Source organism: Nymphaea colorata, chromosome 13 (genome assembly GCF_008831285.2).
Source record: "Nymphaea colorata isolate Beijing-Zhang1983 chromosome 13, ASM883128v2, whole genome shotgun sequence".
NCBI lineage: Eukaryota > Viridiplantae > Streptophyta > Magnoliopsida > Nymphaeales > Nymphaeaceae > Nymphaea > Nymphaea colorata.
Window position 1 is genome coordinate 8,872,718 of NC_045150.1, and position 72,089 is coordinate 8,944,806.

A 72,089-nucleotide genomic window follows, 5' to 3' on the forward strand; every position below is an offset into this window, starting at 1 on the left:
ATGTTGCACCTTAATTTGTGCTCCAATATTGTTTTGGAATTTGGACTAAAGAAACAGCTGCTTCTTAAATGATCCTCCCCCATTGAAAAATAGGAAAGATGCTACTGATCATCTTCCATGATGCTAAGTTGCTATCAGAATAATGAGCTTTGACCTTAGATGTCATGCACAGTAAAGATGGCACATAGTTTGCCTTTTTTCAGTGGCTAAGCCTAATTCTTCTCTTTTGGTTCTGAAAGTCTTGTTGGTCTTTACTGAGGTTTTGGACTTGATTGTCTTGTCTATTCTGACCAAGCATGCCCTTTTTATTATCATACTAAAAAGTCTCGACCTTATGATGGCTTTCCTGGATGTTTTTGATGGTTTGCAACCATAGCCTCCTTTAAGCGATGATTTTTTTCCTTGTGAAAGCAAACTGTTTTGGCAAGCATTTGATTTACAATTTGATATTGGAGTGACACATATATGCCTCATGCCTGTTTCTAGTTTCTCTTTCCATTGTTTGTTGTGGGACTTCATTATCATTATGCTAGCATGCTCAGCGTCTCAACAGAATGGATTTGAATGTAATGGAACTAAAGGTCCTCAGTAGGTCCTTGAGCGGATCCCACGTTAAGATTGCCCTAATATAGCATCCACCCTCTCAAGGTCTCAGGACTGGGTTTTCCCTTCAACATGATTCCTTAACAAAGTATGTAGAGCATGATAAGGCCATGATAAATTTGAATGCTCATTATTGTGTTCCTCAAGTCCCTTTACAAGGAAATGATGTTGATTTATTTTGTATATTCATTTGAGGAAAGTTGTTCCTACAGTTCCATTCCTACTCCTACGGAGATGGAAGAGGAGTTGAGAGACTTCTGTTATCAGGCAACATGCTGACCTGTGACTTGACTATTTCTTATGAGAAAAGAGAAAGTAGAACGGTATTTTGCATCCATTGTTTATTTGGAAATGATGTAGTCAAGGACAATAAAAAATGGACAACGAAAATCTCTTTTACTATGATGATGCATGAGATAATATATCGCTGTCTGGCGGGTCAAAAATGAGATATGTGATGCAATGCAATGTATTTGGGAAAAAAAATAAATTGAAAGTCTCCTCTTCTGCCGTCACCTTTTCTAGAATTCCTTTTCTCCCTTATTTCAAGATGGAGCATGAATCAGGCTTTTTGGAGGTTTTGTACAATGGACATTGGTGCCCGAGGCATTTGGTTGGTCCTAGACTTTCAAACACTTCTTCTACTTTTATTAATTGCTGCAGTGAAAATCTTGAAGATGGCTACACAACATAAGCAGACATTCATGGTTATTATCAGTAGAAAAATGATTTCCTTCTTGAAACACTTAGTGAGAGGCATTAATCTCGAGCTTCAGATTTGTTTAGGCAATTGACTTTAGACTAATCCCAAGCTATGGAGACCAATGCCTTACATCTTCAAGTTGGATGCGCATCAGCTTCATGAATACACCATCTAAAGCCATAAAAAAACACTTTTTTTTTCTTGAAACTTTTGTTTCAGGATATAAAATAGTCGTCCTTATAAATGTTATGAAATGTTTTAGTTTTTTCCTTTTTCTATTTCTAATAAGAATCTCAGCATAACTTATGATTGTATCTATAGTATTAGTGATTTTCCTCTCTCTCTCTCTCTCTCTCTCTCTCTTCCCCTCCCTCCCTTCCTCTAATATGTGTACGTGTACCTCCCTCCCTTTTACATGTGCATGTGTACAAAAGTCATCTTGAAACAACGTGGGATCTTGCATTACTATTCTGTCTCTGAGAAGCTAAAGGCTAGGTTTTGCTGCACAATTTTTGTGGACATTGTGCCTCTGACAGAAAATTTCTCTGTTGTCTCCGAATGGGTTAGTTAATCTCATTCTCCTTCCTAGAGTAAAGGTGACTAAAGCTTTCAAAAGTCAAAAAAATAAGCAGAGACGGTAGATAAGGTGACACCATTATTTAGCTACTAGTTCAAAAGCTTGCCTAAGGTGCTGAGGCTCTTTAGGCTAGATTGGTTGCCTATGCTAGTAGTTTGGGTGCACAGAAAAATTAATGCATTGCCTAATGCATCTATGTAAACCTAACCCCTTTCTTCAACCACCTTTTCTTTAACTTGTTTGTTGAGATATCACCCATTTTCCTTTTTGTTTTTTTTTGTTACCTTTTTCTTCTTCTTTTTCCTTTTTTGCTACTGCCCACATTTTCATCCTTTTTTTTGTAATTGCTGTTGAACTTCGGCTTCATATGTTGCTTAAATCCCATTTTAGATCTTGGTTTGTTTATATAATAAGTCAAGCCTGTGCAAGCTTTATGCAAAATATATTTTGTTAACTTCAAGGTCTTTAAACCAAATGCTGACCAATTTTTTTATTATAGTATGAGCTCTAAGTTTGTTTGTTTAGAAATCAAGCGCTTCAAATAAGTTGTTTGAGAGCAATAAATAAAGTCTGGATCTGCTTTGCCTTGCAGTCTTGCTTCCCATTGTAATTGCCATTGTAGCATGTGTGTCACCCAGATCATAAACGCGATGAGGACTTGTCATCATCCTGACGCCTTTCCTTTGTTGAAGGCCCATGTGTGAATGAAGTGAGTCTGCCCGACAAGCAGAAGCAACCGACCAGTTGGTTTGGAAACTCAATAAAAATGGGCGCATTAATCAATTGTATTTTACTAGTATTTCACGAGACTGTAGGCGTTGAACAAAGCTAAGAGCCTATCCTTGCACTTTTAAATTTTTGAATAGGTCCTTACAAGCCAAGTGCTGTCAAACATTAATCAGCTTGGGTTTTCTCCTGGCCCTAATAACCTAAGAAGGAGAATATGCTGTGAGCTGAGTAGCACAGACTCTGCAAAATAGTTGCTGTGAATGTGAGTTCGGCATTAGAAAGTTTGCTTTTATTTTGTTTTGTTAATTATTGCTAGAACCATAGCTTGTTAAGTGTTAATTGTTAAATTTTGTTATTTGTTGATATTTTTATATTCTCACTATAGCTGCACCCATGTTTTTTGAAAGACGCTGCACGAGCACCCTACATCGTGTGACATAGGCTACGAGCAATATGCAATTTATTACAAAAAAGGGGAAATACAAAGCAGAATGCCTACTCCAAAGTAATAATATATAAGACTTGTAAAATAAAGTTTAGATAACCCTTTTTCCATTTTATAGAAATTACTTCAGCACTTGGATTAAGTTGCTCTACTTTTAGGACTTATGTTGGAAATACTCTTCTGACCTTTGATTATGACTTTCACAACATTCGTGTGGGTCTAGTTGGGTATCACACATTTCTGTTTAATCCCTATTTACTACTAGGAGTACGAGTAGCCAAGTAGGTTCCATTTTTCCGATGCTTTAGTGCAAAAAGTTAAGGACTTGGGAAACTATATTTCTTGGTGAAAGAACAGTTTATGTTTTATAGTTGAACTTACTGTTCTTGGGCAGACTGTAGTAGGTTGTAGTATCATTGTGGCTGCTTTGCTAATTTGGCTACAGTTCTGACCTGTCACACAGTCTTGCCAGAAGGACGCCACACCTGTGTTGAGGCGGCTAGACATGGGTGCAAGAACAGGAAACAACTTAGGCATGGCAAAATGATAGTTGGTATTTTTTCGGTCTATTTTGATATTTTTTATTAATTTATATTTTGTGAAATAATGAATATATGTTTTTGTTTGCTTAAAATCTTATCCTTGCTATATATACAAACACTGTGATGTCCCTGCACCCAAGCTTTTTATATATATAGTACACAGAGAGCAATGTCCCTGTGAAAATGCTTGAAGCTTCACGTCCGCATCCGTGAGACTCATTCTTGATCCATAGGAATAGTACAGATCATACCTGAGTCTTATTCAGAGCCTGTGGCACATTCCAGCATCTGTGTCATTGCTTAATAGGATGTTGGAGGACAATTATGCTGGATTATGACCCTTCACATCCTTTTCATGGAAGAAAAATGTAGACTATGTTGGTATTTTGGATCTTTTTCATGTTTACCTTTTTATTGCTCATTGATAAATTGTTAAAAATTTGTAATTTTCAGAGGTTACTCTTTTCAATCATCAATTCATCAGACTTTTCTTAACTGTAAAATTCAACTAAAGTTTATTTGAAGCCAAAGTGGCATGGTCCTTTTATGATTTATCACACGCTGCAGGTAAACTGGGTGTCATTATACTTGATGATTGTTTCTTCTCTTTTCTGATGCATGCCTGCACGCTTCGGATGTCATTTTGACGTCACTATATCATGTCAATTTTGTTTTTACTTCATCGTTGTATCATGTATGCTCGTACAATCTGATCATAAGGTTCGCTTTTTAGTGGAAGAATGAAATGGAGGCAGCTGTGAAGATCATTGTGACTATATAAAATGATGTGTTTCCTATAGTTTTGCAAAGAAATTTAAAATCTCATGCCTTTCTCTGCATGATTTTTGAAAAGAAAGTTACAGACCAGCTAATACTTTTTTATATTCACTTGGTGTGCCAAAATTTAATCACTTCACAATTTCCAATGCAGAGAGTTACTTGTAACTGGCCATGAGGGCCTCGTGGCACTCTGTTCTTGAATGAGCCAGCTCCAATATGATGGCTGGTGCACGGGGCTGCTTTGACAAAGTACTACTGCACAATCCCAACTGATGCTCAGGTAATAATAGAGTTTTCAAGAACTACTGGAAACCTTAGTACTATTTTTCTAATGATTTTGTATATTATCAATTGTTTACATAACTAGATTAATCATGCCCTCTAGGAGCGAACCCCCTTTTTTTGTTTTTTTTTTTTTGTTTTTTTCCTTGTGAACATCTGCTAAAACATAAAATGTCAACAGATCTGATGAGTTTCTTGTTTTCTTTACTATCTCCGCTTGACCACTGGTCACTTTTCAGAGTTGCAATGCTCTTAAATACTGGTTTCGATGGAAGGATCGGGAATTAAGTACAAAAGTTTCGTGTATTGTTTTTCTAGTTGCTACAATCATATGATGTGTGTGCACTTCTCTCAAGTGTCATTTGTCTTGGTAGGTTAGTCATATCATAAGATTCATTGTTCATATAGTGAAAAAATCAACACGCAATGTACTAAAATGAACGGTTTTCAATAGGTGTTAAAAAATTAGAGATTATATTTCCACAGTTGAACCTGTGATTGATTGTTTTTCTCTTTTTCAAAATGACATCGATTTTTTACAAAATTTTAGTGACTTAGAAATTTATATAGCTAGGAATACACATGGCAAGTAGGTGAAATTTTGGAAAAGCATACGAGTATTTTATTAGAAACCTATATAGAAAAAATTACCCAACTCATTTTTTTGCAACATTTTAAAGATTTAATACACTCTATTTCTCTCTCTCTCTCTCGGATTTTGATGTTGTGTCGTTGTGGTCACTATCGGTGTCGCGTGAGGCCATGAGCCATATTGGCGGATATGCATTAAATCAACCAGAGAGTGAAATAATGCTGGCTGACACCGAGGTTTCTAATTTAAGAATTTGTTTTTTCCATTAGATATTTTAAAATATTTATTCGTTAATTTTCAGTAAAATATGGAAATAGCTCGATACAGGCATGGGCGAATCAGTTGAAACACTGTATCAAGTCAGCTGAGAAGAAAAAATGTCCAGGAGTATGGGACCAATCCTCTTAGTTTCTCTCAACTGTCAGGAGTGTGTTGAATGCGTAGGTGCACAAGCTTTTTAGAGAATTGTCCATTTGGTTTCAGAAGACAGTTGTCCATTTGGTTTCAGAAGACAGTTGTCCATTCTTACCCAACCCTTAAAAGGGATGCCTGGTTACGCAGAAAAGCATCCATAAAGATGCCCTCGGTAACAACGCTAGCAGCTCAGCTGATCTTTTCTGAATACCCTCACCTGAATCCCATACGTGTGCTGATTGCGGTAGGTAGAGTTGCCCCTCCATCATGCAGTTAACATTAATAAGTTCTCATTAGTCGAAACTGTCCCGACAGGCAAAACAGCCCGATGGGTCCACCTCTCTCCAGATCGAAGGGCGGAGAGGGAGAAAAGTCCAAATTTGATGGGTGGGATAACATGGACAAAATTTCTAATATTTGGAGAATCATTTCCCCTTTTATGTTTCTTTCCTCTCCCTCCTCCTCCACTCTTTTACAGCACAAGGGTTGATGTTCAAACAGAAACTAGAAACTACATGCCTACCAACTTCTGCCTGGTCATTGTGCCAACTCCTACTTATATACTCCCTCATTGTGTGGGTGTTGATCTTGCACACTTAAGTTATAACTTTTCTGGTGTTGATCAAGCAATTATATTGGTTTGATATGTATTATAGATACATGGTGGCCGATGGAAGAGGCAATAAACACCTTATATCCAATGCTCTTATATTTTGAAAATTGTTGGATTTGGTTCAATGTGAAATCAGTTTTGGATCGGATTCAGACTGTGAAATCAGTTTTCGGATCTGGATTCCAATTGCGAAGTCGATTTTTGGATTCATATTTGAATATTAACTTTTCTTTAGTTGTATTTGAATCTGAATTTGAATTCAAGCATATGAATATCTGAAAAAACAGATCCAGTAAATACAATCCATTAACATTCCTAATCGAAAGGAGCCGTCAGCACCATAGACACGGAAAAATCAAAATGTGGGTTATCCATTAATAAATTCAGGCACACGGTAGAGCCTGACATCTTCCGTTCATCCTTGTCTCTTATGCCATCCAAGTATCCAGAAGGCTGAGGCTTCCTTTTTGGCCATGTCCTGGACCTTGGTCTGGACGCCCCTGAGCGCTCTCTTTTGGCTCCATATGGTCAGCCACGCGGTGCTTACAGTCTTCATAAATTGGAACTGCGGCATCTGCCGGAAAGCGGCGTTCCCGGTGGAGGTTGTCAGTCATTTGTCTGTTGGAAGAAGACCGCCTCTGGCCGCCGGACGGTCAGCCGCCGGCTGTTAATTTGTTCTTGTTGCATGCAACCGCGTCTCTGGATTTGGGTTGTGAATTTCAGTGCACGCAACATGGAAGAAAGAAAGAATAAAACAAAGCACGGGTCTTAATAAGATTTAAGTGCTTGTTTGTTTCATGTTTATAGTCAAATGGCGGTCTTCTGTCCAGCCATTGTACCAACGCTGGCGTCTAATGTTCGTGCAAATAAACAAGCAACCTTCTTGATATTTGGGTCATTCGTTTTTACGAAAGACCACCTGATATTTAGGCAAATAACAAGTCACTGCTCAACTTTTAGAAGTTAAGAAATAGATGCCTAACTTTTCAAAAAAATTACAAATAGCCTCCAGTTGGTCGTAGAAAACAGTTTTCTTTTCATACATAATGATAGAAATACATTCAAAATGGCCATTCTTCCCCGATGAAAGATATTGTTGCTTTCCAAATGGGTGTTTTTATTATGTTGTATCAAAAAACTAAAGGTTTCATCAATGGTTTTATTATGTGTCTGTGTACCTTTTTCAACCCTCCACTGGTAAGAGAATTTTTGAGAAATGTTATTAAAGTTTTGAGAATGTCAGGGTCATCTCTACTGTTATTAAAGTCGGGTCTGAATCAACCCATTTGAATCAAATGCTAGAAAGTTTAATGTTACGACTTCTGCAGGGGGCTCGTTTCGTATTTTGCTGATTTTCATTATTTTCTTATTAATGTCAAAAATCCGTTTTGTTTCCCTTAATCTTTTGGAAACTCAATTCTGAAACTGTGCAGTGGCATGTTGATATTCAATCAATACAATTCCAAGAGGAAAAAAGAAAACTTTTATTCGGTTCAACTTTTTTTAGTCATTTTTAATAAGCAACTGGAAATACATTAATATGTGGTCCCAAATCTCGTTTTCACAAAATACAAACACAACCTTCAAAAAACTGGGGAGCAATGTGGATTTCAGATCGTTAAAGCCGAACTACTGGGCCGGGGTAGGCACATGACCTGGCCCGTACGTGGGTCGGGTAGAAGCCAGAACCAAATGTATAGAGCCAAAATAACCTGGACCAGCCATCTTCTTTTACAGGCCCAATAGAAAGTACAAGCACATGATCCATCCATAAATGGCTCTGAAAATGTGGCAGGAGAAAAGGTGATAGATACAAGGCTGCGGGTGCACGCTTACACTCTATAATCTATATATATCATCATCCTTTTGGAAGAATGGAACTCATATCACGTGTAAATGAAGATATTGCCATTATATATATGTATATATATATAAAGTGATAATAAATTGTATATGAAGTGATAATATTTTAGTTGATAGACTAAAATATTAGGTATCCATTGTATATTTGCAGTTTAGATGAATAGCGTCCATAATAAATAACACAACTTCTATAAGTTGGTATGGACAATTGCCCACAGCAGCCACAGCGTGGCACCGCTACTCATTGGCACATATACATAACAGCTTAGAAAATCAAAATAACAAGGCATTTTTTCATAGTATTTAGACGGAGCAGCTACCTACACTATGTCATTCAAAACTAACTACACCAATGGCGTAACTAGGATTTTTTAGTCATGGGGCATTGGTATTCGTGGCACAAATTTGGTGTTGGCATAGCATATAATTTTAAAGTCATAACAATGTAAGGTTGAGATATTATAATGTGATTTTTAATGGACTCATGTGGGAAGAGGCGCACCTTAGCCAACAAGTAGCTTCGCTACTGAACTGTACTGTGCACACATGACTAACTATGTCAACTCAACTCATATCTAAGCTTGGCATCGGGCCGAGTAATGGGCAGTCGGTCCAATTTGACCCCTAAAAAGAGGAACTGGGATCAAGTTAGCTCGCTAAGCTTGATTCAGCTTGATAAGATATGTCAAATGTTATTTTTTATTAATTTACAAATATAATTATAATATTTTATTATAATTAATTGTATTTATATCATAGTCATAATTTTTTTTTAAAAAAAATGCGATAAATTAAATAGCCGTTTAAAACTAAAAAAACATGTTTTAAAAAAACGTTAAAAACGATCACGTTTTTTTCACCTTTTTAACTTTTTTTAGTTTTTTTTAGTTTTTTGATGTCAAACAGTTTTTTTTTCATTTTTCATTTGTTACAAATCTACTTAACTTGTGATGTTTGTGTTCTTATTTTTTCACTTATTTTATTTTTTATTTTTTTAGTTTTTTAAAAAATTTAAAAATTTATCTTTTTTTTTCGTTTTTTTAAGCTTGTCATATTATACTTGAGAAAACTTCACCATTTAAAACTTTTTGTGACTATAATTTATATATTATTTTATATTAAAAATAAATTAACCAATCAAGGTTGAATCGAGCACAAGCCCAAGCCCAAGTTTCTACTATGTTTGGCTGACCTGATCCCTATTCTATTAGGGCATGCCCATCTTTTCCTGAAAATAACCAACGAAGGAAGCCGCGTTTGGTTGTCATGCAAACCACGACGGAGTTCACGATCTGAACCAGTTGCCAGTCTCCCACGGATCAATTTCGGGATATCGGTCACGTGAAGACGGCGAGGGAGAACTCTTTCGGTTGGAAAAAAAAAAGGATTTTCCAAAACCAACCTTTTTTATACCAAACGTGCGACCCTCAAACCCCATGTTTTCCGCATTCCTCTTCCGGTCTTTGAAAATTTTAACAGCAAATGACCAACCGCGGTGTTTCGAACAACCAATATTATGCTCTTGCCACTATCTCCTGGAGATCCAGACGGATTGGATATCTCACGAATCCCCATTCCTCTCGTTGACGCAATCTACCAGGATTATACGAATCCGAATCCAAACAAGGCAGGGCCTAAACTTAGAGAAAATGCCATCTGATCCGGATAAAGTACCACTTTCTCCCTACCCGATATTATGTCGTGCAGTAATGGTGACCTTTTTCAGCATGAACACGGCATTCCCCATTAGTCACTTCAAACACGGACACTATGGTACTTGAATCCAGATCCGATCCAAAATTCTGAATGTTAGGATATAAGGGCAGCCCAAGTCCCCGATTGGATCCGATCCTTCTCCGACCCGTTGACGCTACAATCCAGGCCACAATGGTCATTTTAACTGCAAGAAATCGGCGTGGGTAATTGTTATAGAAGGACAGGGTATTTGCGTCAAATAGGTTCAGAACATGCACCGATCGTTCCTTGCACTTCCGGGGCTCGTTTTGAGAGGGAGCGAGCGAGGGCGACGCGTCGGAATCCCTGGCTCACGGTGTCAGCTCTGAACCGAGCTTCCTGAGAGAGAGAAGAGACGAGAAGAGATAGAGAGAGGGAGGGAGAGGGAGACGGTGGAAACGTGATCCTTGAGGTCTCTTGGAGCAACAATTTGCTTTGCATGAAGCGTTGAACTCGGCGCTCTGTGGAAACGATCGAGTCATCCTCAACGACGGCGAAGACTTTGATTCGGAGCTTTCTGAGAGCAGGAGCCTCAACTTTCAGATAGCGTCGATCGTCATGAGCACCCCCGTAGGAACTCTCTAAAAGAAATGCTGATGAATAGGAAGAGAAAAGTTGTTTCTTGCTAGGGGGCGAGAGAGAGAGAGAGAGAGAGAGACGACGTTCAGTCGGTTGAAGAAAGTGGCCGATAGAGAAGTAGGAAGCGCGTCGCCTCGCGTTAGATTTAGCAGTGTCCGCGGGAAGGAGGCGCCATGCCTCTGGTGCGGTTCGAGGCGAAAAATGAGTACGGGCTGGGAGACCCTCTGCTTTACAGAGAAGCGGAGAAGGACGGACCGAAGGCACTCCTCGAAGGCGTCGCCATCGCTGGACTCGTCGGGATTATCCGGCAGCTGGGCGATCTCTCGGAGTATGTTTTTCTGTGTCCTAAGTCTCCCTCGTTTTCTCGGTACTGTAAAGTGCTGGACTTGAACTTTCTTGCTTTTGTGTTGCCGTCTGAGACTCGTGTATTGGAATTTTTAGGCTCGCATTTTTCTCTGTTCTGCTATAGTATCGCGTGAAACCCTGTTCCATTCGAAATAAAGATGTTACAGAGTGTTCTTTTGCGTTTTCATACGTCGTCCTTTTCCATCTGTAGTTTCTGATACACCATCTCTGGTATGAGTAGAGCACTAGAAAACTTACGAAAATGCAGTTCAGAATTTCAATTCAGTTTTCTCTATTCTTTGGTTTTTGTAGGACTTCAACTATGAGGAGATTCTGACTTTTACCTAAATTTGATTTTGAACGCTGGACGCTTCGTAGGTCACCGCCGTCTTTGCTTGATTCTTACTTTCTCCAAGTTGTCTGACCAGTATGGTGCACGACGGGAGTTGTTATCTAATTGATTATATTCCTCAAATGAGAAATTGTAACGAATGTAGGTGTTAATTTTCTCACTTCAAGTATGATGCTCAATGTCTTTACGACAAAATGTAGCATAATGAGCTGAACGCTCTTTCGTCGAGATACAATATGTGTTGCGGTTCCATATGTTAAAGGCGACATGAAATTTAAAGGTTGTATTGGAGATTTTGAACCAAAGCTGGGTTAATAATATGGTCTGCATCAGTTTAGGACTACAAACGCTTGTAAGTTAATAGATCGGTTTAACTTCTTCCAAATAGTATCATTATGTGGGAGAAGAGGGCGCGGCCTGCCAGAACTAGGAAGGCACTCTGTTTTCTTTAACCTCCAGACCTTTACAATCTCTTGTTTATGAGACACCTTTTTCGGTTTTTCCTAGTCAAGTTCCCCAGTTACTCTACCGTTCGAATATGGTGAGTCTATCTCGTGACGTCCTTCACCTTTTCTTTCCCATCCTTCCTTTTTTTGTGTTATTTGAATATGAGGTTTAATATCTCTTGCCTTGTAAACTACTCCTTTCTACGAAGAACACAATGCCTGCAGGCCGCAACATTAAGGTATCTTGCAAAGTCACTGAAGAGCTTTTTGAAAAATGGAATTGCTTCGTCAAGAAAAGAAAATAGTGACAGTGCTGTACCCATTGGCATTGGTGACGTTCTCAATGTTCTTATCAGTTATGTTACCAAACTTATCAGTAGGTATTTTAGGTTTGGACTCGATATTTATGTCACTGCTAGTCTGTAGTTTATGAACTAAGTCTTGGCCATCATACGAATTTTGATTTTGTCTTTCACATTGCTTGATCCATGTCTTTTTGTTTCTTCTTCTGCTTTGTTCCTTCTAATGTAGAAAAGATTGCTTTTGCAATCAAGAGCTGATCTTTTTTCCTTATATTTGCAATTAAGTTCTATTTCCATCTTTTTCCGGTATTTGAAGCTTTCAGTTGGAAAGTTTCAAACTTCATTGAATCATGGGTTTGTGACATATTTTGTTTCTGAGCTAGTTAAGAGTAAAATTGGCTGTTGGGAAAAAACAATGACGTCTTAACATTCTTAGATTGATGTTAACATGGTCATTTCTTTTTGTGTTTTCTCTTGTCTAGTTTTGCAGCTGAGATTTTTCATGATTTACATGAACAAGTGATCGCTACTGCTGAAAGAGGCCAAGATATAATGCTTCGTATCCAACAGATTGAGGCAGAGCTTCCTTCTCTTGAGACAGCTGCTTTAGCTCAGACAAGTCACATTCATTTTGCTTACAATCCAGGTATTATCTTAAGCTTGTATGTCGCATTCCAAATCACTAACCTGCATTACCTAGTCAAACATCCAATAGATATTCCTTTAGAAAATTTTGGTTCTTGCTGACTATCCAGTTTACTCCTTTTGTAGAATAATCATTCTTTTCCTTTAATTGGTTGGATCAATGATGTCTGGAACTATTATGTCCTCTCAAGCATCAAAGAGTTTGTCACTAACTCTGAGGCTAGAGATTTGAACACATACATTGGCTGATCTGTTTGCATATGTAGTGTTATGCAGCTTAATTTTCAGAAAAGTGTTTGATGCAAAAGGTTCGCTATCACATTCAACAGTGAGAAACATGAAAAAAGCTTGCCTAATAAAGAATATCTTTTACAGGTTCTGATTGGCATGCTACTGTTCGAACAGAAGAAAATCATCTTACTCGTGGTGATCTGCCTGGGTTTATCATGGATGCTTATGAAGAGTCCCGTGGTCCACCTCGTCTATTCTTGCTTGACAAGTACAGTTATAGTATTTGCCTTCCTCTTAAAACATGTCCATGGTTATGGGTGCCTGACGCCACTGACACAAGGGATCTTCTTGTCTCAGGTTTGATGTTGCTGGTACTGGTGCCTGTTTAAAGAGATATTCAGATCCATCTTTCTTTAAGATGGAATGGGCCACGTCAGAACTACTTAAAGCAGAGAAGTTTAAGCAAGAGAGGAAAATCCTGAGGGTATACAATATATGTTTCAGTACTGTGAAAAGCAAGCTAATAGTTCTATGTACTGCATATAGTCTACTAGGAATTCTTTCTTCTTGTGCTGTTAAAGTTATATGAACTTTACTTCAAAAATTAGTTTCTTGATAGTATGCTTGGCAAAGTAAACGATTAATCATTTCATCTTGCTGGATGATGTTAGAAAAAATATCAAATATAGGGGTTTCCCAGATGCAATATTATGGGATTAAATGAAGCCATTTGTTACACAAGAACTCCCATAAAAACTATAGCTTTGCTAATGGAAAAGATGTAAGGCATACCACCAGTGCTGTAGCATTTTTCTGTTCTAGCATTCCTAGCTATTGCAGCCGTTTCTCAGGAACTGTAGACTATATGAACAGAAGGACTTTATTTGTTTGAGATGTGTCTCCCTGCGATATTTCATCTTTTCTTTTAAGACTATTCATTTCAATGGTTCATCTAACTAGATCAGCCTTTTTTGTTTCAGTTCAATTTCAATTAGCAACTCACTTCATCTCGTCAGTGTTATAGTTTATGTTATTTTGCTTAATTGTTTATTCCCTGGTTTATAGTTTAAGGTTGCCTTTGGATAGAGTAAGGATTTACCTTTTTCGTCTCCATGATTGTTTCCTCCCAACTTTCAGAAGAAAAAAAGACAACCAAACTATGATATCTAGAGTTTTTACTTTTCCTTTTTCTTCAATTTCCAGAAAAAATCAAGAAAACGGAGAAGTGTAGAAGCACTAGACGCCGGCTCTCTGTCTGGGGCTCATACCAGGTGCATATTTTTTATATTTCAGGTATGTGTATTCGAGTCATGTTTATGAATTTGAAGTGCCTAACTATTGCGTGGTTTTCATGCTTTGGATTGCAGTGATCAAAATCCCAGCGGTGAGAATATCTCAACTGTTATGAAATCCAAGTCCAGTAGCACATCCCAGCTACTAAGCTCAAGCACCAAGATAAGCTATATGGAGCCTTTGCTTGACATAAATGTTCCATCTGAATGCGCGAAAGTAGAAACAGTTTTCTTAGATACAGCAATTACAGACTCGCAGTGCATTAATGTTGTGACCTCTGTTATTTCTGAACATCAAGCTAAACCAGACATAGACAATGAATTTCTGTGTGAGTCATCCCATAGGGGAAAAATTCCTGAATCAGCACCTTTCATTGGAGCTGAGAATATTGAACTTATCAGTGCTCAAAATAATTCTGGCTTCCATGTTGTCGAGGACGAGAATCAAGCTACAGCAGCTGTGACAGAAGGTTTTTCTGAATTTCATGTGGAGCAGACCGCATCTACACCTAGCAATGTGGCTCAACATACAGTTTTGGTTGATGAAAATAAACCAGTGTCCTCTTCTGGTGAAAGCCAGGATAATGAAGTAGCTAGTGAGCTAGACAGTTATGCGGATGCACTTAACTCCATGGAATCAGAAGTTGAAACAGACTCAGAGAATAGACTTATGGAGGAAATGGAGTTCCAACATGCTGATAAAGAACCAGAGGTGACATCAGGAAAAAAGCAGAAGGAGCTCCCGCCCTGCACTTCAAACTGCTCTGATCTTGAAACTGAAACAGACTCAGAGAATAGACTTATGGAGGAAATGGAGTTCCAACATGATGATAAAGAACCAGAGGTGAAATCAGGAAAAAAGCAGAAAGAGCTCCCGCCCTGCACTTCAAACTGCTCTGATCTTGAAACTGGCAGTGGTCCATCTGAAAGTTCCTCTCAGGTTGACCTTGAAGACTATAATGTTCCAGGAAGTGCAGTCCTTACTGTGTTCGAAAGTGAAGCCTGCACATCTCCTAATGATGAAACAGCAAAAGAAATCATTTGCAGTTCTATAGAGAATAATAATGTGGCTTGTCCTGTTATCCTTGATGAACAATTTCCGGTAGGTAACAGTCATGAATCGGTTCCAGGTAAGTTCTGTCATGCGACTTCTGCATACTCATGCCCAAGTGATGGCCTATTGGGGGTTGAACCACCAGAGCATTTGGATTTCATTCCAGGAGACGGTTGCAAGACACAGGGACACCCATCAGTTCCCATTATTGTTCAGTCATTTACTACTGATGGTCCTGTGGTTCAAGAAAAGAAGCCTAAACCTGGAACAGTGCTAAATATGCCACCTGAGAATGTGATCCCTACTGATGTTAGTGACTTGAATCCCAACAAGGTGGGTCAAGAAAAAACTCTCCTTGTTGAGTCATTTGAGTTTCAAATACAACATGTAAAACAATATGAAGAATTTTCAAAGGAAAATTCTATGGACTTGACCATACTTGAATCATCAATGGAGTTTGATAATTATAATAAAATAAATGAAGAGAAGGTACGTGAGGCTGATGTTTTGCCCTGTGACCGTGAACTGCCATCACCTTCCAAAGTGGGGGTCCAATCTGATGTATCCATTTCTGAAGATGGGTGTCTAGACAATGGTTTTGAGAAGGAAAAAGCAGCCAGCAAACAGCTATCCAACAAGTCAAGTGACATCAACAATTGCGAAAACTTGTCGGATGAAGCTGGTCGAGAAGACACTCCGAAAGAACAGGAAGCTGGAGGACTTGTTCAGTCTGCATTTGCAGACATGGATTCCAGATCTGTTTTTCTTGAACAACCTAGTTCTGAACCAGAATCCCCAAGACATTCTCCTTCTTCTAGATCACATCACTCTGACTGTTCATCTCCACCATTAGAGCATATGAAGATATCTTTTCATCCCATAAACGACATGGATGCTTCCACACTAAATGTGGATTGTCCTGATGAGCACAATTTCGATGAAAGTGTTAGAGATGCCTTCGACTCATCTTTTCATCATATTCCTGAGTGTATGATTCCTTTAGGTGAAATTGATAAGAGAGGATCTACTGATGAACTTAGTTTCATTCCATGTAATTGGAGTATGCACTCCATTTCTATGTTTGAAGAACCAGTAACACCAAAAGAAGTAGACAGCGAAATTTATTCAGATGATGATGCATCCTGCAAGCCATCTCTCAATTTCTCAGAGGATATGCTTAGTCAGGGTTCGGAACCAAATTCAGAACAGTGGGAATGCAGCAAACTAAATGGACAAAAAGATGCACTATGTGACAGTTTGCATATAGTATCCCCATCCAATTCTTTTTCTAGTTCTTTGGGAATGGAGAAAGCAAGTAATCACCCTACAGATTGCCCTTGTGAGACTAAGGATGCAGGAACTCTCAACTGTTCGAGGTCAAGAACAAGCTCGACAGCTGGATCAGTAGATCTTTTAGCTTCTGGACTTCAGATTTCACAGATGAATTTGCAAGAGAAAGAGTCAAACCCAAATCAAAAATTGGGTTCTGTCTCACCTAAGACTGCTGTGATACCACCAGTTCCTCCCCCTCCACCACAATGGGGTTACAGAAAATCCTTAATCCCTGCAGTACAAGGTCAAAAATCCCATCAGACAGTTTCGACTCGTCAACCAACAGATGTGCAAACACTGGAACACGTATCCACTGATCAATTGAAGCCTTCTGTGCCATTGTCACCAAAAGAGTCAATTGCTTCTCATGATATCATTGTAAATTCGCGTTCTTTTTTGTTTCCATTTGCCCATACTTACTTGTAATTGAAGCTTTGTTGATTTTAACACAGTATTCCACATTTACAGATACGGAAACCTAAAACACTCAATAGGAGTCCACAAATCCAGCAGCAGAGTGGTCGTGAGTTGTTGCTTGAACAAATACGGACCAAGGTTGATACTCTTTCTGCTAGTTCATTTTTTCATATTTCATATGTCTGAGACCTAAATATTGGTTGATTATGTTCAGGACATTTTGGAATTTCCTGAGTAGAGTTTTCTCTTATTCCTCATGATATCTGAAATGATCTGAAATGCTGCAAAAATTGGGCATGCTTGTGTGGATTTGTCAGACCCTGAAATGTTCAGGTGCTACTTGAGTCTTGGGATGCACACTAAAACCTAATAAAACCACGATGCTGTAGATGCTACTTCAGAGATAGCAAACATATTTAAAGAGGCCTCTGTCTGTTAAGTGAAGCACAGATAAAAAAAAATGCAAGCCTGAAGTTTGTGGAGGTTTGCTTGTTCTATACTCATATGAACGTTCACTAACATCATGGCCTTCGACATTTATTGGCCAAAATCTATGGAGGAAGCTGCCTAATGAGAAGAACCCTAGCATGCATAGCCTGCTGATGATAATTATAATTTCATGCTAATGCTTTTGTACTGTTAATATTTTTAGTTTGAAGGAAGAGCAAAGAAAAGATTAAGAAATATCATCTTTACTTGTGGCCAATATAATTCATTTGTATTTCTCCAACTCATGGTTCATTTCATACTACATATTTCGGTATGTGTATGCATGCATTCACATTTGTGCAATTCAATAAATTCTTGCACACTGTGATGTTCCCTTCTGTTTTGGTTGTTATATACTATATACTATACACTATATAGTGGCGTAACTGTAACATTACGATCCTTTTAAGTAGGTAAATTTGATACAAGTGGTTGACACCGCTAATTGTGTATGTGTGTGTGCTCTTTTCCCTAAATCTAGATCACTGGTAGATCTTGTCCTTCATTGATTGCTTATGGTGCAGTTTGACGGAAGAACACACTAACAAACAAACACCCTCCAGATGCAGTGGTAGTCATCTAGGATGAGATAACTTGTTTGTTTGGGATATCATGTTTGTTTGGATGTTTCTGTACTTGCATATGTCTTATTGCATATCCCATACTTGTGGATGTTTCTTCTACTATTTGTTTAGATGGGTTGGTCCAAAGACTAGAGTATTGTTGTTTCTAAATTTCAAGTGCTTGCCCTGTGACAGGAATATCTTGTTTGATTTTCCTTCTACTTTTGTTGTTCTTTTAACCAGAATGTATCCCCAATTTCCCTTTTACGTGCCTAATTTTACATTTTTTTACTTGTTCCGAATTTCCAGTCATTCAGCTTGAGGCGCACAGTCACCACCAGGTCTAGCCTCTTTGTGCCAAGACCAGCCACAAACATCAATGTTGCTGCTATTCTGGAGAAGGCAAATGCGATCCGCCAGGTTCAGCACAATCCTTGTTCTTTAGTAATTAATTTGGATGTTTTTTGGGCCGATCTGGAATTACTACCCTATTGGGTAGACCCTTTAATGCAGTTCCTTCTTCTGCTTATGAATGATATTTATGTCCTGCTTATCCCAGTGGTCATGGTATCTACCATTTAGAGAACCTTCTCACACAGTTCTTTGAACAGGCTTTTGCTGGTAGCGACAATGAAAGTGACGATGATGCAAACTGGAGTGATGACTGAATTTCGTGTAAGTGGTGGTAACATATGTGGGTTCTCTTCATGAGGCTATGAGTGACCTTGCGTGGGCAGTGATTTCCTTGCAAATCAAGCTGCCATATCTCGTGCCCACACCACACCTTGGTCAACTATTCAAGTGCCCCTCAGCCAAATGATCCTGACTCAGCCACTGGCTATGAGGACCATAGCTTCAAAGGATTCCCTTGATATGTTAGCCGCATCTCTTGTCAATATGTGAATAGGTCCCTTCTGTTGTATCAGTTTGTTGCAGTCCCATCACCCATGAGCGTGATGGCCCTCATTTAGCATTTGATATCGACCAAGAATCTGCACATGAACAAGTTATTCTAGTTCCTAAGTTCAGCCGATTCTTTTCCATTGGTTTTGTGCCGTAAAATCAGGCAAACCAAGCATCTGCACATGAACCAACAGTAGCTGATGCATTACTTAGGGCATTTAAGCCCATTCAGGCTAGAACGAGTGACCATGTTATGCTCAGAGATTGATCTAGCCTGTATTCAATTACCTATTTCTAAGCAGAGGATTTCTGCATTTTTCGGACTGTTTAGAGGGATGATCCTCGAACCTATTTTAACCTTGGAGTTCTCTGTCATCGATCTGACCCTGATTTTATCTTTACAAGCTCAAACTTGTTTGGTCACTATTGAATTTTACTGGCATGGAGCACTTCTAGCTATATGATATGACGATCAGATTCGTCTCCCAAGTCCAGTGCCCATCCATTGGAAAGTTTGTAGAAAGGCAGAAACGAATGTTTTACTACCCCAGTGGGTATATAACAAAAAATTTATGGCGCGTTTGGATGACACCTTTCTCTAACCTAGTTTTATAAAAATTAGGGTTTTCGAAAACAAAGTTTTTCTAATGAGTTTTAGAAACTTTGTTTTTTCTGTTTGGGTGACACACCCAAAACCTGGCTTTTTGTAAGGGAATCAGATCTTTTAATATCTTTTACAAAACCAGGTTTTGGAAGCAAAACCTGGTTTTGAAGTGTCACCAAAACACTCCTTTAGTGTTGTCATCTAAAGTTTCAAACACGCGTAACATGGCGTCGAAGAAGGAAAACCACTTTTTACGTCCAAAAATTGGCTTTAAGGTGTAACCTAAACGACCCCCAATACTTGGCTTTCACTAAACTTTCCAATATATTTACTTTCCTTTAGCAAAATTTGTTTCTACAAATGTTGTAAAGAGCGGTATCACTTCGCTGGCCATTCCACGCATCGATTGATAGGGAGTGGCCTATATCAGGTTATATTTCACTTTTTTTCATTTAAAAACCAATCACATAATCTAAAACTTATTTAATATAAAATGAAGTTCTTGTTAAAATATATTTTAAACAAAATATAGACATAGTGGACTCTTTATAGATATTAATTTAACATAACAAAGTTTTAATTTCAAGTTGTTTTTATGAAAAGTATTGATATTTCTACTAATGAAATTTCAATGTTGTAAGAGCCGTTCATTTTTTTAGTACTAACAAAAACATCATTTGACTCTAAAAGAATTAACCTAATATACGTTTCTCATGATAATATTCTTAAGCACATATCTAGGGTTGGATTGTGCCAAAAAAGTGTTTTATCAATCAAATTTAAGACATCTGGTTTTTATTCCTAAAGTGATATGGAATGCATTATGTTTTTTCTTTTTTCTACCTCTCTGGTGCCTTTTTTCCTCTTTTTGTACTTAATGACAGCTTGTCACCCATTTGCTAATGCACTTGAATCCATCTTATCATAATTCCTGGCATCTTATCATACTGCCGCTGATTTTCATTACTTATGCTTAAGTACTTCCGAAAATTTAGGTTTTATGTCTTCTGGTTGATCTTTTTCTTTGACGTTTTCAATAAAAAATGGTGCCTGAAAAATGAGACCTAATCACACACTCAATTAGACGAAACCCCAACGCCAATAAGCATCCTTGCACAAAAAGGGTCCGTGTTAATTTGTTAATAAACTCATTTTTTCCTTTTACATAAATTTTTTGAAATTAGTTCTTGAATTTAACTTGTAAACAATAACTAATCTTTTTAGCTGAAGTGATTCAAATATCTTTTGGAAAAAAAAAAAGTGAATTTAGACGGTGATCCAAATCCATTTGTAAATTTGTAATTGCATAGCCACACTGGTATGCCATTATCATGACTAAAGTAAGGCAAATATATGATGGCAGTTCGTGAAAGCCGAAGCCATCCTCCTTTTTCATTCCTTCAGTGTACAGGAATGTTTCAGGATCTGTGCATAGTCATATAATATACCCTTCAATTTGAGTGTTGAGTATGTAATTGTCCAAACAAGCAGTACCCATAAAAATTGAATTGAAGATGCATCATCATCAGCATGACATTCAAGCCGATCAACTATAATACACCCCTCTCAGCAATGTAAATGGTAGGTTGATTAATTGTCCAGTCAATTGCCTAGACCATGAAAAAAAAAAAAATCTGAGTCAAACGGTCTAAAGCTTAAGATGAGGCTGCATATGAAATTGGCGTATACACATATATACCGCTTTCCATTACCTACATGAAAATTGTCAATGTAATTCTTTAATGTTTATAAAAATACCAATAACAAAGGCAGTACAATTTTAGTTCTTGATGATGAAACGAAGTGGATTTTAAAAGAAATAATTGCATTGATTGCTGTCATTGCAATACATCCATATTATATGCCAAACTGAAGTGCCATCCCTTGGGATAATAAATCTTGTGGGCCAAAAGAAAAAGTTAAAAAGAAACAAAGAATCCCCCTTTCTTTTCTATTATGATTATGACATATCAACATCCAAAATCAGTAACGGGCCATCTTTCAACTCTTTCGTTACTTGAACAGGCCTATATGTTAAAGTAAAACTTGTTGTCTTCTTCATCTGTGGTGTAGAGGACGGCGCAGGGTCAGAATTTTTTTTAGGGGCGGGCCAAACAGTTCAACTTTGAATTCGGGTATGGTCAAACTGAATCTGAATCTAAAAAATACATTGCATAACTAAAATTTTTAAATGTATTTTTTTTTTCAATTAATTGGGGTGGGGCCATGGCCTAGGTGCCGCCCCCCTGGTGGAGGAGATCAAATGCTCATAGACTTCCAGCCAACTATAGTGAATTCAGTGGCCATTTGGTTACACGAATAGATTGTTGTCATTCTATTAATCTACTTTTGGAGCATATTTATGGAATATTGTATTATAGTCCAAAGATTTGGAGCAGATGAGTGCAACAGTAATAAACTGTTTCCATTTCCGAATGGCCCCTTAGTGATGTGATGTCGAGAGAGGAATAAGTCAAACATCAAAGATTAGGGGCATAGGTGTGTGGGCAATTGCCCACATAGACCCAAAAAAAGTGTTTATTTTTATACTGAAACTTCATGGTAGTTTTTCTTATTTACATACAGGTACCTCTTGAAAATTTTAAATTATATAACTAGTGCCCCTTAACCAAATTTTTCTTGCTTCTTGCTTCACCTCATATATTGTTTTTGAAATATAATCAGCAAGTGGTTTGGACTTGGACTTCCTCCCAAGAGAACCTTCTCTCAATTCAATTATGTAATTAGTGAATGAACTATATGACAACAAAAAAATATGACAATTTTTGCACCATATGGACACCAAAAGTTAGGGATTTTTTTTTGCGTTTTTTTTTTCCCAAGTTATTTGGAAGTACGGGTTTGAAGCCTTTACCTTTGATCGTAGCTCCTTCACTGGAGTCATGTGTAAGCAAGGTGTTTGCTTTCATCATTAGTCGTGTACCAGACCCGATTATGACAGAGCTTTCAATATGTTAACCAGCTCATATATGAACTTGTTTGCTTTCTTAATTAACAAATCTGGATTGGAGGATCTTATATCTGACTGAATTGCCTTGAAAAAATTGATATAGAAAAAAACTGAACACCCAATTAAGAAATTAAATCGGATTCAAGTTCAGAATGAGATTTAGTTCTTTAATGAATATTTCTATATCCAATGTCCATACATTTTGAAGGTGACTTATTATTTTTCTTCCTCTTACCACGGGAGGCATTGATGCCCTGACAATTTCATTTAATATTGACGCTTATGAATCTAAGTTTTTCTTTCTTTATTTTAACACCAACTACAGCGATAGACTGATTAGTTAGTTTTTAGTATTCATAATCAACATTTTTCTGTTATATATATATATATATATATATATATATATATATATATATATATATATATATGTAAGTCATTAAATGATGTCCAGTTATCTAGAGTCACCTAGCCATTTAACCAACACAGTCCATCTAAAACAAATGATAGTTGAGAGAAAAAAAAAAAATACAAAGTATTATTAAATGACGAAATGGCCATCAGTCGCCGGTCAATTTTCTTACACACACATATATATATATATATACCGATGATGAACAACTTCAACCCTCGAAGGTTGGGAGAAAAAAAGCATTGCGACACTTTTGTCATCTACTATTAATTTCCACCTTTTTCAATTTTTTTCTCAACCCTTGATCTGAAAAAGATCAATGGCTGATAATGTTATAGGATTTAAGTGTTATTATCGCTTTTAAGTCACTCCGCCATCTAACCTGGTCCTTTCGATCCAATATGATAGACGATTATAAAAAATCAAATAAAAAAAAGATTATGAGTATTTTCATTTGCACATTTTTGTTTTTGCTTTCCTCTCAACTATTAAATGAATGGTCCTAATTGGATGATTGAATAAGTCCACATAACCAAAAAAAGCATCATTCACTCAATATATATATATATATATATATAATAATGACCACATGCTTCACCTCAAAGAGGCCTTAAAAGGTTGCCTTCTCCTCCAAAACATTTGGAACCGGTTTAATGGTAGAGTTATGGGTTGGAGGGTTATGGCACAGTGAAAGATGGGTCACTTTCCAAGAATAGCGTAGCCTCTCGAACTTGGTGATGAAATCGTTTGACTCACTCCAGTCAAAGTCTCCCATTGTTTTTTTTCGCATTTTTCACTGGACGTGCAGAGCAAGATGGCGTGAGGCGATCAGCAGCGCGGACCATCCACCGCAGCTGAACCTAATTTTGTCCATTATTTATTTTATACAACGCCCGTGATCCATCGTGACGCTTTTGTTCCTTTGTTTTCATCTCAACCGACTGTCACAATAGATGAGGTGACGTTAATGAACAAGCTTGTTGATTCCGGTTATCCAAGTGACTGTTCAATTCTCTGTGTCGTCGTTTGTTGAAATTTCAACAATTCATGCTTCATGTCCTGTACATAATTTATTTCATAAAAACATGGAAATTATTTTTTAATAAAAATGAACTAGGTCACATCTGACTGGTCAAATTTTGGAAAAGTATATGAGAAAAGCAAGAAAATTGACAAATTAATGATCCATAACATGCGACACCATATATGTTGGATTATTTGATAGTTTACTTTCTAATTTTGGGTCGTCTCATGGCCACCCAGTCTCTTTTGACCCGTTTCTTTCTAGATCAAATCATATAAATGTGGTCCGAGTTGTGTCCAAGACAATGCAGGTAAATGAAATTTTATAAATAAAATTCAAAGGCCATTAAACATGAAGAGAGAAACTCATGAGTCGTTTGAAGTTTGTTGTCACAATATATATATGTGTGTGTGTGTATTTTTCTAAAATTCGACTTTATAAAATATATGATCTTAAATTTGTTTGGAAGAGAAGCATATTGTAAATTAATCATTTTTTGTTTAATAATGACCTCTAATAATGAAAGAAATGAACTGCCCTTATACCATCAAAATTCTTGTGTACTAGAAAAATCAATAATTTTTCCTAAAAGTAACTTGAATGAAGACATGTCTTATGTTAATTTAACATTTACAATCATATACAAATGTTCACATTTTGTTTAAAATACTTTCCGCAAGATTTTGGGACGTGTCGTCTTTGTCCTAGACCTAGGCGGTGCGGAATATTATATATAAATAAAGGATAGAGAGCACCTGCCACACTCAAGTTTATTTTTCATAGATGATATATTCTCTTATTCCTCTAACCCTACAGATAAGATAATAAATATATATGTAACACAGGCCGGCCTGTCACCTGAAACCCGAGCCCAGCCCGACAATTGAAACCCGAGCCTAAGCCTAACTCGATTAAATTATAAATATATATTTTTAATATAAAATAAAAAAATATAAAATATATTTTTGAGAAAGTTTAGCCCAATGAAACGAAAAAAGCAAAAGCTTCCAATCTGTGTTATTCCTTTCAAAATATAAGAAAAAAAGACAATCAATGTGCATCAAATGTCTCTCTCCCCTCTTGAACTTGGTGGCAACTTGTCACCCTTTTCTTAACTGAATGTTTTCTATTTTGTCAGCTCTCTCTTAGACTCTAGGAAAAGTTTGTATCAGAGGTCTTCCTCAATAATATTTGTCTTCATCCCATATACTTTCAAAGAGAAAAAAAAAATGGCCCATTTATACATTTTGAAAAATATAATAATTATTGAAGGCATATACGCATATGATGTTCTTTTCGGTATTGCCGTCGTAGAAATTATTGAAGTGGGCAGCCAACCTTCCAATTCCCAACTGAAAGCATAATAATTCTAAAGAAAACATTCAATCACTCACTAACAGAAATAAACTTTATTCCAATGTTTATTACCAAGACCAAACCGATGTGTTCATCTCATGTCTTCTTTATCACGATAATGGAGAAAATCTTTGGTAATTATCATGCTTCTTTAATGTTATTTATTTATCTCTACGATAAATATGAGCCCTAACATTTGCGTGAAAGTCAGGTAGAAGATTTCATTTCTCAAATATTCATCTACCTAACTACCTTCTTCAACAATGGAAACAGAAAAAAAAAAAAACTTTCCCCAGAAAAATCTACTTCTTCATCCACAATATAAACAAAAATTAGTAAATATTGTATTCTTGGTTAAGTCCTTTTCCAGTCTATAAGCAGCAGTGGCACGCCATTTTTCTCTTCTGGCTTATGCATTCGAAGCCAAAGCAGGGAAGAAAAGCCTTCCCCAATAATTTTTTGTTCTTAATTATGAATCATGATATGTATCCAATCAAATGACCTCAGATAAGTCGGATATATATGAAAAAAAGAAAAAGAAAGTTAACCCCATGCAATTAAAAAATTGGATCAGATTTAGAATTCAAAAAATGACATCTAATTACAATAATACTCAATTGGAATGACATGTAAGTTTTAATAAAATATTTTACATCCAATATCCATATATTTAAAAAGTGGCATTGTATCTTAGCACTGTACCGAGTATAAACTTTTTTTTGTTCTTATTCTTATCAAAAAATTCGACCCGAATATTCCAGCGCACCTTGCTTTGAATATTCTTGTATAAACTCAATCAACCCTTTTTTTTATTCCTCAGTGAATAAAATGGTTATTCCCTCTGGAGACAACCCCATGTAACTAAAATTTATATTTTGGAGGAACTCTACTCAATGAATACTTTATTCAGCATCTGTTTTTTTTAGTGCGATACAACTCCAAACTTTCTTCAATGGAATGAGTGAGCTAATAATATTAAAACACCTCTGTCTCATGCTCTCCATGTCCCAGAATGCTACTTTTCAGCCCTTAGCTAATTTTTCAAAAATATTTTATTATTTATATGTTAACAAACTTTATATATTATTATCAAATATATATATATATATATATGTATATACAGTGACTTGACCTCAATTTAACGGTGACTAGGCGACTAAAAAACAAGAGAAATAACACCTGATGATTAACATTGATTTATTTTTAAAATATATGCGGTGGGGAATTTCTACTTTTATAATCAAGTGAACTTATCATCTGGCATCGAGTAACTGTTCAAGACTGGATGCGCCTCTGTGCTCAGATGTATTACTGTTCCTTGTTTTTATCCACTTCAGTACAAGACTCTGGTTTTCATTTATTTACAACAAAAAATTACTGAAGGGCCTAGTTATTCTTTGTAATCCCAAAATCATGCCTGGCATTCCTAATATTATGGATGCAGATCTCACCTTTTCCATGGCCGATTCAAATAAGGTTTGACCCGAAACATTGTCTCATAATGCAAGAGTAGCGGTGAAGTTGAGTAAATTCACGGTAGTACGTAACTTTTGGAATTGGTGAATTTGTTTTGTTTTATTAATGATGTGATTGGATTTTGTCCAATTCACGGTTGTTATACACGGTTAAGCGGGGAAAGTAAAATATGATGCCTGCTTGTGAGATTATGCCCAAAAGCTGAGGTTTCAAGTGACAAATTTTCCGCAGCAGCCGTAAGTATCGCGTTCCTGTTCAAAGGTGGCATGGACGACGCGGTGAAATTCTTCTCCCAATGTTTATCTTTTTCCTGCCTTTCTGATATGTCATTATCACCTCTATCTGTGGCGCAGAATCGTTTATCTTCAAACGGTGAAAGGGCTTGCCTTCTTAATCTCCATCTACTTCGAGTACTCTGTCGACTCTATTTCAACCACTCCCAGTATTTTCTTCGATGCTATTACTGTTTATTTGACCACCACAGAGAGTTCCTGTATTGCTGGATTATTATCGTACGAAGAATCCTGATAAAGATCATAGGCACGTTTAATGCATATATTCTTGGGACACTTTGTACAGAAAAGATTGCCCTTTATTGAGTATACCATCTTTTCGAGCGAGAGGAAGCTGCAGGTTTTTCTAAAAATTGTTTTCTTCTTGTTTATTAATAAGCCCGATTGTGATTTAAATTTTTAGTTAAATTAGTTCTCTCTGTTAATAGGAGTCTACCAAGAACAGGATTTTGATAGTTTTTTTGCCATTTTTAAAAGCTTAAAATTAAAGAAGGAAAAAAAGTTAAGGAAACAAGGAAGCATGCTCCATAGCAGAGAAAAAGACATTCAAAGAAACTCTTATATATGGGCAACCCTAAGATCATGTAGGCACTGCCTGTAAGGAGTACAAGAATTCATAGTCCACGTTTTTGCTCTTCAATGTGGGGAGAAATCTTTATCGGAGTTTAGATTTTAGAGGTTTGCGAGACTAATCTTCTAACTTTGCGCTTCCTTTTGGAGGTTTTGCGAGGCCAGTCTTCTACTTTTTGTGCTTCTTTTCTTTAACTGACTACGTGGTTTCGCTGTTCTGTTTTCGAATACAAAAATCTATGTTTTAGTTCTTTTTAGGCTTGTTGGCTCGTTTATTTTCGCTTCAATGTGCTAAAATCGCTGAGGTTTCTGTTCTTGTTTTTGGTTTTTCTTCTGTGCTGGACACTGTTATGTTCTTGAAAGTCTCGATCTTTAGTGGGTGTTCTTAATCCCGTCAACTTCGTGCAGGCTTTACCGATTTCCTTTATCGATCTTCCTTCAATTTGACGACCATCGAGTGCATTTGAACTTGTGACCGTCTTCTTCTTCTTTCCGCTGGGTAGCCATGTCGAAACTGGAGAAGCATGTTTCCATTGATGCGCAGTTGAGGCTCGTGGTGCCCGGGAAAATCTCCGATGATGATAAGTTGGTGGAATATGATGCAATTCTTCTGGATCGGTTCCTTGACATTCTTCAAGCATTGCATGGTGACGACATCCGTGAGACGGTACAAATAGGGACTGCCCAGCTCGTTATTTAATTTGTAACATGTTCTTGTTGCTTACATTGTCTGATTGAAGAGAATCTGCTCTGCCTGATCGTTTCCTGCGCCTAATGAATTTTTATTTGTGTAGACGAATATGCTTGCTTCGGTTTGACAGTCTATATTTCACTGATCATGCTAGGGATGATCCGATGTTGATCTTGCTGATCCTTGATGCAGGTGCAAGATTGCTATGAGTTTTCAGCAGAGTACGAGGGGCAGCATGATCCTCAGAAGCTTGAGGAGCTTGGCAATATGCTGACGAGTTTGGATCCAGGAGATTCTATTGTTGTAGCTAAGTCCTTTTCTCACATGCTTAACTTGGCAAACCTAGCCGAAGAGGTGCAGATCGCATACAGAAGGAGAATCAAGCTTAAAAAGGGTGATTTTGTGGATGAGAATTCAGCTGCCACTGAATCAGATATTGAGGAGACCATTAAGAGGCTGGTGGTGCAATTAAAGAAATCTCCTGAAGAAGTTTTTGATGCCCTTAAGAATCAGACTGTTGATTTGGTCCTCACTGCACATCCAACTCAGTCGGTTCGCCGATCATTGCTCAAGAAGCATGGAAGGTACCCCAGAATTATGCACGTCCTCTTTGATGTTAGAGAATTCAAGGACTTCCTATCCCTCGCATGTTATTAACTATATAACTTAGTTTGTTGAGACCATGAATTGGTATTGCACCTGCAGACATGTGAAAAGAGTCAAGATAGTGAAACCGGACTTCAATGGTCATACTCTGCAAGTATGCTTGATTGATATATGCTTAATAGTTGCAACTTGCAACTAGGAATGCATCAAATTACTGATTGGGGTAATAGAGGAGCCTTAGATGGTCTCTTCGAGCTTCACTCAGTCACAGAGTCCACATATACAACTGGCTGCGTGTTCCAGATGTGAACTATCCATTCAGATCAAATCAACTGGTTCCTTTACAGATTCAGTCAACACGTTCCAAATCCCAGCCCCTAGCTTGACTGACTGCCAACCAAAGACCATCTTAGTTTGTTAAAAATTTCTAAAAGCAAGTCAGGCTTTGATGTATCTGTTCGTTGGACAGAAGGTGCCACTGCTAATTGCAGTATTTTCCCTCTCTTCCATTTATTATTTATATTTATCTTTCCATACTGCACAGTGGATCTCCAAATTAATCCCAATTTAAGAATAAGTAGCATGCAGAAGTCATGTCGATGGACAGTGAGAGAGAGAGAGGGAGAGGGAAGAGAAAGAGGGACGGAGGGAGAAGATGGCACATCTTTTTACTCAATACATTCTGATATGCAGGATTCGCAATTGTCTTATTCAATTGAATGCAAAGGACATTACCCCTGATGACAAGCAGGAGCTGGATGAGGCTCTCCAGAGAGAGGTAGTTTTTCTCTCCTAGATTCACTAACCACGTTGAAACCTATATTATGGTGATTGTGTTCGAGTTTGCTAGTTGACTTGTGATGCACATTGGCCAAACTTGGAAATGTTGCTGCTACAGCACCTTTGACATGTCAATATTGGTATATGTGAATCTTTCTTCACAATTAATAGGAGTAACTTGCAAAAAAGACAACCATATATGGGTGTTTATGATATGCTTTGTTTTTACTTAATTTAATTTTCTTATAGCAAAATTATAGATGGACAGTGCTGAAAATCCTATGTATGAAATTCCATTTTTAGCATATCTACCAGTGTAGTTGAAAGTCACCAAGTTTCCAGCATCACACACAATGGGGTAGCAATTCTGGGATTGGGCATGCATTGGATCATGTTGCTGTACTATGTCGGTTTCGGATACTGTTATTATCTTGGACCAACGTATGAAATCTGTGTTGCAAATTCCTTTTTATTTGTTAGATTGCTATATCTGGCTGACATAATACTGTATATGCCCCTCAGCCACTTAACTGCATTAGTTTGTGATTCTAGAGATGGTTCCAAGTTCTCATATATTACTCACTTAAACTAATTAAATGGCTGTTAATGTCTAAATTTTTTGGAACAACTCCATAATGTTTCATGGTTATATTCAGCCTAACACATATAACAGCCCTTTGTTTTTAAAAGCCTAGATGCTTTTGAACATTATGAGCACTTGAAACTGCAAGAGTCAAAATTAGAGCACCTGCCAGTCTTATGGTTGTGCCAATACAGTTGGCAGTTAAAGACATTCATTGTGAATAAATATAGCCTTGTAACCTTGACAATTGACATGATGTGATCTGTTTGTTATAAGTAACTGACCTTTGCATGTTTGTTCCTTTAAATATTGCAGATTCAAGCAGCATTTCGAACTGATGAAATCCGGCGAACTCCACCAACACCTCAAGATGAGATGCGAGCTGGGATGAGTTATTTCCATGAGACAATTTGGAAGGGTGTCCCCAAGTTCTTACGTCGAGTTGATACAGCTTTGAAAAACATAGGGATAAATGAGCGAGTGCCTTATAATGCTCCTCTTATTCAATTTTCTTCTTGGATGGGGGGTGATCGTGATGGTAAATTTTTGCTGCTTCAAGTTCCTTTGCTCCCTTTCCTCTAGCCAACTTTTTCTTCTTCTAGCCAACCTGTTCTTCTGCTGAACCCTTTTATCTATCTTGCTTCCATCTTGGAATATTTCCAGGCATATAGTTTCATGAGTATGTGTCTCTTTGGTTGTATTTTTGTGCATGTCCTCACCTCTCTCTCTCTCTCTCTCTCTCTTCCACACACACACAGATATGCATGCACATACTGTGATGGATGGAGTCTCTGGGTACAAGGCTGATGTTTTCTCATGAGCAGCATCCATCCGTCCTCTTGTTTAGGGATCAATGAGAAGCTGCAAGAATATCAATAAATTCATGCCATCTCCATAACAACATCCATACAATATTGAATGCAGGAAATCCTCGAGTGACTCCTGAAGTGACGAGGGACGTGTGCTTGTTGGCTAGAATGATGGCTGCTAACTTATACTACTCTCAAATAGAAGATCTAATGTTTGAGGTATTAAATATATATTGTGCTTTTGTGCTTTCATAGTTGAGCAAGAAAATATGACTAGTCATATCTACCCATGCTTGCACATGCACATGTGTGTGCATATCCAAACATACATTGGGAATTTTTGTGTCAATCGACCATATTATGACTTGCAATTCTTTTCTTCTTTCTTTTCAGTTATCTATGTGGCGCTGCAGTGATGAGCTACGGCTTCGAGCAAATGAACTACATAGCTCTTCACGAAAAGATGCAAAACATTATATAGGTATGCAGATAGAAACAGATTGTAGCATGTATGCTTTCTTTGCCTAGGGACCCAGGACATGCTAACATTGTCTTCATAAGAATGAAGCTTGATCAGAAACTGATGGTTAATGGAATATCCAGTTTATGTGTGATGTTGCAAGATTTAGTAGCTTGACAAAAAAAGATGAACCAGAGAATATTTTGCTGGAGGAGCAATAATTTGTTATTGGAAATTTGAAGGGAAAGAAGGAGGCCCATCTTTGAGAAAATCTTACATGCTTTTGTTTTATTTTTTTTTTGTTTTTGTTTTGTTTTTTTTTTTTTGAAATCCAGAGGGCCAGGCTCTCCTGGTTCTGTCCATACTCCAGGGGACTTTGGTGATAATTAATTGTTTTCTTTATAAGAAAAATAAAGGCAACAGGTTCCTGGTTCTGAAAGTCAAAACCCTGAAAATCTACGAATGAATTAGCAAGATTTTACCAACTTTGCTGCTTCCTTGATGGATAACATTTTTATTGTCGTGTTTAAGAAATATTAGCTGTTTGGTGGACATGAGGCTTTTGCATGATGCTGCCCGATTTTCCCTGTATTGACTGTTCTCGTATTATCACTTTCAGAATTTTGGAAAAAAATTCCTCCAAATGAGCCTTATCGAGTTATACTTGGGGAGGTTAGAGATAAGTTGTACAATACCAGGGAGCGTTCTCGCCACTTGCTAGCCCATGGACTTTCTGATATTCCTGAGGAAGCAACTTTTACGAACGTTGAGCAGGTGATTTTCTAGCTTCTTGATCTTCTTTCTTATTCTTGTACTCATTAGATCGACATGAAGTTCTTTTATTTTAACTCCCTGTAATGCTTTAGTAAATCGTAGTGTAATGAAGTTTTTAAGGAATTAGGATTGCAGTTGGTTCATGGTTGTACTTTAACGTCCTTTCCTATTACTGTTGATTCAGATGCTAATCCTTTTTCCTTGATCTTTTTTTGTGATTATAGTTTCTCGAACCTCTTGAGCTATGTTATAGATCACTCTGTGCGTGTGGTGACCAGCCAATTGCCGATGGCAGCCTTCTGGATTTCTTGCGACAGGTTTCAACATTTGGTCTCTCACTCGTACGTCTAGATATCAGACAGGAGTCTGACAGGCATACTGATGTTATGGATGCAATTACTAAGCACTTAGGAATAGGTTCATACCGTGATTGGCCAGAGGAACAGCGTCAAGGATGGCTGCTGTCGGAACTCCGTGGAAAGCGACCATTGTTTGGTCCAGACCTTCCAAAAACTGAAGAAATTGCTGATGTGCTCGAAACACTTCATGTGATTGCCGAACTACCCTCTGATAATTTTGGAGCATACATTATCTCAATGGCCACAGCTCCATCAGATGTTCTTGCTGTTGAGCTTTTGCAACGTGAATGCCATGTGAAAAAACCACTGAGAGTGGTTCCATTGTTTGAGAAACTTGCTGATCTTGAAGCTGCACCTGCTGCTGTAGCTCGGCTCTTTTCAATTGACTGGTACAGGAACAGGATAAATGGGAAGCAAGAGGTTATGATTGGATATTCAGACTCTGGCAAGGATGCTGGAAGACTATCAGCTGCCTGGCAGCTATACAAAGCTCAGGAGGAGCTTGTAAAAGTTGCCAAGCAATATGGTGTCAAGTTGACAATGTTCCATGGTAGAGGAGGAACAGTTGGAAGAGGTGGTGGACCTACTCATCTTGCCATCCTGTCTCAGCCACCTGATACTATTCATGGATCTCTTCGCGTCACTGTCCAAGGTGAAGTTATAGAGCAGTCATTTGGAGAGGAGCATTTATGTTTCCGTACACTCCAGCGTTTCACTGCTGCTACCCTTGAGCATGGGATGCATCCTCCAGTTCCACCTAGGCCAGAGTGGCGTGCTTTGATGGATGAAATGGCTGTGGTGGCAACTAAGGAGTATCGATCTGTTGTATTTCAAGAACCACGTTTTGTGGAATATTTCCGTCTTGTAAGTATTCTTCACTTGATTTTCATACAGAAATACTTGATCTTGAATGTGTTTTACAGCCCAATGTATTATTTTCTTCATGAAGCACTGAATAGTTATATATGCTGATATCATCTCGAAAGTCCCTTTTACCCTGCAAAAGTTTTGTTTTCTGCACTGACTGTTACGTTTTTAAATTTTTTATTTTTAACAGTTCATTTCATGTTATTTTATGTAAATGTGTATATTCTGTACTTTTCTCTTCTACTGTATGCTTTAGTTGCCTTTTTCTTGACTTTCCATGGTTGTATCATCTTCTTTGATTAAGAACTTGATTATGTTGGCTTCGTTTGCTGGTTTTCCTTCTTGGGAAGAAATACTTTAGGGATTTTAGAAAGTTATGGTTAATATACTTGTAGACGAAATTCTATAGCTTAACACAGATACACTTTCTAACTTAGCAATGCATTAAATTCCACAGGCAACTCCAGAGCTGGAATATGGACGAATGAACATTGGAAGCCGACCATCCAAGCGTAAACCTAGTGGGGGAATAGAATCACTTCGTGCAATCCCATGGATTTTTGCTTGGACACAGACTAGATTTCATCTTCCTGTTTGGTTAGGCTTTGGAGCAGCATTCAAACATATTCTTGACAAGGACATCCGGAATCTTAGCATGCTACAAGCCATGTACAATGAATGGCCGTTTTTCAGGGTTACACTTGATTTAGTGGAAATGGTATTTGCAAAGGGCGATCCTGGCATTGCTGCGCTATATGACAAGTTGCTGGTATCTGAAGACCTTTGGGCATTTGGGGAGCGTCTGCGTGCAAACTATGAGGAAACCAAAAGCCTCCTTCTTCAGGTAAAAATAGCTATTGCTATTTTAAGCTTTGTGTAGCTTGTATATGAAAGAGAATGCATGGCATAAGATAGATGTGTTGTTCTTCAGAAGTGCCTATCCAAATTTTTCGGTTGTTCACCTTTCTATGAACTGGTTTGAGGTTTCTTCATTTTCCTGTTTATCTGAAAACTTCACCTTTGGTCAGGTTGCTGGCCACAAGGATCTTCTTGAAGGAGATCCCTACCTGAGACAGAGGCTGAAATTGCGAGATTCATACATCACAACACTCAATGTGTGCCAAGCATGCACTCTGAAACGTATCCGTGATCCCAATTTCCATGTGAAGGTGAGGCCTCATATATCAAAGGAGATCATGGAGTCAAACAAAGCAGCTGCAGAGTTGGTTAACCTGAACCCGGCAAGTGAGTATGCTCCAGGCCTGGAGGACACCCTTATATTGACCATGAAGGGAATAGCTGCTGGAATGCAAAACACTGGTTAAGGTGGACTGTGGCCTCTTGTTTGGCTTAAGCTCTGTTAAGAGAACTTTTTATTTACTCCCCTTAGGATCTGTGTAATCTGGGGATATATAGTTTCTTGAGCGGTCTGTTTGTGTTGAGGAGGGGTTTTGCTGCTAAACACTCCTCTTGCCTAAAGTTGCTTGTAAGACTTCTTTTTTGTTCCTACAAGTATTTATTAGTAATCCGTTAATTATCTATATCCGAATCGCCATGCATGGTGCACTAATTTCAGCTGTCCTAAACATGTGTACTATATTCAGTATTCAGTAGGTACGAGACCCTTAGGTGCAAGACCCGTAAGGAATTTCTAATATGAAAGACCGGGAGAAAATCAAAAAGAAAAAAGAGATAGAATGTGTTATTTTAATAATTTAGCATCAATTAATAGCTTTTTTTTCCCCTTAATTTTATCTTGACCTTCCATCTTGGAAAGACCAATAAAAGATGATTCTTTTATAAGTCTTGTTCCTAAAGGTCGTGTGTCTATTAATTTCACTGTAAATAAACACAATTTTAATATACACTTATTTTGGAAAAAGGATTGTACAAATACGCACTGATATGAGAACTTATGTTTTCGTAAAAATAGTAGAAAGCTCATAGATTTACATAAAACAATGTCCTTTTTTCTTCCCGAACCTTATAACGTAATTTACATACATTTTTAGTAGAAGAAAAGTTTTCTATCATATAATTTTAGCATAATATAGGAAATTTAGTAACTTAAAAAATCGATTGCCTCACTGTCAACTATTTTGTAAGACTTGAAAGTTCATTTTTTATGTTCAAAACATCTTCATTGTATATATATGCATCTTAATACCTTCTAAAATTAAGAAGTTTGGCAATGTATCAAACTTCAGGAGGTGGTAGCTCAAATTTTGTAATGTCCGAAAGAAACGATCTAAAATGAATTTCTGTTAAATGAATCGTATTGAAATCGAATCTAGAAGTAATAAAGGGAAAGAGTCCTCGGAGTTACTAGATCGCTGACTGTTTGATTTATTTCGGTGTATATATAGTATATACAGTCCGAGGCATTTTTCGCCTTTCCTCGTTCCACCTATTCTCACTCTCTCTGTCTCTCTTATATATGGAGCGAGATTTCACAGTAAGCCCTAGCTACAAGCCGTGGCTATCACGGAGGCTTATCGCCAACTATGCCTGATCATGTTCTTGACATATATATGAGTTTACATGCTCATATGATAGCTTAGTTTAAATAGGGAAATGTAGCCCGATTCGGAACCCCCAACTTTTATTCATGTTCCAAGTATTCCTTATCTAATCTTAAAAATGTGGATATTCCAGGGTCAGAACAAGGGCCAAACAGTATAATCTCGGATCTGATTAAAAATGTGGATATTCTAGGGTCAAAACAAGATTTTTTTCTGGGGTAGGCCAAACAGTATAATCTCGGATCTGAGTAGGATCAAACCGAACCCGAACATAAAAAGCACAACTATTTTTTTTCAATATTTTTTTTTAAATTAGTTGGGGCGGGGCCATGGTCTGGGTGTCCCCCCTCCCTCCACCGCTGCTGCATTCCGTTAAAAAGGTGCTCTAGTAACAAGACGAGTTCAAATTTTGATATCACTCATACGTATTATCATGCTAGTACGCTACTATACTAAAGTGCCTTTGCAAAAGTGTTTGTTCTTGTCCGTGAGGTGGTTGACACGGTAAGTAGGGCGAGTCAGTATCATTATTATTTTTGAACCCTTAAGGTGTCAATTTCCTATAGTACAAGCGGGAGACACTGATATACAAGGTGAAGCATGCAGGACACTTTACTCGAGACACCAAAAGTATGTTATACCCTTTGGGGATGAGGGGAAGGGTGAGATTTTGGCCTTACGGTATGATAAAATACTCCCCCTACTCCCTCAGCTACTAAAATATAAACCATTGGTTCATTTGACCATAAATATGATTTTTCAAGCCCCTTACAGATTTTGGGGCAGATTGTTGACGTCTAAAATTTGAAGATGCTCTTGTTTATGCTTCAGTTGTGTGATGAAAAAGAAAAGTTGTTTATCACCACTGATTCATGCAAAATATAAGTTATAGTGAACAAAAAATTCACGAATTGCAAGACAGTAGCATATATATAGAGTAACTCGATATTGGCAACTTTAATCCAAACAACTGGTGCAAACTCTCCATGTCACTCTCTCCTTTCGGCCTTTCATGTCAAACGTTCAATGAAAAGAGAGTTGTTTGTGTCCAAGAAATAATCGTCGAGGATTAAACCTTTCTGCACGCACGAATAAATTAAATGGATCTAATCCGAACCTAGGCAAACAATTAAAGAACCAAGAACTAACATTCGTGAAAGTACCTCAATGTGCATCTATTGAGGGAGACTATTCCAATATGGCCTCCAAATTAAGTGCTAAACTATAAATAATGTTATACTAATTCTAGGCTCACTCGAGTCTGATTTTTTGCTGGAATTAAAAACCAAGAAACTTAAAACAAAAATAAACTCTTGTAAATGACGTGCACGCATGTCGTCGCCATATATAGAAGTCAATATGGATGATTGACCATACGGGCTTATAGTTTCCTTATTACTTTTCGAACGTTTGCTTTCCATAAAGATGTAGCAACAGCAGCTAATAGTGTGAAACTTCCTCTAGTTCACGATTTTGATTGAACATGATTTCTGCATCTTAGACGTGCACGCCAATTACAAATTTTTTGAATCTAAAAACGACACACTGTTTTTGTTATAGGAAACACAATACGATAATGAATATCATTTTTAAATTTGAGAACAAAACATTCCACGCAATTACACAATGTTTCTTGAAATAAAAACATGATGATATTTAAACAAGTGTGTTGTAATAATATAATGTTCTTCGTACCAAACATTTTCTCAAGGATGGATGCCTTATTAAGAGCAGCACAGAGCCAAAAGACTCAACTCGGACCCTAACCCGAACCCGAACCGCACAAAAACGGGAAGGTGTCCCGCCAAAAACAGGAGGGAGGGGCTTCAAAGAGCGAGAGGATAAACGAGTGACCAGAGAACGGCGCGGGGGGAGTGAGAAGGAGAGAAGGGAGACGGAGTCCCACGATAACTGGTGGCCGAACCCCGACGACCTTGGAGACGGATGCCCACAAGAACGTCGCAGAGAGGCAGCCCTCCTCCTTTGCCGCTTCATCCGCTTCTCCCGCCCTGTCGCCCATCAAGAACCCGTCGCAGCTTCTCCCGTCCCGTCGCCGATCAAGAATCCATCCCAGCTTCTCCCGTCCCGTCGCCGATCAAGAAACCATCGCAGCTTCTCCCGTCCCGTCGCCGATCAAGAATCCATCGCAGCTTCTCCCGTCCCGTCGCCGATCAAGAATCCATCGCAGCTTCTCCCGTCCCGTCGCCGATCAAAAATCCACCCCGTTTACCTTCCTCTTTCAAAAGGCTCTCCGTCAACATATTTTGGCATTCCCTTGCGAAGGTCGCTGTAGAATCCCCCTAAAATACTGTAAGAGATCTCCCCACCTCACTCTCACTTTTTCCCTCTCTATCTTTCCCTGTGCATGTAATTGTCCTCGTCGCTGTCGTCGTCTTCGTCTTCTTCCCTCGAGAAATTGTTCGTTACTCAAGGTTTCAAACCCTAAGCGATCTGCTGTGACTAAAATTTCTTCGAGCGATCGTCATCTTCGTTGTCGTCCTCGCCTTTAAGAAATTAAATTCTTGGCTCCTTTGTGGTTCTGGGATTCTCAAACCCAAGGCGATACTGCTTCTCCTAAAATGCGTTAATTTCACACCGACATCATCTTGCTGTATGAAGATTTTCAAACCGTGGCCCACTCTTCTGCCCCGTCAATAATTCTGAGCAACGAAGAAGAGGACCTCCCTCCGCTCGTTTTTGAATTTCACTGCGGGTTCTCTTTCTCATCACGCTCTTCCATTTCTGCCTCTCTCTTCATCTTCATCCGCGTCCTTCAACTGCCACACCGAAAACACCCGCTGGCCGCCGCACCAGGAACTGCCTTCTCTCTCTCGCTCTTTCTGTTTCCCTCTCTCAATGTCGCTCAGAGCGACACCTCGCTGGCGAGCGAAGGGAACCTTCTGAGTGAAAGTTTTAGAATCCCATAGCTCAAAGCGATGGTTTTCCGTCTGAGGGTTCCCTCGTTCACCCTCACTTTGCGCGAGGTTTTCAGAAACCCATCGCCCAAAGCGAGAGCCAAGGTTTCCCATCGCTCAGACCGATGGTTTTCCGAGCGAGGGTTTTCTGTTCCGGCTCAGAGTGAGGGTTTCTGACGGACCGCGCCCTCCGGCTCCGCGGCTCTGTACGGCAGCACCACCGTCTGTCTACGTCTTCGTTCCTGCCTGCTGCAGCGCTGTTTCCATGGCTCCGCCTGATCGCTGCTGGTATGTATGTCTTCCTCCCTTTCTCACACACACACTGTGTCTCTCAGAGAGTCTGATCTCACCCATCGCCTCTCTCTCTCACACAGTGACCCTCCGCCGCTCTGCCGGTTTGGGATTTGGGATTGCTTCCAAAAGGTATGACTAAAGATATATTCTACTTTCACTTCTATCTATTGCTGCATCTCAATTTGAAATGATCGTATCGTGGTAGTTTTTTTTCGTTGATCTGAAGGTTGCCAAACTGAATGTTGCTGCTTATCCTCATACTAGTATTAGTACCAGTAATAGTAATAACCGAAATGGTTTCTATAAGTTTTTTGTATCTCCGTGTCATATTTTTTTAGGGCTACCATGCCATACGAGGTGCATACCCATTCTGTTCCTGCTCACTTCTACATTAGTATCCATGTCATGAAAATTGGTTGTTGATTTGGAAATGATGTGTGGTTGTGTGCTTGAGAACATATATGATAAAGAGTGATGCCTTGATTGGGACTGAAGATTAAAAATTCTATTGATTTTGCAGGATAGAGAACGTATATGTTATAGAATGATGCCTTGATTGGAATCAAAGTACAAAATTTTTTTCCAGCTGCCACACGTGAATATGTTCCATTAGTGGATGCGGTATGGAAAGACCCTGCTCATCTTGCAGTTGCCTGTGTTCTGTTTTTTTCTTTTTCTTTTTTCAAGTGCATGATCTTGCTATCTGTGATTTTGAATGGTAACACCTTTGCTGCATGATGGAGAACATCTACATATGTTAGACTGTATGCTAGATAGGTGTGATTAGGCACTTACCATTTTGCATAGCCTGGAATCTGGTTATTTCAGTGGTAGTTGCTTCTTGGTAGATTGCAGAATATGTGTTCATGGTGTATGTGGTAATACTACATTTGAGTGAATGTGAGTCTGTTGTTGAATAGAAGATTGTTTAGCTATACTTGCAGTCTTGCACTAGGTAATTTTTTTTTGCTAAAAATACATAAGAGAATCTATCTTGTCCTATACAACCAGTGATGGCTGTGTTTGTAGCTTTATAGTTATATCGATTGGCTATTTATGGGTGATGCCATTCCTGTGAATGCTAAGGTTTTCTTTTGCTTCCTTTTTCTAATACAGGTATTTGAAGCTTCAGAATGTTTTTTTGTGCTCAAACCTGTGTAAGCATATGTCTGAGTGGTATAAAGGGAATAACTGAATGATTATTGTCTGTTAATGTGTAACATAGAACATCATCATTAATTTCTCAAATATTTTGAAAGTATCCTGACATTATTGACTTAAAAGGTGGCAGAAAATACAAGTAACATATCACCCTTTTTTATAATGTTACAAATATATCATGATAGACGATAATATTACAATTTGTGAGTAAAGCTTTTTCATCTTGTATTATAACTTATAAGCATACAGTCTCTTTTATATAGCTAAAAAAATAAGTCTTCTGCTGAGGTCCGAGGACTATGCTATAAAAATACTCATTATGCATGTTTTCAATTTTTATTTTTAGTTCTCCTGGAAAAATATTGTTTTCTGAAAAAGCTTCTAACAAGAATATTATTGACAAACCTACCACAATTTGTTCTTAGTTGCTATTCGGATGACAGGCAAAAACCATGTTTTAAACCTGGTTTTCATTCGTAACCAGATTTTTTGTCTGCCACCCAGTTAGTGGGTTCTTCAATTAGTAATTTAACTGGGATTAATAAAACCTGGATTCAGTCAAAACCTAGTTGCAGCCAGGTTTTGGAAAAGCTGGGACATGACAGCCCTTTCAACCCTATATCCAGTTTATTGGGTTGAGGAGTGTCAACCAGACCCATTATAATCTAGTTTTTGGGTAATCCAGGTTTATCAAGCACCAGACTTTGAGGTAGAAACAAGGTTTATTATAGACCCAGATTTGTACGAGATTTATTATAGCCAAGAGCTTCCTCTTTGAAGATGATGGATGTCAATATTCACAGCTGACCATGTCATCAAAGTCGTGTGGTGCTCTCTACTCGAAACAATTTTAAATTTTAACTGAAGTTTTACCATAATCTGACTTGCAACTCTCTCTGCTTGTCTTTCATTGTTGTTCTACATGGACTTGTGACTTTGGCACTGGAATTTCTTAAAATGGGTGCTATCATGTCGGGTGAATTAGATATATTGACCTTCTGGGCTTTTTCCTCCGAAGCTGTTATTACTTTTCATCCAAAAATACCCAATTTTATTTTATCTCTAATATCCTATAGATGGTTCAAATTTAATTGATCTTTTTCTTGATATGAGGTCAATTTTTGTGAGTGAGTAATTTTAATCTTATGGTGCTGATTGGCTTTCTTTATTCATTGTTAGGGTGATGATCCAGAAGAATAGATCCTAGATAAATTGTCACAGTATAAATTCTATTGATAATGGCTTTTGGACCCGTTTTTCCATTCTCTTACTCTATAATTCTGCAGTTTATTGTGTTTCAATTCGGAATTAGTATTCCTTCTGTACGGAAATAGTCTTCATTTTGATATGAAGTGTTTGAAAGCAACTTTGGGACTATGTAGGTTGCTTTATTATCTGCATCTCTTTGTGCATTCTTACTTTAATAAAGTTGACTGCTAGTTAGTTCACATTTTCTAATGCTTTTGAAGTATGTTTCGTCTATGTTCTTTTGATCTTTCCATGATCAACATGTTCTTTTCTAGGGTGTTTTATGTCTTCCTTTTAGGTCACTTTTCCTCCTTCTTCTAAGAGTTCTCTCATTCACTCTAGATGCTATCTTGGAGCTTATTGGATGCAAAAAAGGACAAAAGATCATTCAACATATGACTATTCAATATTATCTTATCATTACCGACAACAATATTTCTGTTATGCATATGTTGTACAAATTTTATTGGACCAAAAGATGGTCCCAGAGATTTGCTTGACTTTGAACCGTTTGTTGGACATGCATGAATAGTATCAACTATCAAATGCTTGATAAATGTGACCTAAGCACTTAATTCTGGTAGATTCGCCCATTTTGCGTAGCCTCGAAGCTAGTTATTTCAGTAGCAGTTGCTTCATGGTGGGGTAACAAAATCTGTGTTCATAGTGTATGTGGTAACACTAAAATATGAGTGGATGCGAGTCTGTGGCTGAGTTGAAAATTGTTTAGCTATACTTGCTGTCTTGCACCAAGTAATTTTTTGGCTAAAAGTACATAAGAGAATCTATCTTGTCTCATACAATCAGTCATGGCTGTGTTTGTAGCTTTTTAGTTATATCGTTTGGCTATTTATGTGTGATTTCATTACTGTGAAAGCTAAACTTTCCTTTTGTTCTTTTTTCTAATATTCAGGTATTTGATGCTTCAGATTGTTCTTTGCGCTCCTGAAACCTGTTTTAGCATATTTCTGAGTGGTATAAAGGGAATTAGTAAGTTGCAGAATATATCTTCCTTGTAAAAGCATTTTTTTTACGCACCATAATTGCAGAACTTTCTTTTGCTCTATGTTAATTGATTTCACTTCTATTTCATGCTGACTTCATGTTCCCCAGTTAGTTGCTCTATGGGACTTGTGGGCATCATATTTTCTGTGCAAATTGGCTTATTATTGATGTTCGAACATTACTGATGATTACAGTGATGATTATAGCTGATGTTTGGTGAGTCATGCATTAGTTGCGTCACTGATGACCAATCTATGATGCACTTCCTACATAATTGAAACTCTGGTCATCAGTAATGCACTTCCTTCATCATTGAAACACTAGCAGGATATCTAGTGTCTTGCTTTGTGATGGGGCGACTCCATCACTTATAACATTTAGTGATGCATTGTCTGCATAAAGAAATGTTTGTTTTCTTGTAGTGACAATTTTAGATTCTATATTTTTTAATTCTCGATGGTATGAATAATGAATGTTGTCCTTGTTGTTGAAGTATGTATCTAATCATGTGCATTCAATGTGTATGCATAATGTTAAGTTTGCTTTTTTGTTTTCTTATTTCAGAGTAATGTGCAAGCTAAAATTTAGGTTCAAAATTGTATGATGTGCTAACTCGTACAAATTTTAGTGGCTAATAAGTTATCACACGTTCTTTTAAATTCCTCTTCAAGGAGGAAAATATACTCCAAGTCACAACACAAAACTTGGTGAATGCTGACAAGAGGTAAATGCTCACAAGGGAGATAAACAAGAGAAGATGATGCTGGAAACACTTAAAAAATTTGTAAAAATACTTGAAAGTACAAAGGGGAATAGTGTTCAAGAAGGGATCAATCCCCTATATATATAAAAGAGACCTTATGTGCTAGCTATTGGAGGTTATCCAATGTCTCTAAATAGAGCTGTTGGAACCTTCAACAGCTAGTTGATTTTGATCCAAAAGGAAAATATATAAAAACAATAGAAATAGAAAATGCAAAAAAATATTTATACTAAAACCTATATACAAAGCCAACTTAGGGTATGTATATATCAAAGGAAATACATGCACACACACACACACACACGTATATAATTATATATGTAAGAATATATATATATATATATATATATATATATATATATATATGTAAAATCAAAATACACTTAGTATGTATAACGTAACTACTGTTTTAACAGTCTTCAGCAGGTTATTTTACCGTATTCTACATTTATTTACGTTTGTTTTGCTATGTTATTTAAGTTGACAAGTTTCACTTGCCCTTAAACGTATGGTTTTTGAAAAATAAGTTGTGCTGCCCTTTTCTTCTTTTACCAAATATTTGTGAAACCTTGGAATTCTTTTTGCATTATATTGTGCGCTTTTTAAAAGTGTTCACTTTAAAAATGATAAAATTTCAAAATTATTACAATTTTCATGATTGTTGAATCAAGTGTTTGGAACATTTCAAACCTTTTTGGATTTTTTAAATCTTTGACACTGATTAACGTTAACTAGGTTTTTAAGTCATATATATGTCCAAAGTTGGAAGAAAATTCTCACCAGACTTAAATTATAAAGTTTTATACTGTAGAAACACGAACCACACAGAGAGAGAGTGGAGAACGAACACACAATCTACGTGGAAAACCTCAGAAAGAGGTGAAAAACCACGGGGAGGCTCTGACCTAGGGGCACACCGCAACCCTAGGAGAGAGAAAAATTATATTTCACTTACTTCAACACTAAACACAAGTGACAATATAAAGAGGGAGAGAGGAGAAGCCGCCTAGGGTACCGAGCCCGCCTCGGTACCCGCGCCCCATAGAACCGGGTCCAGGAATGGATCCGGTTCCCACAGCAACATATTCTAACACTCCCCCTCAAGCTTGGCATACATGTCAAACATGCCAAGCTTGCTAACATTCTTTTCGAATGAAGAAGTACAAAGCCCTTTAGTTAGGACGTCTGCAACTTGATCTTCAGACTTCATATATGGCAGAATCAGCTCCTTTGAGTCAATGCGTTCCCGGATAAAATGACGATCAATCTCCACATGTTTGGTCCTGTCATGTAGAACTGGATTATTGGCAAGATTAATCGCAGACTTGTTGTCACAGTACATCTTCATTTTATCTCCCAATTCCACACCAATATCAGTCAAAAGAATCTTCAGCCACAGCATCTCTGTAACCCCCATTGCAACAGCCCTGTACTCAGCCTCCGCACTAGACCTCGAACATACTTCTTGCCTCTTACTTCTCCAAACAACTAGGTTACCTCCAAGAAAGATACAATACCCTGTAGTAGACCTCCTTGTGTCAGTGCAACCTGCCCAATCTGCATCTGAGTAGCCCTCAATGGTAAGTTTGTCCTGTCGAGTATACAACAGTCCTTTTCCTGGGTCATTCTTTAGATATCCCAACACTCTTTCTGCACTCTTCCAGTGACAATCCGTGGGAGCATGCATAAATTGACTTAGCACATTTACCGCATACGTGATATCAGGGCGAGTTAGAGTAAGATAGATAAGCTTACCTACTAGCCTCTGATATCGCCCTTTTCCTTCCTCATCCAGAATAGTGCCCGTCTTGATACTTATCTTAGTTCCCGACTCTATAGGAGTAAGATAGGGCCTACAACCAAGTTTGCCTGTCTCCTTTAGTAAGTCAAGAGTGTACTTCCTTTGATTCATAACCAGCCCTGTCTCTGATCGAGCAATCTCTATCCCCAGAAAGTATCTCAGCTTACCCAGATCCTTGAGGTCGAATTCCTTAGATAATCTCTCCTTCATCTTTCTGTTTTCTTCTTCGTCACTGCCAGTGACAATCATATCATCAACGTAGACAAGGAGAAGACTCACCAGACCACCTCTCTGCTTTATGAATAGGGTATGATCTCCATTTCCTTGCTTGTACCCAGTAGACTTCATAACGATCCTTAGTCTCTCAAACCAAGCTCTAGGCGACTGCTTCAAGCCATACAAAGCTTTCTTGAGGTGACAACATTTTCCCTCTTGAACATACCCGGGAGGCATGCTCATATAGACTTCTTCCTCCAGATGGCCGTTCAAGAACGCATTTTTAACATCAAGCTGGTCCATGCGCCACTTCCTGTGCACAGCAAGAGCAAGAATAACCCTCACGGTCTTCAACTTTGCAACAAGGGCAAAGGTCTCAAGATAGTCGATTCCATACTTCTGACTGAACCCCTTTGCAACCAAACGAGCTTTATATCGATCTACAGTGCCATCAGGTTTGTACTTCACGTTGTAAACCCACTTAGAGCCAACTAGGTGTGTCCCCTTAGGAATATCAACAACTTCCCATGTTCTGTTCTTAGCTAACGCACCCATCTCCTCTGTCATAGCATTTAACCACTTGGGATCATCCTTAGCATCATCCACCGACCTGGGAATAACAACTTTGGATAAGGTTGTGATAAAACATTTGTAATTTGTACTGAGCTTAGCATAAGAAACAAATCTCTGAATAGGGTGAGAAGTACATGACCTGGTGCCTTTGCGCACAGCAATGGGGAGCTCTTCATTCGATGGACTTGGGTCATCCGGGGAGATCACAGGATTGGGATTGGTTCTATCCTCATCACCAACATCTTCCACTGTAGCTTTCTCCTTTCTGACATAAACCTGGCCAAACAAGTGATCCCGGGCAACAATGGGCTGAGCATCCACCGTGACCCCTTCCATATGGCTGCCCTTCTCATTACTGACCGTGACCGTGTCAATCACACTGGGACTAACCTTGTAATCCAAAAACTCCATAAACTGAATTAGCTGATTAGAGGAATACTCTTCCCCTTTGTTCCCAAGACACTCCCCCTGAAGAGGATTCACCGAAAAATACGACTCATGTTCATGAAATGTGACATCCCTCGAAACATACACTTTGGAAGTAGTGGGATCCACACATTTATACCCCTTCTGAGTGGAAGAGTACCCCAGGAAAACTCCTTTAATAGACCGGGGATCAAGTTTTTTGAGAGTAGGGCTATGATTATGCACAAAACAACTGCACCCAAAGACACGAGGAGTAAGAGGCCACAGATTCTGGGTGGGCCACAGGGTAGAATAAGGAGACTGACCATCCAACACCCTAGTAGGCATACGGTTAATGAGATGTGCACTAGTGAGAAGTGCATCACCCCAATACCGCTTCGGGACATGACGTTGGAACATAATGGCCCGGGTAACATTCAATAGATGACGATTTTTACGTTCAGCTATACCATTTTGAGGAGGGGTATAACTACAAGAGGTTTCATGAACAATACCCTTGCCTTTCAAGAATTCATCAAGGGATTGGGAGACATATTCCCGTGCATTATCCGTACGGAAAGCTTGAACAGTAGTATGGAATTGAGTCTCAACAAAGGCAACAAAGTTTTTCACAACTGCTGGAACCTCACTACGTTCTCGCAACAAGTACACAAACGTACATCTAGAGTAATCATCAATAAGCGTCAAAAAATAGTGACAACCACCACACGTGGGTACTCCAGAAGGACCCCAAACATCGGAATGAACTAAGGCAAACGGATGAGTGGTTTTATTCAAAGAAATAGGGTACGAAGCCCTGACATGTTTAGCCAATTGACACACTTCACAAGCGAAGGAGTCAATTGAGACAGAAGCAAACAAATGAGGAAACAACTTCTTTATTAACTGGAAGGGGAGATGTCCAAGACGCTCGTGTCATCGCAGAACAGTAGATCTATCGTTCACACCAGACAAGTGACCACTCGTGGCAGAAATCAATGCTGAAGCAACTTGTACCGGCAGCCTGTAGAGCCCATCAGTAACCGAACCAATCCCAATCTTCTTCCCCGTCACCAAGTCCTGCAGGGAACAATGATCAGCAGAGAAAATCAGATTACAGTTTAATTCTTTAGTAATACTGCTGACAGAGAGTAAGTTGACAGGAATATTGGGAACATGCAGGGCATTGTGAAGACGGTATTTGTTCAACAGGGACAAGCTCCCTTTCCCAGCCACAGAGATAGAAGACCCATCTGCCATAGACACGCGTTGCTTGCCAGAAGAAAGTTGATATTCTTGAAAGAGTTTAGAGTCCCCTGTCATGTGGTGAGTGGCTCCACTATCAACAATCTTGAGTTGAGCAGGGGACAACTTGGACTTTGCACCACTAGAAGAATTGCTCTGACTGGAATCAGACACAGAAGGGCTACGCTTGCCAGAGGGAGGACGACCTCTGACCAGTCTCTTCTCGGGATGAAGATCCCAACAGAAATCCACCGAATGCCCCAACTTGTGGCAATGAGTGCAATGTCGGGCAGGACGCTGCCCAGTCCCTGAGGCACGGCTGACAAAGGCAGAAGGGCCATGACCGGTGTCAAGATGCATCACCTGGCGACGTTGTTCTTCAGACTCAACACGAGCATATACTTCCTCTATCCCCGGAATCTCATCACCATTAAGAATCTGGCTACGAATAGACTCAAATTCATCCCGCAGGCCTCCCAGAAACAGAAACGTACGGTCCATCCATTCCTTTTCCCAGTAGAGGGAATGATCTGAACCGCATGTCCACTCATCAGTCACATGATAATCTAACTCCTCCCACTTGGTCTTCAGGGCAGCATAGAAGGCAGCAACAGACAAATCACCCTGTGTCAGAGAGTAAATACTGCGTTTAATCTGATAGGTGCGCAAATGTCTCTTCTTGCGACCATACATCTTTGCAAGCACAGTCCACATATCAAAAGAGGTCGGCTTCCGCAGAATGAGGGGCTGAATATCGGATGACACGGAGCTGATAATCCACACCTTCACTTGGCTGTCCTCCAACGCCCACGTCGCCCATTGAGGATCAGATTTAATGGGCGCAGGTTTGTCGCCAGTGATGTAAGAGAGACGCCCACGGCTAGTAATCCCAATCTCGAGAGCGGCAGACCAAGATAGGTAATTGTCCTTGGTCAGACGGATGGAGGTGACCTGGAGCGGCACGTTCTCAGTCTTGGAGGCGCTGCCCGTGTCAAGAACGGCATCTTTTTGAGTCCCCATCGCTTCTGCCATCACAAACTAGCACACAGCAACAAGAGGCACAGCAGCGGGAATGAGGCAACGGCGTCGGGAAGGAGGCAACGGCGTCGGGAAGGAGGCAACGGCGTCGGGAAGGAGGCAGCGGCGACGGCGGCTGGAATGAGGCAGAGGCAACGTAAAGCAGGCGACGACGCAACACAGAGGCCACCCACGGTGGCAGAAACAAAGAACGGGACGAACGGAGGACCGCGGAGGCGTAACAGAGGGCGGCGGAACAGAGGACGGCGGCGGCAGAGCAGGGCGACGTCACAAGGGCAGCAGCGACGCCGGAACAGAGGACGGCGGCGGCGGAACAAAGGACAGCGGCGGCAAAGCAGGGCGACGTCACACGGGCAGCAGCGGCGCCGGAACTTCAACGGCGTCGGGCGACGAAAAAACTTGACGATCCTTGGAAAAAACGCTTCTCCAACTCCGCTGGCTCTGATACCATGTAGAAACACGAACCACACAGAGAGAGAGTGGAGAACGAACACACAATCTACGTGGAAAACCTCAGAAAGAGGTGAAAAACCACGGGGAGGCTCTGACCTAGGGGCACACCGCAACCCTAGGAGAGAGAAAAATTATATTTCACTTACTTCAACACTAAACACAAGTGACAATATAAAGAGGGAGAGAGGAGAAGCCGCCTAGGGTACCGAGCCCGCCTCGGTACCCGCGCCCCATAGAACCGGGTCCAGGAATGGATCCGGTTCCCACAGCAACATATTCTAACATATACCAATCGTTTTTAAATACCATTCCTGATTTTGGATGACATAACTAGTATATATTTGCAAACTTGTGAAACTATTTTTATTCAAGTCAACTTTTTTAAAAACAATTCCTAATTTTGGATGGCATGAAATTTTATCAAGCTTTTTTAGTGGCAGCCAACAATGCCTTTTTGTTTTGTTGCCAAATATTCCTAAAGCTTCCTAGCTTTTTAAGTTTATTTTGGACCTTTCTTAAAGATTTCTCCTAAAATCGTATAAGTCACAAATTTTTACAATTTTTCAAATAAGTGAACGTTTTTTCTCTAATTTTCTTGACTTTTGAACAAAAAGTTAATGCAGTTCATTCTTTTTGATTTTTTTCTAAATCATTGCAACTCATAAGCGTTCATGAAGTTTTGAAGTTATATATGTTTGCAAATTTGTGAGAAAATTATCATCAAAATTCGCTTTTTGTAGATTTTTTTTCTCTTAACTTTTTATGAACATTTCAAACTATCATGCACTTTTGCTTTTCTTTCCAAATCTTCGTAAAAGTTTCCTAGTTCTTTTAAAATTTTATTATCCGCTATTTCTACCAAAATATGTTAAAAGTGCAACAAACTTTTACAAATTTTGGATTTTTGTCAACATTGATTTGTCTAAAATTTTCATGATCTGAATTGAGGATTGAAAATTTTTAAATTTTTTTGAGCTTTTTAAAAGCTTTTGCACTCATTAGCAATTTTGTAAAATACATATCGTAACACGTATCGGTTAGGTCGACCTTTACATGCATCGTAACATATCGTAAAATAATTGAAAATCTAAGAAAATTATGATTAGTGTGCTTTTTATAAAAAAAGCCATTCCTTTCACAATTAACATTCATGATTCATCATTAGTAGTAAGTAATAGAACATTAGTAAAATAAAGTTTAAAAGTTTTTTTACGCCATATGAAAAACATAGAATCAGAAATTGTTTACTACCAAATGAGAATTGAATTAAGTAACATATGAACAATTATCTTCAATGAGATATATACTATATGAACAAGTTGTGATCTTCAATGATTCCTTGGATTGTTTTGCCAACAAGGTGGATATAAATATTTGAATCCTGAATTAGGACATTCCAACATTGGACAATTATCTTTGCTGTTCCCCATTCAATGATTTTGTATTGAATATTTAATATGTATTAATTGTACAAGGAAAGTTAAAATCCTTATTATTGGCACAAGGATCATTTTCATTGCCTATGACCTTTCAACTTGTTTATTGGGAGGCTTCGGAGATCGCCCACATGATGTTGAAAATTGGATTGTAGACCACGGTCATATACATAAATCCAAACGCAAGTACAACATCTAACTAAGATCATGTTAGACCTGTGATCTAAATTCTAGTTGAAAACACCTAAAGCCGGACATATCAGACCTCTGGTCCGGACCCTTGATATGAATTTCAACATCTATACCGGATCACATGATGCCCTCTACCAAATTCAACATCTCAATTGAATCAGATTCAGCCTCTAATCCAAGTCATTGGTCCCGAATGAAAATCCAACGTCTAAGACGAATCAGATTAGACCTCTGATTCCATTTGAGATTTTAATTCCGAGCTCAACAACTTATCCGGGTCAGATCAGACCTCTGATCCAACTTCCCAATATGACATTGTGTATCATTGGTATGATATTATTTCTCATCAAATAAATGTTGGATGTATGATTGGTGGTTCGGGAAGATGATTGTGGACGATTTTTGGAAAAGAGATGTGTATTGTATTAGCAATTATGATATTCAATTATTCTTTGGACAATGTTGTCAAGAAGATTGATATAAACATTTGAATGAAGGCTTGGGATATTCCCACCTTGGAAAATTGTCTTTGATGTCTCCCATTCCAAGATTTTGTATTGAATATTTCATATGTTATAATTGTAGATGGAAAAATTGAAATCTTCACCCATTTGACAAAGATCATTTTTGTTACTCTTGTCCTTAGGACTTGTTTATTGGGATGCTTAGGATATCAACCACTTGATGTCAAAAAAAGGATCGTATATCCCGATCGTGCACTTAAATGCAAATCCAAGTACAACATTTAAATACATCATATGAAACATGAGATCTGCACTCTTGTTTTAACATCCAAATCCAACACTCGAAGGCGGGCAGATAAGACCTCTGGTCCAGACCCAAGATATGAATTGGGTTAAGCATCTTATTTAAATCATTGATCCCAAACCAAAATCCAACACTTAAGCCGGATCAGAGTAGAGTTCTGACTTAGGCCGAGATTTTATGTCCGATTTGAACACCTTGTCTGGGTTAGATGGACCTCTAATCCAAATTCTCGGATGACATATTCTATGATTTCTATGATATTCTTTCTAATCAAATAAATGTAGGACCTATGATTGACGGTTTAAGAAGTTGATTGTTGCGTGTTTTAGAAAAAGAGATGCATACTATATGAACAATTTGTGATCTTCAACGATTCTTTGGATTGTTTTGCCAACAAGATCGATATAAATATTTGAATCGTGAATGAGGACATTCCAACATTGGATAATTATCTTTGTTTTTCCCCATTCAATGATTTTGTATAGAATGTTTAATATGTATTAATTGTATATGGAAAATTAAAATCCTTATTGTTGGCACAAGGATCATTTTCATTGTTTATGACGTATCAACTAGATTGTTTGGAGGCTTAGGAGATCGCCCACATGATGTTGAGAATTGGATTGTAGACCACGGTCATAGACATAAATCCAAACGCAAGTACAACATCTAACTAAGATCATGTTAGACCCGTGATCTAAATTCTAGTTGAAAACACCTAAAGCCGGACAGATCAGAGGTCCGGACCCTTGATAGGAATTTCAACATCTATACCAGATCACATGATGCCCTCTACCAAATTCAACATCTCAATTGAATCAGATTCAGCCTCTAATCCAAGTCATTGGTCCCAAATGAAAATCCAACGTCTACGACGAATCAGATTGGACCTCTGATTCCATTTGAGATTTTAAAACCGAGCTCAACAACTTATCCGTGTCAGATCTGACCTCAGATCCAACTTCCCAATATGACATTGTGTATCATTGGTATGATATTATTTCTCATCAAATAAATGTTGGATGTATGATTGGTGGTTCGGGAAGATGTTTGTGGACGATTTTTGGAAAAGGGATGTGTATTGTATGAGCAATTTATGATATTCAATTATTCTTTGGACAATGTTGTCAAGAAGATTGATATAAATATTTGAATGAGGGCTTGGGATATTCCAACCGTGGAAAATTGTCTTTGATGTCCCCCATTCCAAGATTTTGTATTGAATATTTCATATGTTATAATTGTAGATGGAAAAATTGAAATCTTCACCCATTTGACAAAGATCATTTTTGCTACTCTTGTCCTTAGGACTTGTTTATTGGGATGCTTAGGATATCAACCACTTGATGTAAAAAAGTGGATCGTATATCCCGATCGTGCACTAAAATGCAAATCCAAGTACAACATTTAAATACATCATATGAAACATGAGATCTGCACTCTTGTTTTAACATCCAACTCCAACACTTGAAGGAAGGCAGATAAGACCTCTGTTCCAGACCCAAGGTATGAATTGGGTTAAGCATCTTTTCAGATCCCAAACCAAAATCCAACACTTATGCCGGATCAGAGTAGACTTCTGATTCATGCCGAGATTTTATATCCGATTTCAACACCTTGTCTGGGTTAGATAGACCTCTAATCCAAATTCTCGGATGACATATTCTATGATTTCTATGATATTCTTTCTAATCAAATAAATGTAAGACGTATGATTGACGGTTTAAGAAGTTGATTGTTGCGTGTTTTAGAAAAAGAGATGCATACTATATGAACAATTTGTGATCTTCAATGATTCTTTGGATTGTTTTGCCAACAAGATCGATATAAATATTTGAATCGTGAATTAGGACATTTCAACATTGGATAATTATCTTTGTTGTTCCCCATTCAATGATTTTGTATTGAATGTTTAATATGTATTAGTTGTACATGGAAAATTAAAATCCTTATTGTTGGCACAAGGATCGTTTTCATTGTTTATGACCTTTCAACTAGATTGTTGGTTGGCTTCGGAGATCGCCTAGATGATGTTGAGAATTGGATTGTAGACCATGGTCATGGACATAAATCCAAGCGCAAGTACAACATCTAACTAAGATCATGATGGACCTGTGATCTAAATTCTAGTTGAAAACACCTAAAGCCGGACAGATCATACCTCTGGTCCGGACCCTTGATATGAATTTCAGCATCTATACCGGACCACATGCTGCCCTCTACCAAATTCAACATCTCAATTTTATCAGATTCAGCCTCTAATCCAAGTCACTGGTCCCGAATGAAAATCCAACGTCTAAGACGAATCAGATTAGACCTTTGATTCCATTTGAGATTTTAAATCCGAGCTCAACAACTTATCCGGGTCAGATCAGACCTCTGATCCAACTTCCCAATATGACATTGTGTATCATTGGTATGATATTATTTCTCATCAAATAAATGTTGGATGTATGATTGGTGGTTCGGGAAGATGATTGTGGACGATTTTTGGAAAAAGGATGTGTATTGTATGAGCATTTTATGATATTCAATTATTCTTTGGACAATGTTGTCAAAAAGATCGTTATAAATATTTGAATGAAGGCTTGGGATATTCCAACCGTGGAAAATTGTCTTTAATGTCCCCCATTCCAAGATATTGTATTGAATATTTCATATGTCATAATTGTAGATGGAAAAATTGAAATCTTCACCCATTTGACAAAGATCATTTTTGTTACTCTTGTCCTTAGGACTTGTTTATTGGGATGCTTAGGTTATCAACCACTTGATGTCAAAAAGTGGATCGTATATCCCTATCGTGCACTTAAATGCAAATCCAAGTAGAACATTTAAATACATCATATGAAACGTGAGATCTGCACTCTTGTTTTAACATCCAAATCCAACACTTGAAGGCGGGCAGATAAGACCTCTGGTCCCGACCCAAGATATGAATTGGGTTAAGCATCTTATTTAAATCATTGATCCCAAACCAAATTCCAACACTTATGCCGGATCAGAGTAGACTTCTGATTCATGTCGAGATTTTATATCCGATTTCAACACCTTGTCTGGGTTAGATGGACCTCTAATCCAAATTCTCGGATGACATATTCTATGATTTCTATGATATTCTTTCTAATCAAATAATTGTAGGACGTATGATTGACGGTTTAAGAAGTTGATTGTTGCGTGTTTTAGAAAAAGAGATGCATACTATATGAACAATTTGTGATCTTCAATGATTCTTTGGATTGTTTTGCCAACAAGATCGATATGAATATTTGAATCGTGACTTAGGACATTCCAACATTGGATAATTATCTTTGTTGTTCCCCATTCAATGATTTTGTATTGAATGTTTAATGTGTATTAATTGTACATGGAAAATTAAAATCCTTATTGTTGGCACAAGGATCGTTTTCATTGTTTATGACCTTTCAACTAGATTGTTGGTTGGCTTCCGAGATCGCCTAGATGATGTTGAGAATTGGATTGTAGACCACAGTCATGGACATAAATCCAAGCGCAAGTACAACATCTAACTAAGATCATGTTAGACCTGTGATCTAAATTCTAGTTGAAAACACCGAAAGCCGAACAGATCAAACCTCTGTTTCGGACCCTTGATATGATTTTTCAACATCTATACCAGATCACATGATGCCCTCTGCCAAATTTAACATTTCAATTGAATCCGATTCAGTCTCTAATCCAAGTCATTGGTCCCGAATGAAAATCCAACGTCTAAGACGAATCAGATTAGACCTCTGATTCCATTTGAGATTTTAAATCCGAGCTCAACAACTTGTCCGGGTCAGATCAGACCTCTGATCCAACTTCCCAATATGACATTGTGTATCATTGGTATGATATTATTTTTCATCAAATAAATGTTGGATGTATGATTGGTGGTTCTGGAAGATGATTGTGGACGATTTTTGGGAAAGGGCTGTGTATTGTATGAGCAATTTATGATATTCAATTATTCTTTGGACAATGTTGTCAAGAAGATTGTTATAGATATTTGAATGAATGCTTGGGATATTCCAACCGTGGAAAATTGTCTTTGATGTCCCCCATTCCAAGATTTTGTATTGAATATTTCATATGTCATAATTGTAGAAGGAAAAATTGAAATCTTCACCCATTTGACAAAGATCATTTTTGTTATTCTTGTCCTTAGGACTTGTTTATTGGGATGCTTAGAATATCAACCACTTGATGTCAAAAAGTGGATCGTATATCCCTATCGTGCACTTAAATGCAAATCCAAGTAGAACATTTAAATACATCATATGAAACATGAGATCTGCACTCTTGTTTTATCATCCAAATCCAACACTTGAAGGCGGGCAGATAAGACCTCTGGTCCAGACCCAAGATATGAATTGGGTTAAGCATCTTATTTAAATCATTGATCCGAAACCAAAATCCAACGCTTAAGCCGGATCAGAGTAGACTTCTGATTCATGTCGAGATTTTATATCCGATTTCAACACCTTGTCTGGGTTAGATGGACCTCTAATCCAAATTCTCGGATGACATATTCTATGATTTCTATGATATTCTTTCTAATCAAATAAATGTAGGACCTATGATTGACGGTTTAAGAAGTTGATTGTTGCGTGTTTTAGAAAAAGAGATGCATACTATATGAACAATTTGTGATCTTCAATGATTCTTTGGATTGTTTTGCCAACAAGATCGATATGAATATTTGAATCGTGACTTAGGACATTCCAACATTGGATAATTATCTTTGTTGTTCCCCATTCAATGATTTTGTATTGAATGTTTAATGTGTATTAATTGTACATGGAAAATTAAAATCCTTATTGTTGGCACAAGGATCGTTTTCATTGTTTATGACCTTTCAACTAGATTGTTGGGAGGCTTAGGAGATCGCCTAGATGATGTTGAGAATTGGATTGTAGACCACGGTCATGGACATAAATCCAAGTGCAAGTACAACATCTAACTAAGATCATGTTAGACCTGTGATCTAAATTATAGTTGAAAACACCTAAAGCCGGACATATCAGACCTCTGGTCCGGACCCTTGATATGAATTTCAACATCTATACCGGATCACATGATGCCCTCTACCAAATTCAACATCTCAATTGAATCATATTCAGCCTCTAATCCAAGTCATTGGTGTCAAATGAAAATCCAACGTCTAAGACGAATCAGATTAGACCTCTTATTCTATTTGAGATTTTAAATCCGAGCTGAACAAATTATCCGAGTCAGATCAGACCTCTGATCCAACTTCCCAATATGACATTGTGTATCATTGGTATGATATTATTTCTCATCAAATAAATGTTGGATGTATGATTGGTGGTTCGGGAAGATGATTGTGGACGATTTTTGGAAAAGGGATGTGTATTGTATGAGCAATTTATGATATTCAATTATTCTTTGGACAATGTTGTCAAGAAGATTGTTATAAATATTTGAATGAAGGCTTGGGATATTCCAACAGTGGAAAATTGTCTTTGATGTCCCCCATTCCAAGATTTTGTATTGAATATTTCATATGTTATAATTGTAGATGGAAAGATTGAAATCTTCACCCATTTGACAAAGATCATTTTTGTTACTCTTGTCCTTCGGACTTGTTTGTTGGGATGCTTAGGATATCAACCACTTGATGTCAAAAAGTGGATCTTATATCCCGATCGTGCACTTAAATGCAAATCCAAGTAGAACATTTAAATACATCATATGAAACATGAGATCTGCACTCTTGTTTTAACATCCAAATCCAACACTTGAAGGCGGGCAGATAAGACCTCTGGTCCCGACCCAAGATATGAATTGGGTTAAGCATCTTATTTAAATCATTGATCCCAAACCGAAATCCAACACTTAAGCCGGATCAGAGTAGACTTCTGATTCATGCCGAGATTTTATATCCGATTTCAACACCTTGTCTGGGTTAGATGGACCTCTAATCCAAATTCTCGGATGACATATTCTATGATTTCTATGATATTCTTTCTAATCAAATAAATGTAAGACGTATGATTGACGGTTTAAGAAGTTGATTGTTGCGTGTTTTAGAAAAAGAGATGCATACTATATGAACAATTTGTGATCTTCAATGATTCTTTGGATTGTTTTGCCAACAAGATCGATATAAATATTGGAATCGTGAATGAGGACATTCCAACATTGGATAATTATCTTTGTTGTTCCCCATTCAATGATTTTGTATTGAATGTTTAATATGTATTAATTGTACATGGAAAATTAAAATCCTTATTGTTGGCACAAGGATCGTTTTCATTGTTTATGACCTTTCAACTAGATTGTTGGTTGGCTTCGGAGATCGCCTAGATGATGTTGAGAATTGGATTGTAGACCCCGGTCATGGACATAAATCCAAGCGCAAGTACAACATCTAACTAAGATCATGTTAGACCTGTGATCTAAATTATAGTTGAAAACACCTAAAGCCGGACAGATCAGACCTCTGGTCCGGACCCTTGATATGAATTTCAACATCTATACCGGATCACATGATGCCCTCTGCCAAATTCAACATCTCAATTGAATCAGATTCAGCCTCTAATCCAAGTCATTGGTCCCGAATGAAAATCCAACGTCTAAGACGAATCAGATTAGACCTTTGATTCCATTTGGGATTTTAAATCCGAGCTCAACAACTTGTCCGGGTCAGATCAGACCTCTGATCCAACTTCCCAATATGACATTGTGTATCATTGGTATGATATTATTTCTCATCAAATAAATGTTGGATGTATGATTGGTGGTTCGGGAAGATGATTGTGGACGATTTTTGGGAAAGGGCTGTGTATTGTATGAGCAATTTATGATATTCAATTATTCTTTGGACAATGTTGTCAAGAAGATTGTTATAGATATTTGAATGAATGCTTGGGATATTCCAACCGTGGAAAATTGTCTTTGATGTCCCCCATTCCAAGATTTTGTATTGAATATTTCATATGTTATAATTGTAGATGGAAAGATTGAAATCTTCACCCATTTGACAAAGATCATTTTTGTTACTCTTGTCCTTCGGACTTGTTTATTGGGATGCTTAGGATATCAACCACTTGATGTCAAAAAGTGGATCGTATATCCCGATCGTGCACTTAAATGCAAATCCAAGTAGAACATTTAAATACATCATATGAAACATGAGATCTGCACTCTTGTTTTAACATCCAAATCCAACACTTGAAGGCGGGCAGATAAGACCTCTGGTCCCGACCCAAGATATGAATTGGGTTAAGCATCTTATTTAAATCATTGATCCCAAACCAAAATCCAACACTTATGCCGGATCAGAGTAGACTTCTGATTCATGCCGAGATTTTATATTCGATTTCAACACCTTGTCCGAGTTAGATGGACCTCTAATCCAAATTCTCTTGTCTGGGTTAGGTGGACCTCTAATCCAAATTCTAGGATGACATATTCTATGATTTCTATGATATTCTTTCTAATCAATTAAATGTAAGACGTATGATTGACAGTTTAAGAAGTTGATTGTTGCGTGTTTTAGAAAAAGAGATGCATACTATATGAACAATTTGTGATCTTCAATGATTCTTTGGATTGTTTTGCCAACAAGATCGATATAAATATTTGAATCGTGAATTAGGACATTCCAACATTGGATAATTATCTTTGTTGTTCCCCATTCAATGATTTTGTATTGAATGTTTAATGTGTATTAATTGTACATGGAAAATTAAAATCGTTATTGTTGGCACAAGGATCGTTTTCATTGTTTATGACCTTTCAACTAGATTGTTGGTTGGCTTCGGAGATCACTTAGATGATGTTGAGAATTGGATTGTAGACCACGGTCATGGACATAAATCCAAGCGCAAGTTCAACATCTAACTAAGATCATGTTAGACCTGTGATCTAAATTATAGTTGAAAACACACCTAAAGCCGGACAGATCAGACCTCTGGTCCGGACCCTTGATATGAATTTCAACATCTATACCGGATCACATGATGCCCTCTGCCAAATTCAACATCTCAATTGAATCAGATTCAGCCTCTAACCCAAGTCATTGGTCCCAAATGAAAATCCAACGTCTAAGACGAATCAGATTAGACCTCTGATTCCATTTGAGATTTTAAATCCGAGCTCAACAACTTATCCGGGTCAGATCAGACCTCTGGTCCAACTTCCCAATATGACATTGTGTATCATTGGTATGATATTATTTCTCATCAAATAAATGTTGGATGTATGATTGCTGGTTCGGGAAGATGATTTGGGAAAGGGATGTGTATTGTATGAGCAATTTATGATATTCAATTATTCTTTGGACAATGTTGTCAAGAAGATTGTTATAGATATTTGAATGAATGCTTGGGATATTCCAACCGTGGAAATTTGTCTTTGATGTCCCCCATTCCAAGATTTTGTATTGAATATTTCATATGTTATAATTGTAGATGGAAAGATTGAAATCTTCACCCATTTGACAAAGATCATTTTTGTTACTCTTGTCCTTCGGACTTGTTTATTGGGATGCTTAGGATATCAACCACTTGATGTCAAAAAGTGGATCGTATATCCCGATCGTGCACTTAAATGCAAATCCAAGTAGAACATTTAAATACATCGTATGAAACATGAGATCTGCACTCTTGTTTTAACATCCAAATCCAACACTTGAAGGCGGGCAGATAAGACCTCTGGTCCCGACCCAAGATATGAATTGGGTTAAGCATCTTATTTAAATCATTGATCCCAAACCAAAATCCAACACTTATGCCGGATCAGAGTAGACTTCTGATTCATGCCGAGATTTTATATCCGATTTCAACCCCTTGTCTGGGTTAGATGGACCTCTAATCCAAATTATCGGATGACATATTCTATGATTTCTATGATATTCTTTCTAATCAAATAAATGTAGGACATATGATTGACGGTTTAAGAAGTTGATTGTTGCGTGTTTTAGAAAAAGAGATGCATACTATATGAACAATTTGTGATCTTCAATGATTCTTTGGATTGTTTTGCCAACAAGATCGATATAAATATTTGAATCGTGAATTTGGACATTCCAACATTGGATAATTATCTTTGTTGTTCCCCATTCAATGATTTTGTATTGAATGTTTAATATGTATTAATTGTACATGGAAAATTAAAATCCTTATTGTTGGCACAAGGATCGTTTTCATTGTTTATGACCTTTCAACTAGATTGTTGGGAGGCTTAGGAGATCGCCTAGATGATGTTGAGAATTGGATTGTAGACCACGGTCATGGACATAAATCCAAGCGCAAGTACAACATCTAACTAAGATCATGTTAGACCTGTGATCTAAATTCTAGTTGAAAACACCGAAAGCCGAACAGATCAAACCTCTGTTTCGGACCCTTGATATGAATTTCAACATCTATACCGGATCACATGATGCCCTCTGCCAAATTCAACATCTCAATTGAATCAGATTCAGCCTCTAATCCAAGTCATTGCTCCCAAATGAAAATCCAACGTCTAAGACGAACCAGATTAGACCTCTGATTCTATTTGAGATTTTAAATCCGAGCTCAACAACTTATCCGGGTCAGATCAGACTTCTGATCCAACTTCCCAATATGACATTGTGTATCATTGGTATGATATTATTTCTCATCAAATGAATGTTGGATGTATGATTGGTTGTTCGGGAAGATGATTGTGGACGATTTTTGGAAAAGAGGTGTATTGTATGAGCAATTTATGATATTCAATTATTCTTTGGACAATGTTGTCAAGAAGATTGTTATAAATATTTGATTGAAGGCTTGGGATATTCCAACCGTGGAAAATTGTCTTTGATGTCCCCCATTCCAAGATTTTGTATTGAATATTTCATATGTTATAATTGTAGATGGAAAGATTGAAATCTTCACCCATTTGACAAAGATCATTTTTGTTACTCTTGTCCTTCGGACTTGTTTATTGGGATGCTTAGGATATCAACCACTTGATGTCAAAAAGTGGATCGTATATCCCGATCGTGCACTTAAATGCAAATCCAAGTACAACATTTAAATACATCATATGAAACTTGAGATCTGCACTCTTGTTTTAACATCCAAATCCAACACTTGAAGGCGGACAGATAAGACCTCTGGTCCAGACCCAAGATATGAATTGGGTTAAGCATCTTATTTAAATCATTGATCCCAAACCAAAATCCAACACTTAAGCCGGATCAGAGTAAACTTCTGATTCATGCCGAGATTTTATATCCGATTTCAACACCTTGTCTGGGTTTGATGGACCTCTAATCCAAATTCTCGGATGACATATTCTATGATTTCTATGATATTCTTTCTAATCAAATAAATGTAAGACGTATGATTGACGGTTTAAGAAGCTGATTGTTGCGTGTTTTAGAAAAAGAGATGCATACTATATGAACAATTTGTGATCTTCAATGATTCTTTGGATTGTTTTGCCAACAAGATCGATATGAATATTTGAATCGTGAATTAGGACATTCCAACATTGGATGATTATCTTTGTTGTTCCCCATTCAATGATTTTGTATTGAATGTTTAATGTGTATTAATTGTACATGGAAAATTAAAATCGTTATTGTTGGCACAAGGATCGTTTTCGTTGTTTATGACCTTTCAACTAGATTGTTGGGAGGCTTAGGAGATCGCCTAGATGATGTTGAGAATTGGATTGTAGACCACGGTCATGGACATAAATCCAAGCGCAAGTACAACATCTAACTAAGATCATGTTAGACCTGTGATCTAAATTCTAGTTGAAAACACCTAAAGACGAACAGATCAGACCTCTGTTTCGGACCCTTGATATGAATTTCAACATCTATACCGGATCACATGATGCCCTCTACCAAATTCAACATCTCAATTGAATCAGATTCAGCCTCTAATCCTAGTCATTGGTGTCAAATGAAAATCCAACGTCTAAGACGAATCAGATTAGACCTCTGATTCTATTTGAGATTTTAAATCCGAGCTCAACAACTTATCCGGGTCAGATCAGACTTCTGATCCAACTTCCCAATATGACATTGTGTATCATTGGTATGATATTATTTCTCATCAAATGAATGTTGGATGTATGATTGGTTGTTCGGGAAGATGATTGTGGACGATTTTTGGAAAAGAGGTGTATTGTATGAGCAATTTATGATATTCAATTATTCTTTGGACAATGTTGTCAAGAAGATTGTTATAAATATTTGAATGAAGGCTTGGGATATTCCAACCGTGGAAAATTGTCTTTGATGTCCCCCATTCCAAGATTTTGTATTGAATATTTCATAGGTCATAATTGTAGATGGAAAAATTGAAATCTTCACCCATTTGACAAAGATCATTTTTGTTACTCTTGTCCTTAGGACTTGTTTATTGGGATGCTTAGAATATCAACCACTTGATGTCAAAAAGTGGATCGTATATCCCGATCGTGCACTTAAATGCAAATCCAAGTACAACATTTAAATACATCATATGAAACTTGAGATCTGCACTCTTGTTTTAACATCCAAATCCAACACTTGAAGGCGGACAGATAAGACCTCTGGTCCAGACCCAAGATATGAATTGGGTTAAGCATCTTATTTAAATCATTGATCCCAAACCAAAATCCAACACTTAAGCCGGATCAGAGTAAACTTCTGATTCATGCCGAGATTTTATATCCGATTTCAACACCTTGTCTGGGTTTGATGGACCTCTAATCCAAATTCTCGGATGACATATTCTATGATTTCTATGATATTCTTTCTAATCAAATAAATGTAAGACGTATGATTGACGGTTTAAGAAGCTGATTGTTGCGTGTTTTAGAAAAAGAGATGCATACTATATGAACAATTTGTGATCTTCAATGATTCTTTGGATTGTTTTGCCAACAAGATCGATATGAATATTTGAATCGTGAATTAGGACATTCCAACATTGGATAATTATCTTTGTTGTTCCCCATTCAATGATTTTGTATTGAATGTTTAATGTGTATTAATTGTACATGGAAAATTAAAATCCTTATTGTTGGCACAAGGATCGTTTTGATTGTTTATGACCTTTCAACTACATTGTTGGTTGGCTTCGGAGATCGCCTAGATGATGTTGAGAATTGGATTGTAGACCACGGTCATGGACATAAATCCAAGCGCAAGTACAACATCTAACTAAGATCATGTTAGACCTGTGATCTAAATTCTAGTTGAAAACACCGAAAGCCGAACAGATCAGACCTCTGGTCCGGACCCTTGATATGAATTTCAACATCTATACCGGAACACATGATGCCCTCTGCCAAATTCAACATGTCAATTGAATCAGATTCAGTCTCTAATCCAAGTCATTGGTCCCGAATGAAAATCCAACGTCTAAGACGAATCAGATTAGACCTCTGATTCCATTTGAGATTTTAAATCCGAGCTCAACAACTTATCCGGGTCAGATCAGACCTCTGATCCAACTTCCCAATATGACATTGTGTATCATTGGTATGATATTATTTCTCATCAAATAAATGTTGGATGTATGATTGGTGGTTCGGGAAGATGATTGTGGACGATTTTTGGAAAAGGGATGTGTATTGTATGAGCAATTTATGATATTCAATTATTCTTTGGACAATGTTTGTCAAGAAGATTGTTATAGATATTTGAATGAATGCTTGGGATATTCCAACCGTGGAAATTTGTCTTTGATGTCCCCCATTCCAAGATTTTGTATTGAATATTTGATATGTTATAATTGTAGATGGAAAGATTGAAATCTTCACCCATTTGACAAAGATCATTTTTGTTACTCTTGTCCTTCGGACTTGTTTATTGGGATGCTTAGGATATCAACCACTTGATGTCAAAAAGTGGATCGTATATCCCGATCGTGCACTTAAATGCAAATCCAAGTAGAACATTTAAATACATCGTATGAAACATGAGATCTGCACTCTTGTTTTAACATCCAAATCCAACACTTGAAGGCGGGCAGATAAGACCTCTGGTCCCGACCCAAGATATGAATTGGGTTAAGCATCTTGTTTAAATCATTGATCCCAAACCAAAATCCAACACTTATGCCGGATCAGAGTAGACTTCTGATTCATGCCGAGATTTTATATCCGATTTCAACCCCTTGTCTGGGTTAGATGGACCTCTAATCCAAATTATCGGATGACATATTCTATGATTTCTATGATATTCTTTCTGATCAAATAAATGTAGGACGTATGATTGACGGTTTAAGAAGTTGATTGTTGCGTGTTTTAGAAAAAGAGATGCATACCATATGAACAATTTGTGATCTTCAATGATTCTTTGGATTGTTTTGCCAACAAGATCGATATAAATATTTGAATCCGGAATTAGGACATTCCAACATTGGATAATTATCTTTGTTGTTCCCCATTCAATGATTTTGTATTGAATATTTAATATGTATTAATTGTACATGGAAAATTAAAATCCTTATTGTTGGCACAAGGACCGTTTTCATTGTTTATGACCTTTCAACTAGATTGTTGGGAGGCTTAGGAGATCGCCTAGATGATGTTGAGAATTGGATTGTAGACCACGGTCATGGACATAAATCCAAGCGCAAGTACAACATCTAACTAAGATCATGTTAGACCTGTGATCTAAATTCTAGTTGAAAACACCTAAAGCCGAACAGATCAGACCTCTGTTTCGGACCCTTGATATGAATTTCAACATCTATACCGGATCACATGATGCCCTCTACCAAATTCAACATCTCAATTGAATCAGATTCAGCCTCTAATCCTAGTCATTGGTGTCATATGAAAATCCAACGTCTAAGACGAATCAGATTAGACCTCTGATTCTATTTGAGATTTTAAATCCGAGCTCAACAACTTATCCGGGTCAGATCAGACTTCTGATCCAACTTCCCAATATGACATTGTGTATCATTGGTATGATATTATTTCTCATCAAATGAATGTTGGATGTATGATTGGTTGTTCGGGAAGATGATTGTGGACGATTTTTGGAAAAGAGGTGTATTGTATGAGCAATTTATGATATTCAATTATTCTTTGGACAATGTTGTCAAGAAGATTGTTATAACTATTTGAATGAAGGCTTGGGATATTCCAACCGTGGAAAATTGTCTTTGATGTCCCCCATTCCAAGATTTTGTATTGAATATTTCATAGGTCATAATTGTAGATGGAAAAATTGAAATCTTCACCCATTTGACAAAGATCATTTTTGTGACTCTTGTCCTTAGGACTTGTTTATTGGGATGCTTAGAATATCAACCACTTGATGTCAAAAAGTGGATCGTATATCCCGATCGTGCACTTAAATGCAAATCCAAGTACAACATTTAAATACATCATATGAAACTTGAGATCTGCACTCTTGTTTTAACATCCAAATCCAACACTTGAAGGCGGACAGATAAGACCTCTGGTCCAGACCCAAGATATGAATTGGGTTAAGCATCTTATTTAAATCATTGATCCCAAACCAAAATCCAACACTTAAGCCGGATCAGAGTAAACTTCTGATTCATGCCGAGATTTTATATCCGATTTCAACACCTTGTCTGGGTTTGATGGACCTCTAATCCAAATTCTCGGATGACATATTCTATGATTTCTATGATATTCTTTCTAATCAAATAAATGTAAGACGTATGATTGACGGTTTAAGAAGCTGATTGTTGCGTGTTTTAGAAAAAGAGATGCATACTATATGAACAATTTGTGATCTTCAATGATTCTTTGGATTGTTTTGCCAACAAGATCGATATGAATATTTGAATCGTGAATTAGGACATTCCAACATTGGATAATTATCTTTGTTGTTCCCCATTCAATGATTTTGTATTGAATGTTTAATGTGTATTAATTGTACATGGAAAATTAAAATCCTTATTGTTGGCACAAGGATCGTTTTGATTGTTTATGACCTTTCAACTACATTGTTGGTTGGCTTCGGAGATCGCCTAGATGATGTTGAGAATTGGATTGTAGACCACGGTCATGGACATAAATCCAAGCGCAAGTACAACATCTAACTAAGATCATGTTAGACCTGTGATCTAAATTCTAGTTGAAAACACCGAAAGCCGAACAGATCAAACCTCTGTTTCGGACCCTTGATATGAATTTCAACATCTATACCGGATCACATGATGCCCTCTGCCAAATTCAACATGTCAATTGAATCAGATTCAGTCTCTAATCCAAGTCATTGGTCCCGAATGAAAATCCAACGTCTAATTCCATTTGAGATTTTAAATCCGAGCTCAACAACTTATCCGGGTCAGATCAGACCTCTGATCCAACTTCCCAATATGACATTGTGTATCATTGGTATGATATTATTTCTCATCAAATAAATGTTGGATGTATGATTGGTGGTTCGGGAAGATGATTGTGGACGATTTTTGGAAAAGGGATGTGTATTGTATGAGCAATTTATGATATTCAATTATTCTTTGGACAATGTTGTCAAGAAGATTGTTATAGATATTTGAATGAATGCTTGGGATATTCCAACCGTGGAAAATTGTCTTTGATGTCCCCCATTCCAAGATTTTGTATTGAATATTTCATATGTTATAATTGTAGATGGAAAGATTGAAATCTTCACCCATTTGACAAAGATCATTTTTGTTACTCTTGTCCTTCGGACTTGTTTATTGGGATGCTTAGGATATCAACCACTTGATGTCAAAAAGTGGATCGTATATCCCGATCGTGCACTTAAATGCAAATCCAAGTAGAACATTTAAATACATCATATGAAACATGAGATCTGCACTCTTGTTTTAACATCCAAATCCAATACTTGAAGGCGGGCAGATAAGACCTCTGGTCCCGACCCAAGATATGAATTGGGTTAAGCATCTTGTTTAAATCATTGATCCCAAACCAAAATCCAACACTTATGCCGGATCAGAGTAGACTTCTGATTCATGCTGAGATTTTATATCCGATTTCAACCCCTTGTCTGGGTTAGATAGACCTCTAATCCAAATTATCGGATGACATATTCTATGATTTCTATGATATTCTTTCTAATCAAATAAATGTAGGACGTATGATTGACGGTTTAAGAAGTTGATTGTTGCGTGTTTTAGAAAAAGAGATGCATACCATATGAACAATTTGTGATCTTCAATGATTCTTTGGATTGTTTTGCCAACAAGATCGATATAAATATTTGAATCGTGAATTAGGACATTCCAACATTGGATAATTATCTTTGTTGTTCCCCATTCAATGATTTTGTATTGAATGTTTAATATGTATTAATTGTACATGGAAAATTAAAATCGTTATTGTTGGCACAAGGATCGTTTTCATTGTTTATGACCTTTCAACTAGATTGTTGGGAGGCTTAGGAGATCGCCTAGATGATGTTGAGAATTGGATTGTAGACCACAGTCATGGACATAAATCCAAGCGCAAGTACAACATCTAACTAAGATCATGTTAGACCTGTGATCTAAATTCTAGTTGAAAACACCTAAAGCCGAACAGATCAGACCTCTGTTTCGGACCCTTGATATGAATTTCAACATCTATACCGGATCACATGATGCCCTCTACCAAATTCAACATCTCAATTGAATCAGATTCAGCCTCTAATCCTAGTCATTGGTGTCATATGAAAATCCAACGTCTAAGACGAATCAGATTAGACCTCTGATTCTATTTGAGATTTTAAATCCGAGCTCAACAACTTATCCGGGTCAGATCAGACTTCTGATCCAACTTCCCAATATGACATTGTGTATCATTGGTATGATATTATTTCTCATCAAATGAATGTTGGATGTATGATTGGTTGTTCGGGAAGATGATTGTGGACGATTTTTGGAAAAGAGGTGTATTGTATGAGCAATTTATGATATTCAATTATTCTTTGGACAATGTTGTCAAGAAGATTGTTATAACTATTTGAATGAAGGCTTGGGATATTCCAACCGTGGAAAATTGTCTTTGATGTCCCCCATTCCAAGATTTTGTATTGAATATTTCATAGGTCATAATTGTAGATGGAAAAATTGAAATCTTCACCCATTTGACAAAGATCATTTTTGTGACTCTTGTCCTTAGGACTTGTTTATTGGGATGCTTAGAATATCAACCACTTGATGTCAAAAAGTGGATCGTATATCCCGATCGTGCACTTAAATGCAAATCCAAGTACAACATTTAAATACATCATATGAAACTTGAGATCTGCACTCTTGTTTTAACATCCAAATCCAACACTTGAAGGCGGACAGATAAGACCTCTGGTCCAGACCCAAGATATGAATTGGGTTAAGCATCTTATTTAAATCATTGATCCCAAACCAAAATCCAACACTTAAGCCGGATCAGAGTAAACTTCTGATTCATGCCGAGATTTTATATCCGATTTCAACACCTTGTCTGGGTTTGATGGACCTCTAATCCAAATTCTCGGATGACATATTCTATGATTTCTATGATATTCTTTCTAATCAAATAAATGTAAGACGTATGATTGACGGTTTAAGAAGCTGATTGTTGCGTGTTTTAGAAAAAGAGATGCATACTATATGAACAATTTGTGATCTTCAATGATTCTTTGGATTGTTTTGCCAACAAGATCGATATGAATATTTGAATCGTGAATTAGGACATTCCAACATTGGATAATTATCTTTGTTGTTCCCCATTCAATGATTTTGTATTGAATGTTTAATGTGTATTAATTGTACATGGAAAATTAAAATCCTTATTGTTGGCACAAGGATCGTTTTGATTGTTTATGACCTTTCAACTACATTGTTGGTTGGCTTCGGAGATCGCCTAGATGATGTTGAGAATTGGATTGTAGACCACGGTCATGGACATAAATCCAAGCGCAAGTACAACATCTAACTAAGATCATGTTAGACCTGTGATCTAAATTCTAGTTGAAAACACCGAAAGCCGAACAGATCAAACCTCTGTTTCGGACCCTTGATATGAATTTCAACATCTATACCGGATCACATGATGCCCTCTGCCAAATTCAACATGTCAATTGAATCAGATTCAGTCTCTAATCCAAGTCATTGGTCCCGAATGAAAATCCAACGTCTAATTCCATTTGAGATTTTAAATCCGAGCTCAACAACTTATCCGGGTCAGATCAGACCTCTGATCCAACTTCCCAATATGACATTGTTTATCATTGGTATGATATTATTTCTCATCAAATAAATGTTGGATGTATGATTGGTGGTTCGGGAAGATGATTGTGGACGATTTTTGGAAAAGGGATGTGTATTGTATGAGCAATTTATGATATTCAATTATTCTTTGGACAATGTTGTCAAGAAGATTGTTATAGATATTTGAATGAATGCTTGGGATATTCCAACCGTGGAAAATTGTCTTTGATGTCCCCCATTCCAAGATTTTGTATTGAATATTTCATATGTTATAATTGTAGATGGAAAGATTGAAATCTTCACCCATTTGACAAAGATCATTTTTGTTACTCTTGTCCTTCGGACTTGTTTATTGGGATGCTTAGGATATCAACCACTTGATGTCAAAAAGTGGATCGTATATCCCGATCGTGCACTTAAATGCAAATCCAAGTAGAACATTTAAATACATCGTATGAAACATGAGATCTGCAGTCTTGTTTTAACATCCAAATCCAACAGTTGAAGGCGGGCAGATAAGACCTCTGGTCCCGACCCAAGATATGAATTGGGTTAAGCATCTTATTTAAATCATTGATCCCAAACCAAAATCCAACACTTATGCCGGATCAGAGTAGACTTCTGATTCATGCCGAGATTTTATATCCGATTTCAACCCCTTGTCTGGGTTAGATGGACCTCTAATCCAAATTCTCGGATGACATATTCTATGATTTCTATGATATTCTTTCTAATCAAATAAATGTAGGACGTATGATTGACGGTTTAAGAAGTTGATTGTTGCGTGTTTTAGAAAAAGAGATGCATACTATATGAACAATTTGTGATCTTCAATGATTCTTTGGATTGTTTTGCCAACAAGTTCGATATAAATATTTGAATCGTGAATTAGGACATTCCAACATTGGATAATTATCTTTGTTGTTCCCCATTCAATGATTTTGTATTGAATGTTTAATATGTATTAATTGTACATGGAAAATTAAAATCCTTATTGTTGGCACAAGGATCGTTTTCATTGTTTATGACCTTTCAACTAGATTGTTGGGAGGCTTAGGAGATCGCCTAGATGATGTTGAGAATTGGATTGTAGACCACGGTCATGGACATAAATCCAAGCGCAAGTACAACATCTAACTAAGATCATGTTAGACCTGTGATCTAAATTCTAGTTGAAAACACCTAAAGCCGAACAGATCCGACCTCTGTTTCGGACCCTTGATATGAATTTCAACATCTATACCGGATCACATGATGCCCTCTACCAAATTCAACATCTCAATTGAATCAGATTCAGCCTCTAATCCTAGTCATTGGTGTCAAATGAAAATCCAACGTCTAAGACGAATCAGATTAGACCTCTGATTCTATTTGAGATTTTAAATCCGAGCTCAACAACTTATCCGGGTCAGATCAGACTTCTGATCCAACTTCCCAATATGACATTGTGTATCATTGGTATGATATTATTTCTCATCAAATGAATGTTGGATGTATGATTGGTTGTTCGGGAAGATGATTGTGGACGATTTTTGGAAAAGAGGTGTATTGTATGAGCAATTTATGATATTCAATTATTCTTTGGACAATGTTGTCAAGAAGATTGTTATAAATATTTGAATGAAGGCTTGGGATATTCCAACCGTGGAAAATTGTCTTTGATGTCCCCCATTCCAAGATTTTGTATTGAATATTTCATAGGTCATAATTGTAGATGGAAAAATTGAAATCTTCACCCATTTGACAAAGATCATTTTTGTTACTCTTGTCCTTAGGACTTGTTTATTGGGATGCTTAGAATATCAACCACTTGATGTCAAAAAGTGGATCGTATATCCCGATCGTGCACTTAAATGCAAATCCAAGTACAACATTTAAATACATCATATGAAACTTGAGATCTGCACTCTTGTTTTAACATCCAAATCCAACACTTGAAGGCGGACAGATAAGACCTCTGGTCCAGACCCAAGATATGAATTGGGTTAAGCATCTTATTTAAATCATTGATCCCAAACCAAAATCCAACACTTAAGCCAGATCAGAGTAAACTTCTGATTCATGCCGAGATTTTATATCCGATTTCAACACCTTGTCTGGGTTTGATGGACCTCTAATCCAAATTCTCGGATGACATATTCTATGATTTCTATGATATTCTTTCTAATCAAATAAATGTAAGACGTATGATTGACGGTTTAAGAAGCTGATTGTTGCGTGTTTTAGAAAAAGAGATGCATACTATATGAACAATTTGTGATCTTCAATGATTCTTTGGATTGTTTTGCCAACAAGATCGATATGAATATTTGAATCGTGAATTAGGACATTCCAACATTGGATGATTATCTTTGTTGTTCCCCATTCAATGATTTTGTATTGAATGTTTAATGTGTATTAATTGTACATGGAAAATTAAAATCCTTATTGTTGGCACAAGGAT

At 37.6% G+C, this 72,089-nt stretch overlaps 4 protein-coding genes across 12 annotated transcripts in view; 3 read left to right on the forward strand and 1 right to left on the reverse strand.

Moving 5' to 3' along the window:
• The window catches only part of LOC116266915 (trihelix transcription factor ENAP1-like), a 7,677-nt gene extending 2,809 nt beyond the window's left edge, over positions 1 to 4,868 (forward strand). The window contains exons 2-3 of one of the 3 annotated variants that reach the window (XM_031648396.2): positions 3,503 to 3,610; positions 4,531 to 4,868. In XM_031648396.2, the coding sequence (XP_031504256.1) occupies positions 3,503 to 3,610; positions 4,531 to 4,544 (122 nt within the window). In that variant the 3' untranslated portion in view covers positions 4,545 to 4,868. The remainder of the gene's footprint in view (positions 1 to 3,502; positions 3,611 to 4,530) is intronic. The other 2 variants (XM_031648397.2, XM_031648398.2) reach the window with 2 other exon arrangements.
• Positions 4,869 to 10,192: 5,324 nt separating this feature from the next.
• LOC116266653 (protein SCAR3-like) lies at positions 10,193 to 18,967 on the forward strand. 4 transcript variants are annotated; one of them, XM_050081087.1, is made up of 10 exons: positions 10,193 to 10,784; positions 12,384 to 12,547; positions 12,922 to 13,045; positions 13,135 to 13,261; positions 13,981 to 14,048; positions 14,145 to 14,781; positions 14,914 to 16,833; positions 16,924 to 17,010; positions 18,234 to 18,344; positions 18,536 to 18,967. In XM_050081087.1, the coding sequence occupies exons 1-10, from the start codon at positions 10,630 to 10,632 to the stop codon at positions 18,590 to 18,592; spliced, it is 3,450 nt and encodes a 1,149-aa protein (XP_049937044.1). In that variant the 5' UTR covers positions 10,193 to 10,629; the 3' UTR covers positions 18,593 to 18,967. The 4 variants fall into 4 exon arrangements, 3 of the variants coding, with proteins under 3 accessions (XP_049937044.1, XP_031503820.1, XP_031503821.1); XM_031647960.2 differs by having other exon boundaries at positions 14,145 to 16,833; XR_007575128.1 differs by lacking the exon at positions 18,536 to 18,967 and having other exon boundaries at positions 14,145 to 16,833; positions 16,908 to 17,010.
• An 8,104-nt stretch (positions 18,968 to 27,071) lies between these two features.
• On the forward strand, positions 27,072 to 35,000 carry LOC116266835 (phosphoenolpyruvate carboxylase 2). Of its 4 annotated transcripts, none has more exons than XM_031648252.2 (11): positions 27,072 to 27,207; positions 27,939 to 28,197; positions 28,414 to 28,805; positions 29,521 to 29,605; positions 30,506 to 30,728; positions 31,115 to 31,218; positions 31,393 to 31,480; positions 32,079 to 32,233; positions 32,458 to 33,456; positions 33,917 to 34,303; positions 34,488 to 35,000. In XM_031648252.2, exons 2-11 carry the CDS (start codon positions 28,036 to 28,038, stop codon positions 34,782 to 34,784), a joined length of 2,892 nt encoding a protein of 963 aa, XP_031504112.1. In that variant the 5' UTR covers positions 27,072 to 27,207; positions 27,939 to 28,035; the 3' UTR covers positions 34,785 to 35,000. The 4 variants fall into 4 exon arrangements, with proteins under 4 accessions (XP_031504112.1, XP_031504111.1, XP_031504110.1 ...); XM_031648251.2 differs by having other exon boundaries at positions 27,147 to 27,300; XM_031648250.2 differs by lacking the exon at positions 27,072 to 27,207 and adding an exon at positions 27,479 to 27,638.
• A 9,443-nt stretch (positions 35,001 to 44,443) lies between these two features.
• On the reverse strand, positions 44,444 to 45,666 carry LOC126410686 (uncharacterized mitochondrial protein AtMg00810-like). Its single transcript, XM_050081216.1, has one exon. The coding sequence runs from the start codon at positions 45,625 to 45,627 to the stop codon at positions 44,455 to 44,457; it is 1,173 nt and encodes a 390-aa protein (XP_049937173.1). The 5' UTR covers positions 45,628 to 45,666; the 3' UTR covers positions 44,444 to 44,454.
• Between the last annotated feature and the right edge of the window lie 26,423 nt (positions 45,667 to 72,089).

Bases quoted from the DNA above. Each gene is read 5' to 3' on its own strand.
- LOC126410686 (XM_050081216.1), bottom strand. From the start codon at position 45,627: ATGAGCATGCCTCCCGGGTATGTTCAAGAGGGAAAATGTTGTCACCTC.
- LOC116266835 (XM_031648252.2), top strand. From the start codon at position 28,036: ATGTCGAAACTGGAGAAGCATGTTTCCATTGATGCGCAGTTGAGGCTC. The intron at 30,729-31,114 runs GTAAATTTTTGC...TATTGAATGCAG, and splicing joins GATGGGGGGTGATCGTGATG to GAAATCCTCGAGTGACTCCT. The intron at 34,304-34,487 runs GTAAAAATAGCT...ACCTTTGGTCAG, and splicing joins CCAAAAGCCTCCTTCTTCAG to GTTGCTGGCCACAAGGATCT.
- LOC116266653 (XM_031647960.2), top strand. From the start codon at position 10,630: ATGCCTCTGGTGCGGTTCGAGGCGAAAAATGAGTACGGGCTGGGAGAC. The intron at 13,046-13,134 runs GTACAGTTATAG...TTCTTGTCTCAG, and splicing joins CGTCTATTCTTGCTTGACAA to GTTTGATGTTGCTGGTACTG. The intron at 18,345-18,535 runs GTTCAGCACAAT...TTCTTTGAACAG, and splicing joins AGGCAAATGCGATCCGCCAG to GCTTTTGCTGGTAGCGACAA.